Here is a 69,751-nt window from a genome sequence, read left to right as displayed (position 1 = left end):
AACCAATAATCTAATACTGGGTCATTTTAGATAAACGGCTGTTAATACAAAACTTGTTTTATTGTGTTATCTTCCAACATAATACGTTTTCCTGTCCTACTCATAGATCAGCATGAAGAATATTTGAAGAGGAAAAGTTGATGTTGACCTTATACCACAACAGAAGTCTTGATTTTAAGGTGTTCTTCATAAGACCTCATGGAACATTATTTCTCCAACACCTTATTGAATTAACACACCACTCAATGTAAGTGCAGTACAGCACCATCCACCCAACAATGAGCGCATGCTTTACAAATATCATTTGGCTCTAATGGTTTTCTGGCAGAGGTTCCATTCAGACATACCTGTGATAATTATCCCTCTAAGACAACGCTCATGTAAACACACTTCAACCAAGTTAAAAGGATCCTCGGCTTCAGAGAATGACAGCTTATTACATCAATTTGTAGTGAGGCAGAAACCCGTGTTATCACTGTTGCAGCTTTTCTACAATAAAATATGAAGTAAAACCTATTTACATCATCATGTCTTCTATATAAAACCAGGCATTTACCAAAGTTAAAGGCTCAATATGTAACAAACTGACTTGACACTTACAGTGTAGTTCACAGTTCTGATTTAAGTTATCACATGTTGGAAGCCATTTTAAGTGTTGACTCGGTCTCATCTAATACAAAACAGATGTTTTAAGATCTTGGGAGCAACTTTAATTAATGCACAGAAATCCTCTTGCTTGCATATAAAGCCACAGTAAGAGTTACACACAAAACGTTTACAGCCAATCGCGTCAGGAACTGAGGCAAGAGCCACTAAATGAGGGCTGGTGTGCTGCCAGCGAGTCAACGGCCGAGGCAAACTGAACCCAACACAAAGACAACAACAGCAGTTTTCAGGTGGCAATCTCTCACACTACACTCACAGGTGACCTCCACCAAAGCCCAGCAATGACCTCGAAGACAAAGCGATTTACAAAGGGAGACACCAAATTGCAGGCAGTGGCGTCCATGTTAGCGCTGTTGTTGTGGAGCTCTAACATTAGCTCTCTGCTGCTGAATCAGGGGTGATAATTAATAGCCTGCTCTCACACAAGGCAAACACACACAGCTCTCACTCCGTTTCCCAGATTTATAAGTGCTGTGCAAACAAACTACTCGGTCTGACCTTGGAGCTGCCCACTGCTCAGTTTGTCTACTAGTTCAGTAGTTAAGAACTGAAACTGTCCCATGAAGTGGAGCGGGTTCACTGACAGCCACTCTGATGGGAAGTGATCAGTGAGAACATCAGAATGTTATGAATTTACCATGAGCGTCCACAGTTGTGCCTTTTACATCTCACATTCACTGAGACAGAGGTTGACCTGTGTGTGAACAGCCTGTACACAAATGGGGACAATTCTACATGAATCACGTTTACATTTTGGAGGCGTGGTAATGACTGAATGAAATCTGGTAGGACAAGTCTGGGAAGGAAAAACACAATGAACTTAAAATTGATGACTTCACCAACTAATACAGACGAGCATCTCGGGCCGAATGTGAACAGAACCGAATGACGTCCATAAACAGAGCTGCAGGTTTGACACGAATAGATAAAAAAAATAAGTATGAGAGAAATTTCAATTAGGTTTAAATTAGTGGCACTCTGCTCAAACATAACTGTGTTCATCTAGAGCAGGAAGTCAAAACTAGGCTTTTGTTAAAAACTAAAATAATAAACTGAGCAAAACAAGCTTCCTGCCCATGAGAATGCGTGTATTGCACTTCCTAGTGAGTTAGACTGAATCAAACACTCACACTGACTCTGTGCTCCCCCTCACCGTCATGTGTCACCAACACCTGTGCACAGAGATGAGCTGGACGAGCGGAGGCCAGCGGCTGCCGACAGTCACACCATGAGCCGCGGCACCGGGGGCACCGGCACCGGGGGCACCGGCGGCACCGGCACCGGGGGCACCGGCACCGGGGGCACCGGGGGCACCGGCACCGGGGGGCACCGGGGGCACCGGCACCGGGGGCACCGGCACCGGGGGCACCGGGGGCACCGGCACAGACCCCCGTCCCCTCCACCCCACACAGTGAACACAATGAAGTTATTGTGCTGACTCGCAGTTAATCCTCGCTGTGGGATTTTAACAACAGACTTGTGTTTATGTGGCACCAGATTAACTTTCGCTTGGCCCGATCACAAGTTCAGACTAAACTTCAGGCTCAGGCGTCAAACTCACCGCAGCCCCAGGTGCTGTTTTAGCAGCAGCTACATCCATCCACCTGATCGCATGTCGGCAACGCGAGCGAGCGAGCGAGCGAGCGAGCGAGCGCCGGCTTCCCGCGGACGCAAAGTTGTTTCCGCGATGAAATCGGCGTCTTGGTTCGGTCGAGTCTCCGCCAGACGCTAGAAGCGGCCGCGGACACGGACAGAGTCACAACAAAAGCCGTAGAGGAAGCCGAGGTCCCGCAGCTTCGCTCCGTACACGCAAGTGTGTCGCATTCCTATGGTTTCAGCAAAACGCGGCCCAGTATCATGACGTCACAGAGAGCGAGAGAGAGTGCGAGAGAGCGCGAGAGAGAGAGAGAGCGAGAGAGAGAGAGAGCGAGAGAGAGAGAGAGCGAGAGAGAGCGAGAGAGAGAGAGAGAGCGAGAGAGAGAGAGAGAGCGAGAGAGAGAGCGAGAGAGAGAGCGACGTCAAAAGCAGATGCAGTCATTTAGTGTAAAATATGACATGAAGTCCTTGAGCCAACAGTCCAACTGGTTCACTGGCTCAGCATCTGGTTTAACACATGGGTCAGCATGGGCTTTATACACTGCTCATTATACTCATAACACTAACCTGCCAGTACAAAAAGTGGTGAAAAGCACATATTCAATGTAATACAATTTCCTCTGAGCCACATGTTTCTTAAAGATATAAAATTTGAACTTGTTATATTATTTGGAAAACAGTAATTGATAAATTAACATAATTACCATATACAACAATCCAGGAGTTATTGAAACCAATAACAACAATAAGGTTTTGCATTAACACATTGATCATTTTATGTCAAGCAGCAGGACCTGGACCCGTCCCTGCACTACGTCTGGGTGCTTTATTTTCATGGACAGGCTTCTGAATTGTTAATGAAGCAAAAGAGGAGAGATTAAACGTCTGCACATGCTCCTTAAAAGACTCTTGGCTTTTCTGTAACTCTGAGACGTGTGTCTCTGAGGGGTTTTATATAATGTTAAATCAGATGATGTGTGATGCTCACAACCAAACCTTTTAGAGTGTAAACACTCTTTAGCTTCACAGAACTGTTTATACAAATGGCATCTGTTTTAACACAGGAGCCTAAAATTCAACACAAACAACAACCAGATAAGCAAACAATCATGATATCAGCAATAATGTGAATTATTTATGGGAGTTGGAAGAAACCAATGTCTTTGTTCAGCTTAAGTCAACACGTCGATTTAGTCACAAAAGAAAGGATGCACCCGTCTCACCAGTTCGTCTACAACAGGAAGGATTAAATATTTTAAACCACTGGAAATCAAATTAAGAATAACATTTAAACACTTTTGAATTATTCTGTTGCTTCAGTGAGTCACCTCTACAATTAAAGTCAGCTTAAGGTAATAAACCCATGCTGGAAAATTTCACATTTACAGCTCATAGGTCACCCAAATTTAGCTAGTAAGAAGGACAAACTTTAGTAAGTTAATATTTTATTTATTGGTGGTTTATTTACAATATTAAGTGAAATATCACGTGAGCCAACGTGACTAAAAGATCAAATATTTTATGAGGTGATGTATTTCATATGTTAGATACACAGCAGGGCGGCACGGTGGTGCGGTGGGTAGCACTGTCGCCTCACAGCAAGAAGGTTCTGGGTTTGATTCCCGGAGGCGGCCCTGGTGCCTTTCTGTGTGGAGTTTGCACGTTCGGTTCTGGGTTTGATTCCCGGAGGCGGCCCTGGTGCCTTTCTGTGTGGAGTTTGCACGTTCACCCCGTGTTTGCGTGGGTTCTCTCCGGGTTCTCCGGCTTCCTCCCACAGTCCAAAGACGTGCATTAGGTTGATTGGCTTCTCTCCATTACCCGTAGGTGTGAGTGTGTGTGTGAATGGTTGTCTGTCTATGTGTTGCCCTGCGATGGACTGGCGACCCGTCCAGGGTGTACCCTGCCTCTCACCCGTAGCCAGCTGGGATAGGCTCCAGCACCCCCGTGACCCCGCACTAGGGAGTAAGCGGTTAAGAAAATGGATGGATGGATGGAGATACACAGCAGACATACATCTTATGTGCTCGGCCTTTGTTACGTGACACTGACTCTCTCGGGCAAAGACACTGACAGTACGTCTCAAACTGGCTATTGTGAAATACCACATCTGTCTGCAAATATAAACAGAACCAGCACCAAAGACACAAGGAGTCAAGGCTAAAGGATGAGGCGCATCATCACCAATGCGACCAAACTCTGCACTGCTTAAATCACATACTTAACTGCTGCTTGCTGGGAAGGAGGATTGATTTTTGACTCCTGCTTTATTGCTAATGGAGCATCGCCAGCACAGACAGCACAAACACACACACTAAATTAAAACAGGCAGGCAAACACCTGTTTCAGATATTCACAGCAGTGAGCGCTGTAAATTATTTACTAAATAATATGAACAAATGGTTATCACACCCAGCGTTAGTGGGTTTGGTTCTTGTTTTGTTATCTATTAAGCACCATTCACCAAACAACAATCCTTCCTTTAATAAGGAAACAGCTTGTGTACATTCCTTTGAGAGTTAAATACAGCAGAAACAAGAGCATTCAACGTATCAGAGCCAGAAACACAAACCTGCCAATCTCAAGGCTGAGTTCAAACAAAGCACGCAGTGTTGCAGCCAATGGCGGCCGACTTCCAGAGCCAGGTTGTGGAATGTGGAAAGGTCAAAGATAAAAATGAGAGCACAATGTGTATGCTACACAAAGTGGAGCGCACATACAGGAACGCCAGCTCCTAACTCTAAAGGCCTTTAATAAGTCTACATGATGTAATGTTCACCAGCTGCCTACTGCACAGGGTCAGCAATGAAGAGGACGTTATAGGTCGTCAAAAACAAAGAACTGACAAGAGACAACAATGCCCGTAATTAAGAGTGTGTTTGACTTTGCATGAACGTAGACAGAATCCAACATTTAGTCTGTACTGGTCTGAAAAGGAATAAGAAAAATGCAATAGATACAGATGCATAGTACAACCCAGCATGAAGGAGACATGTATAAAATGTGTGATGTTATTTAATTATAACAACACATGAAAAATCGTTAGCAACCAGGACAACAGACAGAATCAATTCTATCAATAAAATGTTTCTGTAAAGCTCCACATCTAAGGATCAGAAGCTGCATGTCATTATTTTATTTAAAGCTATTACTGTTCATAAAAGAACAGGAACTGAGGCGGAGAAAAGGTCCAGCTTGCTGATTGTTGATGGTGATTAGTGGGTGGGTGGTTCTGGGTGGGGAGTCAAACATGGAAGGGGTTGGGCCCAGAGCTGCAGGCAAAGCAAAACAAGAAAGGAGCAATGGAAGCCATGAGGTTTTTGTGCCCACTCAACCACATGCAGCTTCTAGGCCTCGTGTTCAGACAGATAGAAACTAATGAATGCACTCACCAGAAAGTAGCAGAATCTTAGATATGATTTCAGACGACTGTCACATCTGTTCCTACTACTTATTCTAATAACACGGAAATGTCCAAGCTACAAACGTACATTAAAACACTCCGGAGGACAGTATAAACACATTGATTGCGGTAATACATTGAAAATCAAGCACACACCGTAACACAAGCTAACAGCAGCACCATCATTACATGCTGAAAAAAACAGAGCAATGATGGGATGTTGTTGAAGAAGTCAAACATTACATCAATCTGCCTTGTCATTACACAGCCAGTCATCATTCCCTCATCAGGTCAGAGGAGTCAAGGAGCTTCTGAGCAGTCACATCAGAAGAAAGTTTCTACCGCTTCAAAAGTGACGGATAACTTCTGGATCCTCTACACGTCTATAGGCAATGCACACAGCATAAAATAACCTTTAAATAGTTCTATACAGTCTGTGAATGGGTAAACAATACAAGGCTCTGACTAGAAACCTGGATATTTATCCTACAATCAGAGCAACAAAAGTCCAGCATGTGTCATCCAGACGATTCCAGTGCTATGGGACTGTAAACAAAGGCAGCGGACGCCTGTCTCCAGCATGACAACACCACTAGTAAAGTGAAATCTAGAAGCCTCTTTGTATTGTGTGCGTGAAACCTCTATCTGATCAGGGACGTGCAGGCACAAGCTTGATTTTTGAGCTCAAATCGAAACAACTACAGGAAAACAAGGAGAAAGTCTGGGCTGTGATGCTACGCTCAAACAGGAAGGACAGCGCTGAGCAGACAGGACATCAGACAAGACTCCACAACAAGCACCAGCAACGGCCCCCGTCAAAGCTGGGGCTCATTCATTAAGCCTCTATTCTCATCAATCTATGCATCGCCAACAATGGATGGCCACAGAGGATTCAGTATTACTGTTTCTCATATCTGCATGTAGGTCTCTTATTGAAGGCAAGGATTAGTTGATCTGTCAACCGCAGACATGAAAATGGCATAAAAGCACTGGCTCAAACCAGGTTTATGATTCCTTCCTGCCTTCTTTCTGCCCGGTGCTGTACTCTCTTGTTTGTTGCTGAGCACCTCACTGGTAGCATTGCTGTTTGCCCATTTCCCTGCTACAGGTCAGGCCTCATTTACTCCATTTCTAGCCAGTAAAGCTTCATCCTCTGTGTCCAGACAGGTTGAAAGCTGCAGGCAATGTCATGCTCATTTTAATAAGTCACACAGCTGCTTTCTGTTACTCCTCTTGTCTTTTGTCTCTCTATTTCACAACCAAACATTTCCATGTGTATAACAGCATTCTCCTCGCCGTTTCCAGAATGTTTTTCTCTCTCAGTGCTCTGAAATGAGGTGGAGTCGCAGGAGTTTATTTGGAAAGTCCTGCTACTGTTTTCTCTCTACACAATGCTTGTTTTGGTCCCAGTGTTGGTTCAGCACCTTGTTTCCCACTAAACTCTATCTAGTCTCTTCAGAAAGGCCCATCTGTACCTGAGCGTATAGAACAAGCGTCTCTTTTCATATCGCTCTAACTCTCCTCCATATTACTTGACGTCCACCCTTCCTCTGTGAAACCAGATACCATCAAAAAATGAGAGAGTTTAGTTTGAGTGTCTAAATGCTTGTTCATCATTTAAAGCAGCTTGATTCCCTATAAAATCAGCTCACATCACATCCCACCCCACTTAACCAGGAACTACCTGTTTATTGCCTCATTACCGTGATTAACAAACAAACTGCTTGCAAATAATTGTTAGATTCACACAGACATAAGTACAGTACATGATGACATAGTGAGGGTGACTGGATTAACCATGCAGCACTAAGGGGAAGTTATACTTCCTAACCACAACCTCAGGAAATGCTCTAAGAAGGAACCGCAATAGTTTTTCTCTCATCAACTTTCTGAACTTTAAGAAAATACAAAAAAAAAAAAAACAACACATTTTCTTTGTGATAGCCTCTCAAAACCAAGACAACAAGACAGAAAATGTTATGCTTGCTATTACTACATTACTACTAATGTGTAGTCAGTCATCTGCTATTGTCATTCACGGCTTAGCCGCCTCATCTGTTGGTGTGAGAGCGTCTTGGAGTTCACGGAAGGCGCCTGAACGGCAGCTGTGTTTGCGTCTCTCTTGTATGAACCCTCAGGTCAGCTCACATCAAACTAATGACAACATCCCTCCTCCATCAGCTTCAGCCCCTGCTGACACGTCTATCAACAGTCATCCCGTTCCCAATTGTCTTCCCCCTCATGACTTGACTTCCCTGCTGTGAACCGCCATACAAAACATCTTCCAAAGTTTGTTTCCCAAACAAACTGACATTTATTTTAATCATAGCATCACACTTTGATAATACATGATAAACCGACTCACGAAAGCTGTTTCTGGTGAAAACAGCTCCATTCTTTAGACTTTTTGAGGCTCTCCAGCACCTAAAACTCCTTCTTTTTCTAAGCACCAGGTGTATTGGTGTGACATTTTGTAGCTTCCAGAAAGAACCCGGACTTTATTGTCATTCATTCATGGTGGTTTTCAAGACCTTGCACTCACTACTATGTAGCGCACAAACCCAGCGTGTCCTGGAATGCATCATGTGGCATAATTAATCAACCAACTGACTGAAAAAGCAAAGTAACAATGGGAATACCTATGACGAAAAACTAGGAGAACAGGTTTGTTTATTGGATAGTTCAGAGTAGTGAAGCCTTAGTTTATGTGAACAATCTGCTGCTGGTGACTTCCCACCATAACAGTCCACTGCTTTCAGATAAGAGCTATCCTTCCTGAATAACCTGCAGAGCACCTTGTAGTGCAGGGGTTGAATTTGATAAGAGCTGGGGTTTGGCTTGAGTGTGAGAGAGAAGAGGGACCCTTCCATGCAGCTCTGGCATCCCAGGAATGTCTGATGAGCCCAGAACTAATCGCACAACTTTGCTGACTAATTAACGGCATGCATTTTATCGGCCAGCTGAGAGAATCTGAAGTAAAAATATGAACAATCAAAGGAGGAGGAAAAACTGCGTGTAATAAATGTTGGGTCATGAGAACGTCTGCTTGTGTAAACAGCCTCCTCAGGAAGCCTTTCTAAGTGAAGCTGCTGTAGCTGTAGATGCTGAGGGACCTTCTTCCCGCATCTTCCCCTCTGGTTTTGAAACATTTCATCATAATCCGAATTATCAACTGACTTGGTGTAAAAAGCAAATGAAAGTAATGAAAAATCAAAGAACTGTTGAAGTGTTTATTTCCAAAGTCCCTGTTGAGTAATGAGCCCATGAGTGGACACTGGCAGCACCAACACATGCTGCTCAGCTGACCCTTGATACAGGTCCGGTATCAGAGAGGTTCTAGTGTGAACTGGGACGAGCCGAGCAGCTCTCACGCAGTCTGTTGCTGAACCACAGACCTCTTTCTTTCTGCTCCACAGGTGAAACAAGTACAAGTTCATTAGACTCATCAAGAACCGGTTGAACTTATTCGACCCGTCACAATTTGACTGCGTTATCACTAATTAAGACTGGTCCGTGTTTCAGCACAGCTCACAGACAGACTCAAAATATTGCTTCTATGCAAACATTGTCTCCTGGATTTAACATTAAGGCCGTCCACGGAGATGGTTTTGGGTTTGGAGAGGGTTTTAACTAAAGGGGGTCCGAGCATAAAACCAACCCTATGCTTTTTAATTAAATGCTTTCAATAGTTGAACAACTTTCAGAAGTTACTCATCGAATACCTCTTCTCTCTACAACACCTTCACAACTTCACAACAAAACAGAGACACACAGAGCAAACCGAAGGATGTGTCTCCGGTCTCCTCGACCCCAGTGCGCCAGACTTTAAAGCGGCTAACGTTAGCCTCAGTTAGCAAGTGATCGGGAGCAAAGACGCGCCAGTAGCGAGCGCACAGTCCGTTTTAAATGCAGTTATTGAAACCCAACGTGGCCACTCACCTGATACTTTGAAGAAATCCTTTGCTCCGCCGCGGGTGTGATGTAGAAATAAACTTTCCTCTGTCTAGAAGAGCAGAAGTGGCTAACTTTGGGCAAACTGTGTGACATTAGCCGAAGTCTCACTTTCCCGACGCCATGTTGAACGAGGGGAAATAGTACATCCGGGAAACTGCAGCCAATCACCATGGCAACCAAGTCAGCGACGGACCGCTGGGATGGAAACGGGATTGTTGTTAGCCTGTTAGCCCGTTAACATCCCATTTATAATAACCGAAGCTTGGTTCTGAGTAATACTTACAATAAAAGCGAAGACTGACACATCAAACAAGCCAATGGAATATTTAGGTTTTTAACATGAAGGTCGTAAATTAAGTAGTAAAATGTACTCAAAAGTGCTCCTCTTGTGGTGAGAGAGAACACAGAGACCCCCAGTACCGCTTTACTCGTTCTCTTATGAAATAACATCTGTACAACACTGACCTCTAGTGACGGACTTTTCATCCTGCAGTGAGAAGCTGCGTAACTTGGATGACGTATGTATCACATGTAAAGCAAAAATAACTCATTTGTTATAAAATACAAACTGTCACCACCTCTGAGTTACAGGTGAAATATCAGATAAAGGTTAATTTATTATTATTTAAACTCTTTTGGACTACTTTTAACTAAATAAATGTGTTTTCATCTATAATACCATGAGTTTAGAGTGAGTGTGGATGTCTGGTTTTCATTTAAACCTGCAGCGAAAGCAAATTAGTATCAGTGACTCTTTTTCCTGTCAGTTTTTAGATGTAAAGCGTGTGAATGTGCTGAACCTGCTGATTGTCCAGCGATATTCATCCAGGCACACGTTTTGCGGAGCAGACCTGCGTTTCTCCTCTTCACTGATGGCATTTTGTGCTTTTACGTTCCTGCTTCTTGTCGTGCTGTGTTTCTTTTGCTCCAGCGTCTTCTGTGCCTAAACATAGTTCCTTTGTTTCCTGAGCTGTTATTGGAAATGTGAATTTGTTTGGATGTGAGCTGCCCGTTTAAAGGTCAGGCTAAAGGTCAAAGGTGAGGCAGTCGCATGAGGGCGGACGCTGCATGTTGTGGAGCAACAGAACAAAAAGTAAAGGCACTGCTCCACAAATCACTCACTAAGTAAAGTCCTGGTTGGAGCTTCTTCATCGATCCTGGCTGCGATCAGTAACCGGCTAATTATCGGCTCAAGGTGTTGAGGGTTTCTTCACACAGCTCAGGTTTACTGCCTGATCTTAGTCCTGTTGTTCCAGAGAGGCTGAAAATACATGAGCTGCCAAAAGACTTTTTAGCAGCAGACGTGACTTAAGGCAAATAAGCTTTGCTTAATGAAATACATGTTTCCATATAAATCTGTTCTTGTGGCTTTGAGCCTGAAGGTGACTCTGAGCCAACCTCCCTCTAGAGAAGCATCATCTCTCATTATTCACCATAACATTCTAAATTTATTATCCAATTTAATTAAAATCGTAAATACTGTATCAACCAGTGGTGGAGGAAATCTTTTGCTTTTCCTGCCCGAAAAAAAGGTTTATAAAGACTTCAGGTTCTGATTAGAATAAACAAGGACTGAAAATCACATGCTGTGACTCCATTTTATTGCTATTCGTTCCCTCTAATGCTTCCTGCAGCGTTGGTTTTCAGGGCAGACGGAAGCGAGAGGCAGGACAGAAGCTGGAAGGACGCAGCTCCTTTACATTCATGACACATTCTACTCACTGCTTCTCAGGCAGGACATTTTATTTTCTAAAAAAAGCTGCTGTTCCCACAGAGATGAGACGGCTCCTGTGGGGTGGAACTGCAGACGGCTGTTTGTTGGCTGGTGCCGCTGTGTGGACCGGACGCTGAGCTCTGCTGAGTCATCCCGTGCTCGGCCTCTCGTCATGTCGCAGCTGCTGCAGCTGCAGCGACAGGGAGCAACTGCTGACAAATGCAGCTGCTAATTGAATTATTGATTGAAGGAGGCCCAGCGACTCTATGGCAAATAATACATAGCGTCCCTGGGGCTCAGTGCGAGTTTGTGATGGAAGGTGAGAGGCTCCAGCTCGTCCTCCATACAAGAATCTAGCTCAGGGCGCAGGTTCATCATTCTAACGTCCTGCAGATCCAAACAAAGCGACATCTGCTTCTGTGGAGTTCAAGGCTCAGTCTATTACGCTGCATCACTACTGGGAGTCTTCATCCACCACACTGTTGCTTTAGTACTGGAGGTCCTCTTCACTTGAAGTCTGTGAAAGAGGTTTGGTCCGTTTTCATCGAGAATCTGAAGCATTAAAACGATGAAGTGCATGTTAACGGAGGCCCTGTGTTGAACTGCTGAGGTACCACATGCTGGTAATGAGGTTTAAAGCCGCGCTGCTACGCGTCCAGTGGAATTCAGGGTCCACACACACTGATCTGACACCAGCGCGGCCGTTTCAGGGCAGCGGCGGCGCCAGCATGCGCTCTGTTGACAAAAAGACGCCACCCACGTGGGAATAAATGCATAGTTTATCATATCATTACAATAAATTGTCAAGGCTGAATCATAAATCAAACAGTCTAGAAGATTTAGGGACCGAAGCCTAAAAGATGAACAGGAAGAGAAGTGAACACGAGAGGAGGTGCAGTGAAGGCGTCAGAAGCTGCTCTGCTAAAAGCACTGCAGCCACAGAACCCACACGGCTACGAGCTACAGTACAGATCACGTTCCTCTAGATACCTGAATAAAAGCAGCTTCCTGCTCAGAGTCCATCACTCGTCGTAGTGCAGAGTGGGGTTCCACAGGAACGTGGAGCTTCTTTGGAGTTCAAGGGTTCATCTGGTTCTGCACGGCCACAGCTTGTGTTCAGTCACTGGGTTCAAGCACGTGGTTTCTAAGCACTTTCTAATGAGCTACAGGACGTCACAGGGGCTCTTTGGTTCCCTGTGGATGTTCCACGGGGAACCCAAAGGTGCAGGGGAGGAGCATCCACTAAAGCACGAGTGTTTTAGGTTTTCGCTGTTGTGTGGATTCTAGACAATCTGACCTCATTTAGTTCATGAAAGTGGAGGTCCTTCGAGTTAAAGCCTGAATGGATCATAGAACTGAGCAGGTGCATTTGTGTCTTATTATAAAATGGCTTTTGTATGTTCATAATTATCAACCAAATCATTATCAGATTGTGTTCCTTGCAGAAGCTTGAATAGGTTTTCATTTGTGGCGTTTGTAAAGCCACGTTTAATGTGAAGCCAGAATTAAACCCAGTGGGAGTCCGGAGTCGGACCGGTTTTCCTCTTTTAGTCTCAGTGATGACCCAATGTCCTACAATCCATCCACGGTTTAACACGTGTATGACTCACATAAACAACCATTCACCTCTAATAGAAACACAAAGTGCTAAGAACCGACGGACCCGTCCGGACCGGCTGTTTGGGTCCCCTCTGTCCTCTGTCCGGGTGCTCAACCAGCACAGCAAACTCCGGATGCAGTCACTGCTCGGCGTGCACCCCCCCCCCCCCCCCGCTGCAGCATCGTGCCAGGTGTGCGCAGTCACCTACATGCTGTGCGCAGATGCGTGCGCGCTGCGTTGTCATCCAAGCCTCTGCGCGCACGCGGTGCGGTTCGGCGCGTCGGTGCTGTTGCCGTTGAACGCAGGGTCCGGCGTCCAGAAAAACACGTAGTAAACCACCAGGATGAACGCGGCCACGGACACGCAGAGGAAATAAGCGATGGCCATGGCCACTTTGACCCAGATCTTGGTGGACATGCTGGCGTGCTTGGCCCGCAGCTCCCCGGGGTAACTCGGCCTGCGCTTCGCGTCCCCGTTCAGCTTCTCCGCGGCCGCGGTCACCTGCCTGCCGGCGGCTTTCATCTCGGTGCCGGCGCTGGAGCCTTGTCCGACGAGGTCTCTGCCGCGGAGTGTGGTGTGCTCATCGGAGTCCGGACCGCAGGGCGGTCCGACACCGCGGGGCACGCGCTCCGGTCCTGTGGTGCGTTCTGGGCCGGACGCACGAGCTCCCTGACCCCTGCGAGCGCACCGGGCAAACTGAACTCGAGCTTTTCTCTGGCATCATCTGGACGGGACCGCTGTCAAGCTGCCCGAGCTCGAAGGAGGCGTTTCTGGTGGGATTTTCAAAATAAAACAAACTGCAATCCTGGGTAACCAGTTACCAGAAACAAACCCCAGGCATTAGCTTAGTACACTGAAATAAGTTGATAAACAACAGCGGACAAATAGTTTAATTGAATGAAGAAAATACGGGCTAATGAAAACATGGTCAAACAAATCATTGTCAAACGTTCAGAGGTCGAGACAATGTCCGTTACAGACGCACGTTTTCGTCCTTCAGCTCGAAACTTAACTTCACAACCTTTAAACTGCACATGGACAAACGGGTGGAGACGGGAAAACTACGCCCTTTTAATCTGAAGGAAACGCTTCCGCTTCACCACACGAATCTTTGTCCACCTTGACTCCGCTCCGGACGAGGAGGAGCTCAAAGAACGCAACACCCATCGATTGGGCCACAGTTTGAGAAACGTCCCGCAGCAGGAGCGATGCAGGCGTCCAGCCCTCACAGGCAGCAGATGCTGGATTCAAACCAGCACCCAGCAGGTTTCAGGTCACACAGCACAGAAAAACACAAGACATCCCAAAAACAAACATTTATTTGATGAATGAAAGAAAAACTAAAACTGATACAACAATAGCGTTGTTACATTTGATGTAGGAAAAGCTGAACACACATCTGGACTCTGGGGCGTGAGCTGATGAAGATGAGCTGACTTCAGCCATGGCTTATGAACCAAACATTAAAAAGCTACAATTGTGGATTCATGCTAGTCCTGATATGGTCACGACCACAGCGCACGCCACTCCACGCTGCAGGAAGACGTCGGAGAAACGGATGAAGTACAATCGTCGGAGCTCAGAAAAGCAAACAACCATTTGCATAAAGGAACAAAACAAAATATATGGTTAACAGCTGTCAGGCTACTCGCACAAACACCCAACTGTGGAATGTTCATCTCCATTAAAAACTGTACATATTGCATTTCCTTTCGCTTGGATGTACAACTTTTATTCATCAGACACAGAACATAAAAACATTAAAGCACAGGTGAGTCGCCACCACTCACATGATTGAAAGCCTGCAGAAAACGACGCACGCTCAAACCAAACCAAAGCAAAGCCCTTAGTCTGCTGAGGTATACGAGGAGGTTTCATTCCAAAATAAAAGCTCTAAACAGCAGCAAACCACCGTTGGTGATTCCAGCCTGCATCTGCAGGGAGGACTCCTCCCAGACATGGCCAACATGGCTCTAAGTGGGTTTAAAGGCAGTGTGGAGGGCAGAGGCGGAACCATCAGACGGATGGGGCAGATCTCTGCAGAACCAGGCTCCGACCACACGACCCTTCAGAACCACAACGGCAGGAAAACGTGAAACGCTCCCATTATGACGCAATCAGCTGAAACACAGAATCCCACGACTACTCGAGCACGCGGCGTCACACGGCTGCTCTGCCGAGGTGCCTTCGGGCATGACGCCTGACAGCAGGCCTGCATAGGTGCTTCTGTGTAAAACCAAAGGTCAGTGGGGTCTCAGAGCTACTGAGCTACTGCATGAATCAGAGGACAGAAATCACATTTAAAGCAAACGTCCTGAGAACCAGTCTGGTTCAGGAGTTTTTGTCTCATGACGGAAACATCTCCAGCTTCAGTTTTCCTCTACAAACACAGACCCACTGGAGGATGGATTTAAAAACCAGTTCTGACGCAGCAGTGCGAAGTTGTACAGTTAAATTAAACGGGCTCCTCAGTGACGCAGACCCCCCACGGCCACGTGGGGGGTCTGCGTCATTAAGAGCAGATTTCTATGTTGATGACAGGTTAGTGACGCCTGCTGAAACAGGCCGCTGGGATCCTCTGGAGCAGCCAGGGTGCATTGTGGGTAACGAAGGAGGACGCAGACGCCTGTGACGGCGTCCTCACATCCCGCTTCCCTCTGAACTCACTACCGAAGCTCCAGCAAACGCCTTAAAACACGCGGAGGCCGTTTTTCTTGGTGACCCATAAAACACAGCTCTGATGAATCAGGGGTTTTCAGGTTCCAACCCGATCACTTCAGAAACGTTTAGCCTCGTAGCTGCTGATCGTTGAGGTATAAGAGAACGGGTTTTGTTCTGTCACATTTCTATCCAATTGGACAAACGACCTTCACACCCACGAGAAGCGTCTTAGTAACAGAGCCAGGCATTTGGCAGCTTAGTACGTGACAAACTGAGACAAACATGGCAACAGACCCGACGTTGATCAGACCCTCAGAGTTGAAAAACCTTAAAACACTAGGGACCAAGGTGCCAATGGGATTACGCTCCTCCTCAGGACTTTTTTTCTGTTTTTTTCTGTTTTTTTTGATGCTTGACGGCCACTCCAGTGATGAGCAGTGACGCTGTTCATCCTCCCCTGAAGTCAGTCAGTTCGCAGAAGCTTCAGCCTGTTGATACAAACACAAGGAGGAAGTGGTGGGTGGCAGTGCAGGAGAAGTGACACTGAATGTGTGTGTGTGAGTGTGAGTGTGTGTGAGTGTGTTTCCAAAGCACATCTCAGGCCATTACCATTAATCTGCTCATTCAGCTGCTGAATTGGAGAAATAAACACACACAGATGGACTATAATCATAATAATCAATACTGCAAAATAATGTTCATTTACTACAGAACTGATGTCATTAAATTAGACACAACAACCGGTGAAATCAACTCATAGGAAAACAGACATGAGGGGAATAACAGCTTTAAATATCGAGAAGCTTTAATGACTTCAAATGTAACTGTTTAATAGGGAGCAGCAGCGAGCTGGAAGCAGGGCCACCGGACACGTGGCCTCATCATCTGTCATCGTTATATTACGTCACCACGAGCGGGAGGTGACAGACAAAGCAGCAGACGGAGCCTAACGCTCGCTCAGTGAACACACATTTAAGCAGGTATCGGACGTGACTGTGGCTCCGCGAGCTCTCTGGACGCTGTTTATTGCTCTGGAACAGGGCTGCTGCACGTCATCCATCTCCATCCACAGCCACATTCTCCACTGTGGAGCCAGCAACATCACAAGCCTTAATTCAATCTGACTTCAAACGGCGTCCGTCCTATCTGGCCCATCTCCGTCCAGCAGACCACGGCTCATTTCCTCCCAAAAAGCTTTTAAAGACTTAATTGCGTCTCTAATTTCCCTGGTTTCCTCATCTCCTCCCTGACACCAACACAACGCCCCGCATGAGCTCATCCGACTTCTGCTGCTCTGTGCGAGCGTCAATGTGACCATTGAGACACGACCCTCCACCTCAAACGCTTACATTCATGATGGGATTAAACCGTGTGTTTCAGTCACCTTTGCCTCCTGACAAGGAAGAGCACCTCCATCAGCCTGAAACCTGTCCACCCAATGTTAATATAAACACGTTAATCCGTCCACTACAGTGAACCTTTACTCCCTTTTCTCAGTATCAACCAAAGCTGGCGTCCCTTCTAATACGTTTCCATTAGTGCGAGTGATAAAACCACAGGCTGAGTGGCTGAAGGAGAGCAGCTCCTCTTCCTCTGCTCTGTGGTTTATTCTCTTAGCTCACTGCCTCTTAGATGCGGCGATGAGTGGAGCAGGCACGGATTCCCACCAGGGTGAGTGATTTCTATTCCCACCGGTGGCTCTCACGCTGTTAATGTGCGCACGCCTCATTCGCAGAACCAGGAACGGCTCCGGATCCCAGTGTTCAGCAGGCGTCCATTTCATGCGATGAAGCGCTTTTTACTAATCTGAAGGCCATTTACGGCTCGGCACCGAACGGGAGACAACAACCCAAAGACGATCCATTAGCTGAAATAAGGACAAAAAGGACAAAAAACAGGAACAAGCAACACGGGCAGCGGAGCCGTGCAAATAAAGACCCGCAGGAAAACAAAGCGGAACATCTGGAGGAGAGCAGGACAAAGGCTCACGTGGCCGTTCAGACCACTATCAGAAACCAGTTTCAGCTTCAGGTCAGACGAGGTGAAATATTTGGGTTCATATTCACAGAGTGTCTCAGAACCGATGTAACAGAACGGAACTGAAACCGAATGGAGCAGAAAGATTCTCCCAAACCACATCACACCTGTACCCGATGAAGCTCCGCATTTGCACCACCTCATTCTCTTTCCGTTACGTGTCAGTGGATTTGAATTTGAGGCAGATCAAGTGAACAACAACAACAAGCTGCAGACAAACATGAACCACCGTCGCCACGAGCGTCTGCAGGCTCCTGCTCTAAACTTCCCCTCGTTACCTGAAAAATTCATGCTATGTCAAAACAGTTCGTCTCAAACATCAGCTCTGGAATCTGGCTCTGCCTGTGATTAAGCTGTGTTTTCCTTCATTATGCAGGTGACAAGCAGCCAACTGTTCGTGTTCGACTCAGGCACCATGATCAAGTATGAATCCATGAACCTTACATGATCCCACCTGGTTCTTCGTCCTGTGTCAGACATAATCCTAATTATTTTATGCCCAGACTGAGAACACGCGAACAGGTCAGTGAGAGTTTAAATAAGAGGATTTCAACACTTGAGCTCTGGACTGATTTCCTGATAAATGCGGGTTCTGGATGGAAGATGGATTTCTCAGCTCTAAGTCTGTGCCTGTTCCAGATTGGATCAGGACGTCGCTAAACCTCGCCAAGCCCTTCATTTATTTATGAGTTTTGTTTGTATGTTTGCTGGGGCAGTTTATCTGGAGACATCTGGTCTCCAAGATGCCACGAACGCAGGGACGACACGACGCAACAGGCCTTTGAGCAGCAACAAGCGCTTCAAACAGAAGCACAGAGGCAGCGCTTCCACCACAGGCACCAGAAGAGAAACAAACGGCGCACATACGAGCACAACGGAAACAGGAGAAGAACGAGGAGGTGCAGAGCATCAGGAGGAGGAGCAGGAGGCGACTGCCAGGAGGCGCCATTGGCTGGAGGAGGCAGTGACGAGTGTCTGAGCCAAAAAACAGGCAAACTGCTCTGCTGGGGTGAGTATGAATATATCTGTGGGTTCATCGTGCTTCTGCTATTAATTATTTATATGTTGTAGGGACAAAAGCAAAAAGCAAAGCTCAGAGACGCAGAGAGCCACAGAAGCAAACCCAGCACAGAGGCTCATGAAGAGGAGGGTGAGAGGGTGAGGGAGACGCACCTGAAGACGGCGGCGCCGACGGATCCGCTGCCGTGGGCCCAGCAGGCGGCGCCTCCTGCTCCTCCGCTGGGTCAGAGGAGCTCTGCTCGGCGTCGAGGTCGGAGGGAGAGGGAGGGGCGTCCAGGTTGTCTGCCGCCAGAAGAGAGAAGCTCGATGAAAACAAAACTAAATACCAGAAGACCAAATCACTAACGGAGCCAAGCCTCAGAACCGCCCAGTATTCTTACGGTACCTTGTGGTTGTGACAGAGCAGGTGCATCCTGGTCCATCGTCACAGCAGCCTCACTGACCTCAGAGGGAACTGGGGCAGAAACAGCAGACGGGTCACACACAGAGACCTCTGACTGGGAGGGGTCTGATGGGACGAGCTCCGGTTCCGACACCATCACAGTCTGCTGGGCCGGAACCTCTGAGGAGAACACGCACGCACAGACATCTAAAACAATGTCCTGCCAGAAAAACAGTTTAATCCAGGACGAACAGAGCAAAGCGAGACGACAAGAAAAAAACGGAACCCTCTTTTCTTAAAAAACTAAAACCATAGCTACAGTTTGTTTATCTGGACCAAATTAGCTTCGCGTCATCTGTTTGTTCGGTGCTGTGAGCAGATGGAGCCGTTACGTTCCCATGTCTGTGTCTAACTATTACAGTCACGTCAGCAAACGCAGGTGGGAGACGTGACGTGAGCCACTGCCGTGTTCCACATGTTACCAAGACTCATAGGAATGAATGGACTTCACGTTTCATGTAACATTGTAAAAGGCTGAAGGCTTTGGAGCCGCAGCAGCAGCAGCAGCAGCAGGTGGAGCTCAGTCCCTGCAGGGCAGCAGCAAAACAAATGGATCAGAGCAGGTTCTGCACAGAGGGAGCTTTAGATCAGGAATAAGCAGCTCTAAGAACTGGTCCAGTGAAGCCTCAGTACAACCTGATGCTTAGTATGGCCGTTATTCAGTGACGCGTTAGAGCCAAATCTAATGCATTATATACATAAACCCGTCACCAGCAGATTCCTTAATACCGAGTCATACAACGCAGTGATGACTGCAGGCGCTTCCCACCTGGACTCTCCTCTGTCTGTGGCTCAGCAGCTTCACTGCAGCACCCGCTCATCTCCTCCTTCTTCTGAGGGGGGCTGTTCTCGGTACTGGGGGGTTTCAGCGGGCTCTCGCCTCCCATGCTGCTCCGGGGCGACAGCATCTCCATCTCCTCCCCCCAGTCGGACACAGGCTGGTGGCCGTCGAGCGGGGAGAAGGGGCTGAGGGGTTTGCCCCCCTCTGGTGACTCCTGGACAGCTTCTGGCGCTGGGATGTGAACCTTGGGCCTGGGCGTCCGCTGCTCTTTAGCGCTTTCTCCAGATGTTGGTCGAGAACGAGGCGCCGGGGATGTAGGCGAGTCACCCTTCACCCTGTTCGATTTCTCTTTGCCGGTGTCTTTCTTCTCATCGCCTCTGGAGTCATGGCCAGAGTCGCTCCCATCATCATCATCTTCACCATCGCTGGCATCCTCCCATTCGTCTTCATCCTCCTCTCCACCTCCATTCTTCTCCTCCACCTGACGACAGACAGAAAGACTCTACTCTTATATCTGCCCAGAGAGGCTGCTGATGAGGGGAACCTGTCTGCAGGCAGTCAGCTGGGACAGTACTTTCTAACTGAAGCTGCTCAAACAGAAGCCCTTAATGTCCCTGTATGTCTCCATATGTGTCCTGTGTAATACCGCTGAGCTGTTGCAGCCTTTCCTACCGTCTCTGCTGCAGTCGCCGCTGCTTTGGGCTTTTCTTCCTTCTGCTTCTCCTTTGTCACCGTCTCCACATTCTTCGTCTTGTCCTCTTTCTCCTTCCCTTCTTCTTCCTTCTCTCCTTCCCAGCGGTTGTCATGCATGCTGTCGAGGTCCAGGAGCATTTATTATAAATGTTCTTAAAAAAGGAAACACCTGAATGTGGTCAAGCATCGTGGAGTGGAGTGAACTACCTGTAGCTTGGCCTCGGCCCTCGACCTTTGCCTCTGCTGCGCTCCCCTCGCCCCGGGGTCCTGCCCTGGGACAGGAAGTCGCCGAAGGTGGGAGCTTTAGGAGGCCTCTTGCCGTCGTCTATTGGAGAGACTGATGGTGAGCATTAATAAAGCTTTTTAACAATTACTTTATCTAGATGCAGGAAATCAGAGCGGAAGAACGTTTTTATTTTCTTATAGCTGCTGCAAGACACAAACACCTGTACAGCCTAACTCGACCCAACTCAATGCTCTGACATGAACCTTGACTGAAGTCATCTAACAAAGACATTTAAAGACCAGACACTAAATCAGTTACATCATCCTTGGTTCCTTCCTCTGTGTCTCATGTAATTACGAGTGGAACCGTGTCAGACAGAGTCAAAGGGCTGCAGAGACCATCTGAACTCAGGGTCAGACGCTGCTGGTGCTGTGGTGACGTGACGGAGGATCAGTGCAGCAGAGCTCATCAGCATAATTCATCACCTCCCGTAAAAAGACGTCATGAAAGAGCATTTATTGTTGGACTGTATTAGTTTGAGCTGTAATCTTTTATTAAAAATAGATCTGTGTGTAAACACCGGGTCCCCTCTGATTTCCTCAAAGGAAAAAAAATCAAAGAGGAAAAGAGTCAAAGCAGGCTGTAAGATGAGAGAGGAGAAGGTCAGACACAGGGAGGGGATGACAGCTGGGACCGAAGGGGGGGGGGGGTCAAAGACAAAAAGACTGATGTGAGGAGGACACGCCATCATTCCAGGACATAAAAAGGTTCAGGAAAGTGACAGCACAGCTTTAGACACAGCTCATTCAGGTAGAAACCGTTTTCATCACACTACATGATGAACTACACGACATCGACCTTTCCAGTGGATCTCTGGCTGCTATAAGAGCAACCGACTGCTTCTGGTGGCACTCTGTGAAGCATAAAGGCCTAGAACTAGTCTCAGACCAGTTCTATAAAGCACATACACATGCTGCATGTAGACCTGTTGATTGAAATGTGGACTGAGCTCATGGAGAGGATGGACTCAGGCTGCATGGACAGGAGGGTGAGTTCAGGATGGGATGCATGTGCTCATAAACACACAAACGTAATCACAGGCCCATGCTGTGTCTGACCTGAGGCTCTGCCCCGAGGCTCAGTACGAGGGTTACGCCCCCGGGCTGCAGAGAGGACACACAAACAGTCACAGAGCATCCATCTCCTGAGCACAAACAGCATGTCCACAGGGGTAAACATGATTAATCTCACTGTGAAAACCAAACCTTAACGCAACGGGCCCTTCACGCCACATCCTTAAATGTGAATAAAAGGGCGTCGTAATTCTGAAGATCATAATAACGCACAAGTAAAAGAATCTATAGGAGGAATTAAAACAGTTTATCCAGTTCTAGCATTGTTGCTAACATTGCTGCTGTTGTGAGGATCATTAAACAATTACATCATTCTTTGGCCAAAGTTTGGCAGATTTGACAAACTTGAGTCAACCAGAGTCATGATTTGAACCCATGAAGGCAACGTGGGTCCTTCAGAGAGCTGCCCCCAGATCAGAGGTTAATTTGGACTCCAGGGAACTACAGGCAACATTCACATAACAAGCTTAATTAACACGTTTACATAACGGCCTTAATTAGCTGAAAGAGCAGGGTGGTCGACACGGTGTGTGTGTGTGTGTGTGTGTGTGTGTGTGTGTGTGTGTGTGTGTGTGTGTGTGTGTGTGTGTGTGTGTGTGTGTGTGTGTGTGTGGACTTGCCTCTCCTGCCTCCTCCCTGCTCAGACGAGTCGCCCTCTGCAGCTGCACATGGTTCCTCCTTGAACCTGCGAACGCAGCCGCAGGTCAGACACACGCATGAACACCAGTTCCTGTCACAACTCTGAGCACCTGTCACTTCCAATAAAGGCGCCCGAAAGCTATTTCTACTGCCGTCCTCTGTCTCTGACGAGGACAGCTGTGCTTCACTTAATTCATGTCTGACAACAACCAAACACCAACAACATCCCCTCCTTCCAAACACACAGGGATGAGGGATTACAAGTACAGGCTGTAATGAACGGGCCTGTCTCAGCAGCCATCCAGGCCGATGGCGTCAGTGCCCCCTCCTCACATGCTCTCGGTCTTCTGGGCGTCCCACTCCCGTCTCCACTGGCCCGTGGCGTTGCGGTGTCGTGCCAGTCTCTCCTCGTCAATCTGCTCGCGCTCCTTCTTCCAGCGCAGGTATTCTGCTCTCTCCCGGCCCGTCATGGACATGGTCATGTCCACGGAGCCTTTTGGACCAGGTCTTCGACTCTGCAGAGACAGGACGAGGGACAAACATGTGAAATATGTAGAGAGAGAGAGAACGGAATAATTCAAAAGCAGAGGCCAGGAAGACTGAGCAGCACCTCTGAACCCGCGTCTCCAGCCTCAGCTCACTTACAGTCCACTCTTTCTCCAGCTCGGCTCGAGTCTTCACGTTGTCAAAGTCCAGCCCGCCCCAGTTTCGTACGTGTCTCCTGCTGCCCTCCTTTCGGTCTGTGTCCGGCACCGGGCCTGAACGTCTCGGGTCGTCCAGGAAGTTACGGATCGGTTTGTCTCCATCCATCTATTGTAATCGCAAAACAATCATACAGTTTACAATGAACACAAAGAAAATGGTAGGAGTTTATAAAACAAAGCCAAGTGTCTGTGGGTTTGGTCCACAGGAGGCTCTCATACCCGCTGTCCTCTCTCGTACTCTGCTATTCTCTCCATCTCTTCATTCATCTTCTCAATGTTCTGTCGCCTCTTCTCCTCCCACTCCTGTCCTCAGAACAGCATCGTTAGTTAGACAATTGAATGTTGGATAAAATCAAAATCTTGGCAACTAACATAAACTACATTTACACACGCATCAGGTCAAAACATCCAGATGAAAATCTGAAGTCAGAAGAGCCTCAGACCCCAAACAGAACAAAATCTGCAGTAGTTCTGGAAGTGGAGGCACCGCTGCAGGACATGAACAACAAATGAGCTGTCACACTGAGCAGCATCAGCATCATATAATACCAACACACACCCGATGCCATTACCCAGAGAGAACAACACGTCGCTCTGCTCTGGAGCCCAGCGGTGCAGCAGCACCTGCAGACATGACGCGTTCATGACATCGTTCATTAAGATAAGAAAGCTTCGAAAAGCAATTAGGAGAATTAATAAAAGTGTGACTTCATCATTGGTGAAATTCTAGGAGTCAAATGAAAATTTAATCTAAACTAATCACAGATCAAACTTTGCTGCTGTGTTATTTTAAATCGGCTCCAGCTCTCAAACGTCCCGTGGTTCTGTGATACAGACGTCTCCACCACTCCAGACTCGGCTGCTCCTTCAGCTGCTCATATCGAGCATCAGCCAAGGAATAAACAGTCTACTCTTCAACTGTACGTGTCCAATCACTACCACTGGATTATCACAGTGTCTCACCTTGGATTTCCTGTCCATGCCTCCTCCTGGTGTGCTGCCTCCTCCTCCTCCTCCCCCTCCTTCGCCTCCCCTTCCTCGTCTTCCTCCTCTGCGTCCTTGTCCTCCTGTCTCTCCAGGTTCTCCCTCTCGAGGTGTCCGTGGTTCCCATTCTCTCTTCTCTTGGCGGCCTCCTCCTCTCTGACCTCCTCGACCCAGTCGCCCGGAGCCCGTCCTCCTGGGGGGGCTGTGCCCGTCGCTCTGCCCCCTGGGCCCATCGCTGTCCTCAGACGTCTTTTGGCCACGAGGCGTTGCAGGTTTCCAGTCATTCACAACTCTCTTCTCCTGCAGGAGGTATGACAGCAGTGACGGGACACATCATTCCCTGAATTCAACCACTGGGTGCTTTAATTTTGTTGCCAGACATGAAAGACCAGTGAAGCATTCGAAACTCCGACTCAATGATGAACCAGAGAGGATGTAAACGTCAGACGCCTCCGGGACTTCCGTCCTCCTACAACCTGTAGCTGGGCCTTTACACCAGCAGCCCTCTCTGATTAGCACCTGGCTCAGCTCCCCTGTAGGCTGCAGGATGCCCATTACAAACACGCAAAGCATTTTGTTTTCACTACTGCCACCACTCGGCTGTGAGGTCCAGTGCTGCACATACGGAGCCTTTCTGATGACGGTGAAAACCTGGACGTGCAGTTCAGGTCTATGAAATCGCTGCTCAGCTCTGCGCAGACTCACCTCTGACCTGTTTTTTTGCTAGGCTTGATTTTCATTTTTTGTGCAAAGACGCTTCACACAATCAATCAACAAGTCATTGCAGTTGTACTGTGTTTACAAGTTCTGGGGATCGTTATGATATGACCATGAGAAGTGTATTTGATGTTAAAAAGCTTGGTTCAACTTCCCTCTACGTTATCCTGCTGAAACACAGCAGATATGTCGAAACAAAATCCTTCATCACTAAGCGGCACAGATCCCCCAAACAGTCGATTTGAGTTTGTTTAGATACTTAGGACAGATCACAGGTTCACCGTCTCCTTAGTATCACTTTAAAATTATCTTCAGACCAAGAAATAAAAGCTGATAACTACCAGATGTGTGAGCCCATCACTGACGCAGCTCAATTAGGCTGATGTCTCCTTCACACTCTTACTTCATCTTACAGCCGGTGCGTCGCTTATTATAGAGCGAGGAGGGTAAAATCCTCTCAGAGACAGAGCTGCTGGCAAAAGAGGTGGCTGATATGACGCTGATCTATGATAGATGACAGCAACACAAACGGCTCAATGTCGCCAGGGTTGAGGCAAAACGCTGTTATTTATATCAGTCCAAGTCTTTTCCTTATCCCAGGCAACAACCAGTAAGTAACATTCAAACATGAATGTTCAGTTTTAAGAAGCTACAGTCTCCACAGGCTGTGTCTGTCAGGCTTCTGTTGATGTCAGTAGGTTCCACCAAGTCATCTGCATCTTTAACTCCAGGACTATAATTTATTACTGTACATGATTTAATGTTCACTGTTAACGCTAAAGACAGATTAGAGGAAATAAAACCAGGAGCTTGCAAAGTTTAGGATCCACGGCGGTTCTCACCCCTGCTGGTTTCGAGAGGTCGACCGTGACCGTCAGATTTTCCTTCTCTGTCTTCCTTCTGTCAGCCTCCGGCTCGTGGGGACGTGGTTTTCGAGGCGTTGTTATTGCAATGCCCTCCTGTTCGGCTTTCTTCTTGTCCTCCTCGATTTCCTGTTGTCATAAAGGGATAGAACGAGAGCAATTAGACTGGAGCAATGAGAAACTGTGCAGTTGCTAAGGAACTGAACTAAAAACAAACGCGATGAACGGATCCTCAGAACCTGAGTCAACGTTTTACCATCTCCAGGTTTGCTACACCAGTGATGAAATCTGATTTAATGTCTGACCACTGTTAATAACATATTACATCTAAGTCAATGAAGCAAATACTTCTTTTACATTTTTTTTATTAAAAACACAAAACAGAACATTGAAAGAAAAAAAGGGCTCCAGATGTGGCTGAACATCAGCGTGGGTTCGATTTGATGCAACTCTGGCTTCTCTCCAGTGAATTTAGAACCGAGCAGGTCTGATCTTATGAGAAGCAGCTTCTTCCTGCACACGGTGAATTGACCAGTTGTCAAAAGTGGTTCACTTACTACATCGTCCCTTTGCGTGTGTCAACAAAGATATAAAAAATTATGACTGTGTTCAGTTCAGAAATACTGTGTTTGTGATGTGACCTTGGTGTAAAATAAATCATTTATTTCAGGATTTGTTTTCAGATCACGTCCCAGTAAGAACCAGACGGTTTCTATATCCCTACCTGATACCTCTTGACCAGGGCTTCATTCTTTTTTCTCAGCGCTTCAATTCGTTTGTCCAGCTCAGCATCCTTCTCCTCCTTGGTCTTAAGATCCACCGCCGAAGACTGGTGGAGCAGAGGGACGGTCAGTCTCCAGAATAAGTCTGGCCCGTTATTATTCCCCCATTGGTTAGTATCTCACTCACCATAGCTACCCGCAGCTCTCTTCACATACAGCTGGCCTACTGCCGGTTCCTCCTGACAGAGGGACATACAGAGAATGAAGGAGACAGAGCCTCGCTTCTTTAGTGACTTACATAAAACTAATGCACCAGAGCAGGTAGCTTCATTCCTGATGAACACATTGAGAAACTGTAGTAATTGTCCAACATCAATTTTCACCACAGGCTTTGTGTCCCAGCTCCTCTAGCCCAGTAGAAGTAAACACAATGACCTTTACGTTTAGCCCCGTGTGTGACCTCTAAAATGACTACAAGTAAATAAAGAGTCAAAGAACAATTCTATGAATGACAGATGAACAAGTAATGAAAACACCTGAACCACGGTTAAGCCCTGTTCGCATGGGCCGTTTTTACCCACTCGTTGGCCCGTCTTTACATTGACAGTGGCCCGTCTTTACCCGCTCGGTGGCCCGTCTTCACATTGACAGTGGCCCGTCTTTACCCGTCTTTACATTGATGGTGGCCCGTCTTTACCCGCTCGGTGGCCCGTCTTTACCCGTCTTTACCCACTCGGTGGCCCGTCTTTACCCACTCGGTGGCCCGTCTTCACATTGACAGTGGCCCGTCTTTACCCACTCGGTGGCCCGTCTTTACCCACTCGGTGGCCCGTCTTCACATTGACAGTGGCCCGTCTTTACCCACTCGGTGGCCCGTCTTCACATTGACAGTGGCCCGTCTTTACATTGACAGTGGCCCGTCTTTACATTGACAGTGGCCCGTCTTTACCCACTCGGTGGCCCGTCTTCACATTGACAGTGGCCCGTCTTTACCCGCTCGGTGGCCCGTCTTCACATTGACAGTGGCCCGTCTTTACATTGACAGTGGCCCGTCTTTACATTGACAGTGGCCCGTCTTCACATTGACAGTGGCCCGTCTTTACCCGCTCGGTGGCCCGTCTTTACCCGCTCGGTGGCCCGTCTTTACCCGCTCGGTGGCCCGTCTTTACCCGCTCGGTGGCCCGTCTTCACATTGACAGTGGCCCGTCTTTACCCGCTCGGTGGCCCGTCTTTACCCGCTCGGTGGCCCGTCTTTACCCGTCTTTACCCGCTCGGTGGCCCGTCTTTACCCGTCTTTACCCCCTCGGTGGCCCGTCTTTACCCGGTGACGTCGGTGCAGCTGATCACAGGTGAGGCGTTGATGACGAACAACGCGTCCCTAAAGCGTCAGTAAGCGCATTATAGCCGCACATCTAACCAGACTGAGCCACAGCAGCAACGTTAAAGCAGGATATACACCCAACTACGCTATTAAAGACGACCATTACTCCAAGTGTGAGTTTGACTCTGGTCTGTGGACAGTAACACAACCACACCGAACCATGTCTGCCCCAAAACAAAGCGCCGAACCCGCCACGAAGAAAACGCGTTACACGGAGAGACACACGAACGACACAAGCGACAAGCGGTTTATGTATTAGGTTCATGTATAATATAGTTTAAATTCCCAACTTAATTCTATTACCTTTATCGCGGGGAGGGTTCAACGAGTGGACAGTGAAACGTTTGGACTCGTTGCCAATTTGTGCGCCTCACAGTGTCCTCATTATGTGACTTCCGGTAGCCGCGGCTGACTTCCTGCCAAATAAAGGCCCTTCTCTGGGACGTTAAAGAGACAGAGTCGCTTACCGGCCAGGTCGCTCCACTTCGTTCTTGCATTAATACCGCTAACGATTCTCTCAAACTTTAAGCGCTTTAAAGATGTAACAAACAAAAGGCATAAAAAAAACAGCACAACTCAAGGATATTTAGTGTTTTCACAAGTGCAGTTTGCCAGTCGTCCACCAGAGGCCGCTGACGGAAGGCAAATGAACTTGACCTACATTAATGAGGCCTGATACACAAATACACAAATGTGAACTTCACTAACTGTAAATTGCAAATCCGTTCACAGTGAATTCGTTTACAGTAAATCCATCATTCGATATGACAGACATTGCTGAAATAATATTACATCGTGTGATTTGTGTGAATTTTTAGGGTGATTTTAGTTACGTCATTGCCCATCGTGCCCATGCACATGTCGCCTCTGACTGTCCAGTTTTATACACACATATCAATATCAACAGGATGATAATTCATTCCGTTTGATATCTGAACAGACATTAGATGATGATTTGTGTAATGATTTCATCTATTCTTGCTAATTGTGCTATCACAACACCACAACGTTACAGTGGGAAAATAGCGAAGGTAAATAATACAACTAATCAAGAATTATGACCCAAACTAGATTCATACTGGAGCCATTCTTATCTCCTATCACATTTACTAATGCTATCATTTTAAATGAAGATCCACTCTTCACTTTAGTTTTTCCTGTAATATTAACGCCTGATTTAAATAGAGAACTCTAATTGGTTAGGACAGAATAACACACAGCTGGCATGAGTCCAACTGTCCACAAGACACAACTGATACAAACTGTTATAAATAGCAGGCTGTCTTCTTCCACAGATATAAAATACTATGGCTTGAACAACCTCTGCCTCTATACACACACTGTGACACACACTTACACACAAATATTGTGACTGTGACACACACACACACACTGACAGACTATCATGTGGCCCAGTTTCAGTGGACACAGTCATAACAAACAGCGCTGTTGTTAGGCAGAGCACTGAGTAATGACCACGCAGGATTTGTTAATCACCTGAGAAGATCGTGCAACCAGAGCTGCGTATCTGTACAAGGGCATCACCAGCAGACACACAGAAAGGACCTGCTGCCAAGGTAAAGGTGGAGCCAAACAACAGGCGGCAGCATCGTTTACACTGATAAGACGGATCAAATGTCCCCCAGAGGGAACGAACTGGATGAAACCCAACAGAACCACACAAACAGAGTCCAGCATGTTTTAACATGGGACATTCATACACAAAAGAACTGCTGTAAAAAACAAACTTTACAAAAGTTTAGAAGATAATTTGCCAAACTTCTGCTTGTTTCCTCGTTGCATAAGTTACAGGCTTAATCCCTGGATGCAGCAGTGGACTGTGATAGTTTCCCTACGTGCTGCTGCATATGTGTGCTATGTGTCCCACGCCTGTGATATGGGTCCCACGCGTGTGCTATGGGTCCCACGCGTGTGCTATGGGTCCCACGCGTGTGATAGGGGTCCCACGCGTGTGCTATGGGTCCCACGCGTGTGCTATGGGTCCCACGCGTGTGATAGGGGTCCCACGCGTGTGCTATGGGTCCCACGCGTGTGCTATGGGTCCCACGCGTGTGCTATGGGTCCCACGCGTGTGCTATGGGTCCCACGCGTGTGGCGTCTGTGGTGGTTTGAAGACCTTGAAGTCTGAGGTTTCCCTCCAATTATGAACATTATCCCAACATCTCATACTGCACGTGGTCAAAAACCTACTTTGGTGCAGTCTTACATTAATATTATATTTGAAATAACTGAATGAAGAGGTAATTTCATCATAAGGTCCAAATAGCATTAATGATGTAATAAAACAATAAAACATAATCATAGTACAGGGACGATTCTTGTGAAAACCAATAATGTGACTTCACATGACAAACGTTTGACCCATCTCAGTGTGATTTAATAGAACAAACCTTTGATACAACCACTATTATGAAATGGAACCTGAAGTTGACCTAGACGATTTGACCCACATTGATGTCATTTGTTTAAAGCTGACTTCACATGATGTTTCCTGGTCGTTGGAGGTCATTTGAAAGTCATGTGCAGCCACATAACCCATATTATAGCATCCAGTAACATGAGGACATGAAGGCATTCTAGCTGTTATATAACACGTCATGTCAACTCACAGACAAAAAAAATATAATAATCCTCCTGCTTTGTCCATTGTTGTTGTTTATGTCTCCCTGTGAACCCTTGTTTAATTATGCTGCAGCTCCACGTGCTGGTTTTAAATGGCAGCCCTGAGCAGCGCTGTGGATCCCCTTACAGTCCAGCCTGGATGCTGAGGGGGACTCAGAGATGAGCTCATCGCCAGGAGAGCCAAACAACAGCCTCCCCCGGCGATAACATGAGCGCTCTGGAGGCTCTGAGCCCGAGCTTCTTCTGTTGATCCAAACGCTGGGTCGTTTTCAGCTGAATCATCCAGTCATCAGGGAAAGTCACATCTCCTCTGGGACGTTCCACCCTTCTTAAACAGCCTCATTCAGTGTCGCTGGGATTTCACCAGGTTTTTTAGGATTGGCTGGATTATCCTTGTTTACAGTTCTAAAAGGGCTTCAGACCCGATTCAGCCAATCACTGTTGAATTCTGCCCTGCTTGATGTAAAGGAGAGATTTGATTCTTTGGCCTAATTTATACAAATGCAGTAGCAAAATGAAAGTATGTCAAAGTAAGTAAAGTAAGAAAGTAATGAAAGTAATAGACCTGAACATGTTCACTAAAGCGTTAGGTGTTGTATCTCGGTGGAGGCCAAGCGTCCTCAGGGTCGTCTTGGCTTCAATGTGTCTTTATTGGAAACAGGAACCTCCACAACCAAAGAACCCGTGAGTGGAGGTGTAAAGCGCTGATGCACATTCCTCCAAATTGTGTTGACCTGTCTTGTCACAACAGGGATTAGCTGTTCACACACACACACACGCACGCACGCACGCATGCACGCACGCACGCACGCACGCACGCACCCACACACACACACACACACACACACACACACACACACACAGTCCATCTGTCCGACTCAGTTTGAGGTGACATGAATGAGGTAATGCTGACGCTCTGTAGAACCTTTCAGGAACCCTCTGTGCATCATTGTGGCGTGGGACCCATATCACACGCGTGGGACCCAAATCACACATGCATCTAGAGGTGAAGCCTGTAACTCTCTTACTTTGTGTGTGTGTGTGTGTGTGTGTGTGTGTGTGTGTGTGTGTGTGTGTGTGTGTGTGTGTGTGTGTAGAGTTTGTCCTTGCATGTTGGTGAATTTGTGGAGTTTTGATCAAGGTCTAAATAAAAGTGAAATAGATCTGTGTTTCATCTGTCGAGAGCCAGTAACCCGACAGCCGTGGCTTCTGTCGGTCCCAGAGGAAATAATAATCCATTCAAAAATGTTCCCCAAGCCTTCAGGAACTGTGTGTTGGAGGTGCTGATAGATGTCACTGAAGGGAAGCATGATCTGCAGTAAAACTAGGCTCAGCTCAGACCTGTACCCTCTATCATTGTGCTCTGATCTCAGATCACTGGGGCCTGTGGTCCTTCTACACTCATTTACAGAATCTCACGGCCTTAAGACTAATTCTACAGTTAATATTACACATGTACAGTGTGACATCCAAACGCAACGGGATGCTGCTTGTTGTAATTGCTCTGTATGACAGTTCAACCTCATAAGAAATCACACATTTACATGTTCACAACCAATGAGCCACAGTCACAGTCACAGCCAAGGAAAAAAAAATAAATGAAGTACTATATTATAATAACTGAAGCTTTGAAAACATGAACGTATTAACTAAACGTTTACTGACCTATAAAAGAAAATATATAACAGTTATGTAACAGTTTGTCCTTAAAGTTCAGTTAAGTCAGTGTCACATGAGCAGAATTTGTGTGTGACAGTGTGTGACACGGGTCAAAGGTCAGCATGACGCTGTAGTCACATATGACATGTTCACCTGGGTTTAACCTTTGCTTTGGTCCTGTAAACAGTCTGCCGTTTAGCCCACTAGACCTCTTATTTCCATCATGTGCAGGTCATGGGTCTGAGTGGGTCCACAGCTGACTCAGACGGGTCAGGGTGAGATTAGGTTCTGAGTTTGAGTGGAGCAACGAGCCCAGAGAGAGAAAGGAGTGACCTGATTTTTCTGCAGAGGTGAGACACAAGATGGCAAATTTATCACAACCACTCGGGTCCAGTTACCTGTTGGAGAGAGATGGAGCATGGGTGAGAGGGGGAGACGCAGGTGAGTGTGTGTGTGTGTGTGTGTGTGTGTGTGTGTGTGTGTGTGTGTGTGTGTGTGTGTGTGTGTGTGTGTGTGTGCATGCGTCTCTCCATTCCACGGCTGCACTCAGGTTACAAACATACACACAAAACAATGTTGATGATGCAGCTTGGAACCAAACACCTGCAGGTGACCTCATCGCCGGTGGCACCGGCCCGGTTGGCATCAGCAGGTGCACTGCTGCCGGGCCAAAGCTGCAGGAATCTGCATGAAGAAACATGAATCACAGAGTTTGGAATCATCTGTTTGAAGGTCAGTTTGACTCCTGAGGAACAGCATCTTTTGGGTCCTGGACATAAAAACACATTGAATTTCATACTGTGACTTTGGAAATAAGACAATTCAAGAATTGCTTGCAACATGACATTTTCTTGTTAAAAGACTCTGGGGCTTTGTTTTGGCTCAACTGAAGGAGCTGTTGTAGTACAAGTGTGAACACGGAGTCCAACTTCCCAAAATCAAACAGAGCCCCAGGAGGATTGCGTTAGCGTTCATGATCTAGTCTCTACAACCACCGCGACGCGAGCTGCTGTCTGTTTGGAGGCTGACACAGGAAACTCGCCCGGGCATGTACCTGATAGACTGAGCCTCCTCAGAGCAAGGGGGTGTGCACCAGTCTGCTGGGTGGGGGGGTCCTGAGCCAAGCCCACTCAACAGCTGGACCAGTCTGCTGGGGGGTCCTGAGCCAAGCCCACTCAACAGCTGGACCAGTCTGCTGGGGGGGGGTCCTGAGCCAAGCCCACTCAACAGCTGGACCTTGGGCCCTCATGCTCTGCCTCCGTGGGGCGTGTCCACAGGACAATGATGTCAGGGTCAGGGGTTGAGGTAATGGGGGCTTCAGGAGTCATTCGCGATGCTAATACGTCCTGCTTGGTCTTCAGTCTAAGGGAGGAAAAGTCCTGAACAATTAACTTTACAGCTGGTGTCTCTCATGAAAATCATTTATTAGGAAAAGGGGTTAAACAAATCTATCAAGCAAATAAAAAGGTATTTTACCAAAGCTTCAAATGCAGATGACATTAAATAACATCTAAACATAGTCTGTAAATAGTCTGTAAAGCTAATAATAAAAATGACTGGACTCCTGTATTGGCTCTTTAAAATAAGTCAGTGCAACTACCTTTTAGGCAAAATGCATAGAAACAGTGCTGCCTATGGGAACATCTTCACTTACAATCCATTATTTATTGTGTTGTGATGCTGTTGTTGCTACTGCGACCGGTGAATTATCTCATTAGCATCACCGTCAGAGATAGCGCTACACAGACACAGCAGTGGAAGTTTAAAGGCCGTGATCTACGTTAGCACTCTTCTCCAAACCTTAACCCCTTCACTAACAACACACTGAAATCTGTGCATCACAACAGGAAAGAGCTTTGTTACATGAACACCTTCAGACCCAAATAACAACTTTCTGGATGTTGAGACGGAGCTAATGGAGTCAACACACTCCTACACTCATTGTGTTGGTTCACAGCTGCTCCACATGTGTCAAACTGGGGGAAGTCAGCTGGGGGGTGTTTGTTGACTGTCACAAGGTGATGAGAGAGGAGATGAAAGATGAGATGGAAGGAAGCGCAAATACTGAGGATAATGACTGATAAAAGACTGTACCTGGTCTAAATACGGTAGAAAGGCTTTTAATGACACTAAAGCTTGCTGCATTAACTTCATAAGCATAGACAGACATGAATATAGATGTGTAAATAGAGCAGATTATGAAAATGCTGCTACACAGAGATAAAATAAAGGGGGGGGGGGGCGCAGCATCTCGGGAGGGAGCATGTCAGCACTTGTCGTGGAAGAGGCAAAGGACGGCAGTAAAGTTAACCAAACAACCCAATTGATTAAGCTTTCAAAATAAAAGCAATATTTTGTTGCGTCTTTTAAAAAAATCCTAATAATTTTGAAACGAAAATTAGCATGACTCAAGCACACAAGCTGCGACAAAGTTGTGGTAAGGTCACAAATGTGTTATATAAATGTGCTCTTATGTTTCCTAACCTCAAGAGAGTAAAATGTTTTTCAACGAGGCCGATCGCTGAACAGGAAAAGCTTTATTCTGAAAGGATTTCTGCATACAGGATCCTCCTTCGCCCTGCTATAAAAGCATAGCCGGGGAGCGCGCGGACTCAAAGTACTCCATCAATCGGTGCGTCACCTCGTTTGTTCAGCGTGGACACATATAAAGGTTTTGGTTGGTTCATTAGCGAATATGAAAACGTAAAGAGAAATCGACAAGCTAAGATGGAGGAACGCGTTCTTCCCTGAGTGGACTCCTCCGCGTCCTGATGCTTCGCCGGACGCTTCAGTTGCTTGTTTTCGTCACGTTTTATCTGCTACCGTCGCTTTTGAGTTGCTCACTGCTTCACCACGGATCGTCCGATAGACAAAGTAAGTGTTGCACATTGGTTAAACCGCTTTTTACTGCAGCAGAAGTTGGACGAGTTTGACTTCGTGAAGTTGCATCATCTGCTCAGCTGTGAGAAAACCTGTAAAGTTCGCTAGCTTACAGCTCGTTAGCAACAGATCCTTCGCTAACACATCAGCGTAATAACGCTGATGTGTTGCTTTTATTCGGATGCGTCTCGTTCATATTACACCTTTGTAACTGAACAGACCGTCAGATAACGGTACAGAAAGTAAACGTGTTAAAACATAAACTGAAGTCAACATTGAAGTGGGGTGGCACCATTTTATGGATTTAATAAGTAAAACGATTGGTTTTATTCATTTTTGTACCCGGTCAGAATAATTTGACTAAATAACCACGTGACTAAATAACCTCGATGACACCTTAACGGAGGCGTTATTCAGACCGGCTCCGTTACCGTCGTTAGAATTGCTACGCAGGTTCGTGTGTTTTTTTCTTGTGAGCAAGCGTCTCTCCTCCCCAAGTTACTGCGCGCGCGATCCGAGTCTCGTGCTTGGGCGGCGACACTGATTTGTTTACAAACACAAGTCTCATGCTCCAGAGACGGAGCTACTACTGCCCCCTGCAGGCCTGAAGGAGAATGCAGGCTAGAAACAATAGGTGCTAAAATTAGACTTGACTGTTTCTGTTTACTTTCCGTTTATGGTCTGAATACTTTCATTTGTAGTTATATAAGTCCTGGTATCCTTTGTATGGTATTATTCATAATATATATTATATATATAATTGTTATATATAATTGTTCTCTAGACAACAAATTCATTGATTCATTGAATTCATTCAAAATGCTGTTTTTCCATTTTGTGGTAAATAGTAAGTTAATAAGTTACATAGATGTTTGAAATCAGTGCCAGCTGAGTGAGTTTGGTAACATGTGGTTCTATATGCATGATTCTACCGTGTGTCCTTCTTGTGATCAGACTACTGCTGACATGGCTCGTGCAGAGACCATCCAGAGTGTTGGGCAGCCTGGACGAGGAGGTAGCAGCCTGCTGCCCCGCCACAATAGCTGCCGCTTGGAGCTGCCTTGCCTCTTTCACACCACTGGCTCTGGGACCGGTACCGCTGCCGTACACCTGTACCGTAATAACCGCCACCTGCACACTTTGCAGGGTCTCTGTGTGTTTCACTCACCCTTCCCCTGCCCAGAGGGCCAGGATGAGCTCCAGACCCACCAGCAGCCACCTGCATTCGCGCCAACACCTCCTCCTTCTCCGCTCTGCAATCAGAGGGAAGACAGGGGTGGCACTGCCGTTGCACCCAGTGCCTTGTCAGAGGACCAGTCAGGTAAGATATGCTGGGGAAACAGGGAAACCAGAGCTGCCTAAGGCCAAATTGGCTGCGTAGGGGAGAGAAACATAAGGGCTTGTACCCTGTTGTTCATGCTGAGTTCTGTATCCAAGCATTTCAGCAATTATTTAGGCTGTGGGACTAATGGGCATCTGCAGGCTCTGCATAGATCTATGCTCTTACGTTGGCTGCAGGTTCTGGACAGTTGGGGAAACAACCACAAAACTTAGTTTACCATTGAAACCTCTTCCTTTAGAAGACTTTGTTTTTGCCATCAGTTACCAGGGCAGTATAAAGTCTGTGTATGGATGAGGGTGAGTATATTACAAATACACGAGTAAGAGATGTGTTACTTTCTAAGTGGTGAAACTAAAAGGATTCACATGATTCAGACTTAAAACTTTCCAAACCGGTTTTGTGCTCCAGACCATTTGTTACTGTGTGTCTGTGTCTGTGCGTCTGTTTGTTTCTGTGCGTCTGTCTGTCTGTCTGTCTGTCTGTCTTTAATGCAGTGGGAGCAATGAGGAGGAGGAACAATGAAAATAACCAGTACTGTTCCATTATATAAAAAACTAAATCTATGTTCTTTTCCTCATAGACTTATGTACTGTATATAAATTAGCTGGGAAACAGTTAGAGAAAGTTCTGAATGTTGGGGGAATTCAGGTGGCAGAGCAGGTTACTGCTTAAACAGGTTTCTGGCACTGAACCACAGTTTTTAACAGGTTTGAAGCCATGTAAACAATGAAATTGCCCCCTCCCATCAGCTGTGGGTCAGCTGAGCGTCTCAGGCATGTTCAGACTTGTCCTCTGCACAGTGGCTGCAAGAAGAAACAGTCAGCAGCATTTCCTCCTGCTGTGAAGAGCTCAGTCAGTCAGTAGCTAAGCACTGAGCCACGGCAGCAGTCACTCCAGTCTGGTTGTTATTTTGTCAGAAAATTAGCTCAGGTGAATTGTCAGTGTTCTGTAGTAAGTTACTGATCAGTCATAGTGAAATACTTGTTAACAAATGTCATGCCAATTAACAAATAAAACCCCAAAGAAACAAGTATAACAAATGAATTATTCACTTGATGGTTGATCATTGAGGGTCTAGTCACTCAACATGTGTCACTCTGAAGTCATAAAAAGTGGAGGTAATGTGTAATCTCAGTTTTAGATTGTTGTTTGTTAAAGTATTTAGGGAGCTCCCCATCAAGACCTCTTCCTCAGCTTGTTAGTCAATGTGGGTCAGTCTGTTTTGATTTTTAATTCCACCCCCACCCACCGACCACATCACCCTGCTGTCTCCTGGCTCCCATGTTTGACTGGTCAGGGATTCTTCCTCTGTCACCTGGTCAGACTGTCAGCCTATCAAGCAGACAGGCCCGTCCCCAGCCCCACCCTCATCTTCTGGGCCAGCCAATCACAACTCAGCCCTCCATTCTGTCAGCCAATTGCGTACAGACGTCTCAAGGATTGCTGTTTTAGAGTTACCTTGGCAACAAGCCAGGATTTCCCCAATTGTTTTCTATTGCTCTCTCTCCTCTCTTTCTGTCTCTCCATCTCTCTCTGTCTAGTCACCTGCATCTTTAAGGATCAGTTGTAATCCTTCTAGCAAAGCAGATGCTGTGGTTGCCAGGGGTGCTCGTTTCTGTGGCAACTAGAGTTGTGGTTGCTTCATAGAGGAGATGTGATTGGATACATTAAAAAAAAAAATTTAAACAGAATTAGCATCTAATAAGATAAATTTTATATATATATATATATATATATATATATATATATATACACTAGGTAAATAAGAAGTAGTGATTTCCAAACAGATATAATAAGACCACTTTCTTTATTCAGTCAGTGGTAAAATTCCAATTAATTAAACTTTGTAGTCTATTTAAATTTGGGTTATTCGTTGGGCCTTTGGTTAATAATAACATATAATATAATAGATTGTTTTGAATAAAATGTTTTTGAAGCAGTCACATCAAGGTGTGTCCATTTCATAAAGTCATGTTTGAACAGACAGAACATACAAGCACCTATCTGTTTAAAAAAACAGACGCATGCTTGCACATACAGAACCTCCAGCACCTCATACCAGACTTATTAAGCAGATTAAGAGATTACTCTCCCAAGTTCCATGAAGAGGAAAATAAGTTACCGTCACCCCATCAGGCTTCTTAACGATGTGTGTGACATTCGCAGAGGGCATAATCACCTTAGTGGGAGCAGTTTGTTGGCATGTCCACAGTAAAACTAAAAGTAAAAAATATACCTACATCCTGCATAAGGCTGTAGCAGAGACAGTAAACACTGGGGTATTTGGGTGTTCCTCAGAGCTCGACATTGGGCACTTTGTTTTTCTGCTTATACAAAAGACACGTAAATGAAGCTGTGCTTCATCCAAACACATTGAGATGAAACATTTGACATGTTTTTACCTCTGCTGTTATTGCTGTTAATGTTTCTTTGGGTGTAAAAGTTTGATCAGGAGCAGGGGCTGCAAGTTAACTTCAGCAAGACAGACTATTTGCTTTGATTGGTTGCATTTAGATAAAAAACACATTTTACATGTAATACAAGTAAAAATACACTTTAAAATGTGTGCATGTCATTTGTCCTCCATTCTCCCTGTGAAATCACATTGTTGAGGAACGTACTGATCAGTAACGGGGTAAAACCAGGGCATGTATGATGTATTTGCTCAGTAAACAAGACTCTGCTTTTTGGAAGCTTGTTGCTGTGTGTACACATCCCCTGACAGGAGGTGTTGTCTTTAATGACTAAGGACACCATTAGCAGCACTGTCTGTTGACCCCTAAATAAACATTTGTCTCTTTTCATTGTAAGACACATGTGAGTCAGAGCCTGAGGTAAAACAACTGAGCGAGGAGCATAAAGGAGCGTTTTTACTTAGTTGTTTTATTAATATTCCAGGCTATGAGATAGAGGAGCACCAGGGCACCTTCAGCAGGCAGGGACCTCTGCCCGACCTGCTCCCCCGGAACGAGCATCCACCCTGGCCTTCCCCACCCCACAGAGCCCCCAGGGGAGAGGCGGTGCAGGAGATGGAGGTCAGGAGAGTGGCCAACCAGCTGAGGGCCATTGGAGACGAGTTCAATGCCACAGTCCTCCGCAGAGTGGTAAGAGGCATGACTGGGTTTGTTTCAAAGTGCATAGTCTAATACTGTCACCAGAAGAAAGACAGCAAGAAGTAAAGCTCACCTCAGTAACGTGACCTCTGCACCTCCACCTTTAAGCCTCCAGCTTGTAGTTTGATTTCACAAAAGCTTTTCCCCTTGTTATGAGACCATCATTCCGTGCATCCAACCTGATGAAGGAACCAAAGGAACTAAATATCCAGCTATTACCAGGTTTTAGGATGACCAAATTGCTTATTTACTGCAAAACTGGACAAATTGGAAATACACTACCTCTACGTTTGTTAAAGCTATTTTACCTAATGTACACAAAATGTATACCCTTCCTTTTAATGTGTGACCATTTTAAATTACAAAGGATCAACAGAACTTCTACAAGGTGTAGAGAAAACATTACAGTTAATAACAAAAGGTGTCATGACCCGCTATTCAAGATGGCAGCTCAAACTTGAGCAGACGTGGTTAAACATCAGCAGACGTGGCCAACATGGCTAAACATGGCAGGCGTGGCTAAACATGGCAGGCGTGGCTAAACATGGCAGGCGTGGCTAAACATGAGCAGGCGTGGCTAAACATGGCTAAACATGAGCAGACGTAGCTAAACATAAGCAGATGTGGCTAAACATAAGCAGAGTGTGGCTAACATGGCTAAACATGAGCAGACGTGGCTAACATGGCTAAACATGAGCCCACGTGGCTAACATGGCTAAACATAAGCAGACGTGGCTAACATGGCAGGCGTGGCTAACATGGCAGGCGTGGCTAACATGGCAGAGCGTGGCTAACATGGCAGGTGTGGCTAACCTGGCAGGTGTGGCTAACCTGGCAGGTGTGGCTAACATGGCTAAACAAGAGCAGAGTGTGGCTAACCTGGCAGGTGTGGCTAACCTGGCAAGTGTGGCTAACATGGCTAAACAAGAGCAGAGTATGGCTAACATGGCAGGCGTGGCTAACATGGTTAAACATGAGCCCACGTGGCTAACATGGCTAAACATGAGCAGACGTGGCTAACATGGCTAAACATGAGCAGACGTGGCTAACATGGCTAAACATGAGCAGACGTGGCTAACTTGGCTAAACATGAGCAGACGTGGCTAACATGGCAGGTGTGGCTAACATGGCAGGAGTGGCTAACATGGCTAAGCAAGAGCAGAGTGTGGCTAACCTGGCAGGTGTGGCTAACATGAGCAGGCGTGGCTAACATGGCTAAACATGAGCAGACGTGGCTAACATGGTTAAACATGAGCCGACGTGGCTAACATGGTTAAACATGAGCCAACGTGGCTAACATGGCTAAACATGAGCAGACGTGGCTAACATGGCAGGTGTGGCTAACATGGCAGGCGTGGCTAACATGGCTAAGCAAGAGCAGAGTGTGGCTAACCTGGCTAAACAAGAGCAGACGTGGCTAACATGGTTAAACAAAACAGACGTGGCTAACATGGCTAAACATGGCAGACATGGCTAAACATGAGCAGGCGCGGTAACATGGTTAAACATAAACAGATGTGGCTAAACATGAGCAGGCGCGGTAACATGGCCACAGTAGCAAATACACGAGGATAAAGCCCAAATAAAGACCTATCCTTACCACATGAAAGTGGATGAGGCAGCACCGACTGGGGGGCTGAGGGTATTTAAGGGGGAAACAGGGGCAGCCTTAGGTGTGTGGAAATGTCCTGATTGCACAATGAGTTCACTGAGGGAAAGAGAGGGAGCGGGTGTGGTCCAGAGCTGAGGGGATGGTGAGATCCTGACCAAAGGTTCAAACTAATGAGCTTCACATCGTCTTCTCTCCACCTGAGCTGAGGAGCTGTGTCTGAGTTTCACCAGTCCCCTCTAACACACTGAGCGTCCAGTCCACTCGCTTGCTCGTCCGTGTTTGTGTAAGTAATTTGAGTAATTAATGAGGCGGTGAAGACGATGTGTGTGCGTGCGTGCGCGCGCGCATGCGTGCGTGCGAGTTATCTCTTCTTTTACGCAGCTCTCATTTGTTTATTGCTCTTCTGTTCTTTCTTTGTTTATCTCATCAGACCTTTCACCTTTCCTACCTTCCTGCATTTGCAGTTTCCTTTGTTAAATGTTTATAATTTATTATACAGTTTCATTTATAACTATAAATGCATTGGGAAAACTCGTCACTGTTCACCTGTAGTCATGAACCCAGACACAGAAATAATTTGTTTTTAATAAATTGTTCTTCATTGTTACGTCTTCATCAGCCTCTCCCTCCCTCTGTGCCGCAGATCGTGCGAAGCGTTGGCAACAACCCCGCTCTGCTCTCTCTCCCTCCCCCTCTCCCTCTCTCTCTCTCTCTCTCTCTCTCTCTCTCTCCTCTCTCTCCCTTCTCCTCTCTCTCCCTCCACCTCTCTGCTCTCTCTCTCTCTCTCTCCCCTCCTCTCTCTCTCTCTCTCTCTCTCCCCCCCCTCTCTCTCTCTCTCTCTCTCTCTCTCTCTCTCTCTCTCTCCTCTCTCTCGTCTCCTCTCTCCCTTCTCCTCTCGCTCCCTCCACCTCTCTGCTCTCTCTCCCTCCACCTCTCTGCTCTCTCTCCTCTCTCTCTCTCCTCTCTCTCCCTCCACCTCTCTGCTCTCTCTCCTCTCTCTCTCTCCTCTCGCTCCCTCCACCTCTCTCCTCTCTCTCCCTCCACCTCTCTCCTCTCTCTCCATCCTGCTCTGCACACAAACAAAGATGACGTCAACCACTCTGGGCTCTCTCTCACTTCATGAGGGCGTAACAGGCTGAGTGCAGACGCGAGCAGCAGGTTTCTGCTCTCGCTGGACTTTCTCCTGCCTGTCTGTCTGATGCTGCTGGTGCGTGTGTGCATGACAGATACTGGAATGTGAACAGGAAGTAGTGTATGTGCTGTTTACTACCCAGCTGGCCCAAAACACTGTCACATTTGGAAACAAAGAGGGAGGGAGAGGAGGAACCACAGACGGATCACAGCAGCACCTTCACTCACAATCACACTTTCGCCTTGTTTGGGCTGCGCTGTTTATATCTCATTATTCCGGCCCGGTTTCCCCCCCCCCCTCTCTCTCTCTCCTTCTCTCTCTCTCTGCTCCATCCCTCTCCTGTCTTATTGTCTTCCCAAAAATGACGACGTCATAACTTTTTAATGTTTATTCCTTGACTTGAAGTTGCAGCTGTGTTTACACTTGTTTCGTATAAGCTTCAGCATCCTGACTTCCTTAATATGATCCAATGTTGTGTTGATCTGAGCCGACATCCCTGTTTCTGTCTCTGGCAGAATGCTGAGCCACACTGGCGGGACTGGAGAGACGTCTGCAGAGGACTCTTCAGCTTCATCACCCAGACTCTAAGCACTCTCTACCGGCTGACGTAGGTGGCAGCCTACTGGTTGCTGCACATGACTACGACGCCCTTAAATCAGACAATTTCTAGAACAAAGACTTTGGAAGATGAGCAGCTAGAGATTTTGGTGCCACCTGTCGACTGGATCAATGTGCAACCTGTGCAAATGGGTGTCTGTCTGTCTGTCTGTCTGTCTGTCTGTCTGTCTGTCTGTCTGTCTGTCTGTCAGTCTGCTGGTACAGACTGCTGCTGACGGACTGATCTCTTTTGCCTGTGTACTTTGTATGTTCATGCCTTGGGGTGGGCTCTTTATGTAGCAGCGAGTGTGTGTGTGTTTTTGTGTGTGACAGACCTGGGGTGTGGTCAGCGTATGTTCCACTTTTGGTGAATACATTTGATTCAGTCATGTCTTCTTGAATGGGGAAACTTTCTATTTGGCAGAATAGTCACATACGACTTTAATCTGTGGTCTGATGGGTGCACGTTACTGTTGTGTCTTGTTTTACATCTCATTCTTCTAAACTGTGAAACTGGACCCTGTGGATGCATCGCAAGGAAAAGTCGGGCCTTCCTCCAGTAGGGAGCAGAGCGCAGAGTGAATTGCTTGAAACTTAAAAAAAGCTTCATCTTGATATATGACGTGCCTTTGAGCCCAGCACCACGTTGAGGCCTAATCTCCAACACCCGGACAATCACACACACACATGCAGGGATTTCCCACTTTACATTCCTCCAAACGTTCGTGCTGCCAGTGTTGGGGCTGGCAGGGTCACAGTGTTTGTAGTTACTTGATCGTTTGTAGATATTCTTTTGTAAGATAAAATCTGATGGAGCCAGAGCTGACTGTGTTTGCTGAGGATCCTTATATTTCTGAGCGTGAACAGCGAAACAAGTCTGAATTTAAATCCAGTGGATTTAAGATGGTATTGAAAGAGTTAAAGTAAAATGTAGGATCTGGATCTATTGACTGTGGAAGGTATTTGATAATGTTTAATAAAATTACCCTTTGGTTGTTTGATCGTTTTCTTACAGTTCAGGAAAATGTCTGTATAATATAAACGCTCATATTTGAAGATAATTTATTTTGGGAAGTAGCCGTTTTGTAGCTCGGTTTTTGATTTCTTGAACGTTTTCATTTGTTATGTAATGTATTATTTATTTTTTTTACATTGCTGGTTGGAACTATGAATTAAGCTGTAATGAGAGGGGATGTCACCATGGAAAGCTATCGCTTTGAGAAGCAGAAAATGTTCCATCTGACAAACTGACACATTTTGTCCGGTGGTAAAAACAAATCAGTTCAGATGGTACTGTGTTGTCGAGCGCTTCATTATAACAGGATTACTGAAATGAGCTTTAAAAACAGACTTAAGTGTCCTTTACTGTAAAATCCACACCAAAACACAAAGTCAACTAAAACTGATGTATTTTCTGTGAATGTGTTTCTCTTCTAGTTTAAAGCACAAAGAAATCAGGCATTGCAGACTGTTAGTTGTCAAACAGCTTAAACTTGACTCAGCTGCAAGAAAAAAACGTCACAGAACATTCAGCTGTGATGTCGGGTTCGTACCAGAACTGGAACACGTGTGTGGCGTAGTCTGGATATGAGCTGAGGGACGGGATGACACGCTTGGCTTCACATGCCGATCAGGTTTTCTTTTGCCTTACGTTAGTGGTTGTTTTACAGTAGATGTATAAAGTCGTTACACCGCCTGCAGATGTTCAACATGTGGCTCAGCGGAGGACACGACGCACGCTCGTGTTTTTGTATCCGCTGTGAATCGCTCCGTGGTTCAGGAATCCTGAACCACCGTGCTCAGTGTCAGTCACAGTGTATCCGCTGGTTTTCAACTGTTTTCTATTGTTAACTTTCTACATGAATTTTGTACTTTTTTCTTTTTTATACAATAAAAGTGATGAACATGCTGTTGACCTGATGTGTGTGTCATTACTTGTAGTCCATGTGTGAATTCAGTTCCTGTGACACATCTAGGGCTGCTTTATCCACAATATTAGACTGCGTTCTTGTTAAAAGGCTTCAGGATCTCTGGGAGCACATCAATGAGCTGGAATCAGGTTCTGGATCCACTGATGTCGCAGTGATGATATTACTTCACATACATGAGTTTGTATTTGTTTAAAATACTTTATAGTATTTCTTTATAGTTTTGATAAATTTACAGGAGATCACTCAAGGACACACTGTGAAGTTTGAATACCTTAAGTTAACTCTGTGGTTCAGCCTACGAATGTTTTGAGTAGATGAACGTATTCTGGAGACGTGCTGTAGGCAGATGTTTGGTTTTCTGCTGTGACAGGAGGGACAGATGTTGCTGTCACATCTGGAGAGATTAGCAGCTGAGAGGAGGTGAAGACACTCTGACGAGCAGCAGGACAATCTGGTGCAGGATGTGACACAACGCTGACAACATGTTGTGACTGTCAGTGTCCAAAACAGGAGTTTAGCCACAGACCAGGAGTTTCACATTTATCTCATGTAAAGAACATGATCTGTGACCAACAGGTTCATTTGAGGTCCACAAAATGCAGGTCAGACGGAACTAACCATACTACTTTTATGAGTCAAGAGTCAAGAGAACAGATCAATATTGATTATGTGTATTAATAACAGCCCACTAATCTTTACATAATAAACTAAGGAGGATTTACTCCAGACCTCCTGCAGAGGCCACACAGCATCAGGGCTCGGAGCCTATCACACAGCGAGTGAGCAGAACCAGGAGCTGATTGGCTGCATCAACAGACTCTGAGCGTCTGCTGCTAAGGTTGAAGGAGGGAGCGAGAGAGTGACGGGCCGGGAATCCGCTGCATGTGTGTGTGTGTGTGTGTGTGTGGGGGAGAAGGACGCAGCAGAGAAGGAGGCAGAGATAAAGTTTTGGTGGAGTGAGCGTGTGTTGGCAGATAAGAGTTTAGCCTTAATTAAAGGAGCAGAATGAGCTTAAAGGGACGTTTTCTAATTAATCCCCTTCTCAAATCCCAGGAAAAGAGCAGCAGAGCACAGTGACGGCTGATCGCTGCTGGTTCCATTTCACGGCTTCGCTTGTTTTGCTATTTTGCTTCACACTGTGTTATGAGCTTTATTTTCGTCGCTGTCTGTGCTGAACTCACAATGAACCCGATGCGCCTGTGGACTTCAATTCAGAAAGATTCGTCACACATTTCTGCAGTTCCAGCACAAGTCCAGGAATTAAATAGGTCAGTTCTGGATATTTCATCAACTAAAGGATCAAATATACATGAACAAAAAACAAACCAGGGGAATATGACAGATTACACACTAGACCTTCTGTGAAGGGAGACACAGTCATTTCGTTCTTCCATCAAACCTACAATGTTAATGTTGCATCAGTTTAAAGAAAAATAGTTTATTTGTTATACTTTATTATATAAAACATTGAAATGTTTCCTGTTTTTTAGGATAATAAAGAAGCCTAAAAGTGATATGAAAAACTAGTTCGACCCAGAATCTGAATCTGTTTTTCAGAGCCTGTGCTTCTCTGTGTCTGCAGAGTCTCGTGAGCAGGCAGCTGCTGTGGGTCCACGTAGGTGTTCCTTCCTTCCCTGTGTGCAGGTCAAACAGGTTGAGCCACAGTAGCTGCTGCTACAGCCTTGTTTGGGAGGATTCGAGGAGGAAACGCTTTGCGCTGACTCTCGCTGCACACGCCCTTTCCTATTGTTCTGCTGCAGCTGCACAGTCACGGAGATGCTGCACAACCACGTCTGGTTTGATGAGTCACATGTCAGCACAGAGGTTTTTACCAAATACAGTCATGGATGCTGCTGGAAATCATATGACTGTATAACTGTGTTTCCTCTTTGATCACCCACACTGGTGCGTTGTGTAACAAACGAGACTTTTAGTCAAGTGTGATTTTATCTATAGGTTTCATGGATGTTTGAATTATCGAGATTAAACTGTAAATATTCACAATGTGAAGTGTTTAAAGACCTGTAACAGCTAATTATTATTATTAATGTATTTGATTTTAAAATAAAACTCCCTCTGAACATAGGTCCAGTGTGAATCAATGCACCACAGCAGCTCTGTCAATAGTTCCACTATTCCAAGGCTTTTATTTTGACGTTGAAGTTGTCAGAAAGGTTAGAATTCTTCTTTAGGTTTGTTATTGAGGCCACAGTGGGAGCTGCCGCTGCACAGGTGTACCTAATAAAGTGGTTTCAGGTAGCAGGTGTAAAATAACACAGTGCTGATAAAATCCAGAAATCTGAGACTGTTTTGTTCAACAACATTTATTAGCAAATGTAAAAAAGTCGTACAGTAAACATGTCGTTTGTCAAGGTCAGACAACAGACAGATGAACAACAGAACATTGGATGACTAGTGGAGCAGGTACTGGTATAAATAAACCCATGAGAAGAAGAAGTTTACTTTGGTCCAAAGAAGTCGACCACGCCGTTGCCTTTGCGACCGTCAAAGAAGAAGAAGTTGCGATGAGGAGCGTCTCTTTGGGACAGAGCCTGGGACGACAACAGGAAGAGAGTGAAGGTCACCGAGACGTCTGCGCTCAAGGAACGAACCCTAACACAGCTGGAAGTACGTTTCCAGCAGCGGGTCCATGAGGTGAGCTCCGCTTTGTGTGCAGTGAAGTCAGTCGCATTCACCGGCGAGACATCGTGGCCAGTTGCAGCGTGTTTCATCACCGTCGCCATAGAAACGGCAGGCTGGTCCGGTGCCAGCGCAGCCTCTCCTCCCTCCTCTAACCCTGACCTGAACTGTGCTTGACCTCAGCCTGGGGTCAGCGTGCACCGCACCCAGCAGGTGTCCTGCCGGCGGTGCTGCATCAGATCATGCACAATATCGGTTGGCTGCTTCGCTGTGTTGGACTGGGTGCATTCAATAATAACATGAATCTATCAGTGAGACGAATCTTAATGACTGTAACCACAACAACTGATGATCAAGAATCTAAATAGAATTTAGCTTTAACTATCGTTCAGTAGTTTGTCTTAGATTTTCGCAGCAAACGGAAGCACATAAGACCGATGAGAAGCGTCACACGTTCCGAAATACTCAAATTTAAAAATAACACAAGGTCAGGCAGAGGTCAACCAACGACGCACAGCTCACAGCATCCACACAACCAGCTCTGATGTTTCCACCCATGGACTCAACTTGACGTAACGTGTTCTGAACGTTCGGATCCACGGTCCGAGCGGTGACTCGCTCCCACATCATTTGTGTTCTGAACTGAACTGACTGCAAACCTCCACAGATCAGAGCTGCTGTATAAACCATTGGTAAAGCGTCGTCACCAGCAGCAAACGTGTTGGTCTATGTTAATGTATGAACGCTGTCCTTTCACTACAACATATCGCCAAGATCAGCTGGGCTGTAAACAATGCACTGTACATGCACAGCGTTTAGTGTTCAGTCATATGTTTTCCAACAAACGCTTCCATTGTCCTCTTATGCTGCAATATCAATGAGTTTATTATGTTGTTGAGCGGCAGGACAGTAGAAGTGACTGCTTCTATTAAGCGTCACACTGGGCTGTGCTGTGGTCACACTGAAAATCTCTTGTGAACCAAGCAGAGCTGCTGCTGGTTGTCTGTGTGTGATGCAGAAACCAGCTGAGAGGCCACCTGTCAGCTGACTGGCTCCCTCGCACACAACACTAGCGTCATTCATTCGCTGCAGCACAGTGAGATAGATGCATGGGAGAGGACACCACCATCCAAACGAGGCCGTTTGTCCCCGTATTAATGTGCAAGCTGCTCACCTTGACGACTTCCTGTCCCAGAACTCCTCCCACTACGGCGCAGACTGGAGACATCTCAGAGAAGCAGTAGCTGATAACAAGAAAACACACCAGTCACCAACAACACCACACTCATCTGGTCTCCAAACACCAGCCCATGTGATGGGATGCACAGGAAGCGGGAGCTGGTCTTCATGTTTGCAGAACACAGGTCAGGGGCCCCAGGATGAAGCTATGAACCAGGAGACGCGTGAAGACGCTCACCTGATGAAGTCGTCACTGAGGAGGTCACTGTTCACCGCCAGGGCCTCGAGGACGTCGTCACGGATCTGCCTCAGCAGCTCACTGTCCTCTGCAAAGGACTGGGGGTCGGGGTCGCGACCCTTGTCGGTACGAAATTTTAACAAAACTGGAAGACGCAGAGAAGACAGAGGAAGCCGGAAGCAAAGTGAGTAACGACAGTTACGGGCTGGAAATAAGTGTACAACTAAAGCAATTTTTTCCATATAATCTATTGTCATTTCTAATTTGAAGTGAATTATCATCTTATGGAAAGACAGCATGTCATCTTCACTGCTGTTTCCTTTTGAAACAAGATAAGATCTGTGGTTGCACCATCAACCATTTCATCCGATTAGGCCCACGCTCCCCCACATCAAATTAAGACTCACACCTGCGCGTGTGCAGCAACGAAATATTAAGGTGGAAAAATAGTCTCCTGCTTCTAAGTGTCAGATTCAGGACTGTAAAAAATTAAAAATCAGAAGCGTGCACTTGGTTTGATCGTGAGCAATATTTCAAAGAGTAACCGACTTCTCCAACTGCACCGCACTGGAGCAAACATCAACACTCCGCCCCCGTGTTTCCTGTTCGTCCATTAACTCAAACCACAAGCAGGAAGTCCTCCCACGGCCATTTCCACCAGCGCACGCGCATGTGCACGCGAGCACGCACACACACACACACACACACACACACACACACACACACACACACACACACACACACACACACACACACACACACACACACACACACACACACACACGACAGCTCTGCCCTTTGTCAGTAGAAGGTTGAGAAGTGGCATCAATGGCATCAGGCTGAAATCAAACCGAGTTTCATCACAGCACAATGATGTGAACATGGAACAGTGACAGTGACAGTATCTCTACACTGCATCACTGCTTCAGAGCTGAGAGGAAATATTCAAGGAGGCAGAACCGGAACATGAAGGTGGAAGGCAGCACATCATGTCTGGACACAACGACTAACGACGTCCAAGCAAACACTCATCTCATAGATACAGATACATCACACGCTGTTCCTAGTGAGACAGGAAGCAGTTGTAACAGAGGAAGAGCCACTTCCTCATCGGTCGGCCCAAAACAACAACCACCAGCTCCAATAATAGCAACAGCAGCATGAGCTCCAGTATCTCCTTCAGTGAGACTAGAACGAACACACCCGTTCCTGACAGGAAGCTTAAACCGAGGCTCGCGTCCAAACAGGGTCACACCACACATGCACCATGAGTTCAGTTACATCAGCGCACCTGACCAGCACCGGTCCATCAGTCCACACACTGCGTGTCACTGTGCTGCTGTTTGGAGCTGGTCGGTCCAAATCCACTGGTGGGTTTGTTGTTTCTAGAACACGTCAAGGTTTAAATATATAACGGTCCAAAGACAGTGCAGGCACGGGCTGAGCGGGTCGGGTCGGGCTGAGCCTGCTCTGCTGGATCGTAGCTTCATCCAGCTGATTGTCAGCATGACTTCAGTCACCTTTTAAGCTGCAGCTTCTTCATTTGTGGTTTAAGCATCCAGATTTATAAACGGGAACTCTGTTCAAATATGGCTGAGGCACCAGTGTAATATTTTGAGGCTTTTGTTTTATAGCTGTATTACAGCACACAATGCTCTTGAAACATTCATTTTCATTACTTCACTACTTAGTTGATGCACTTTGACAAAAACCCCAGTTTCACTTCTACTGTTTCTTTTCTTTTGCAGATTGGAAAGACTTTCTCCACTGGATCATTTTATAACTAACTTCAGAACTGCACTGTTTGGTTGCACATCTTTGAGTCTCCCACATTGGGAGGCTCACGTTTTTAAAAAGTTGCACTTCAATATTTCCAAACTGCAGCCCATAATAATTTGAGAGTCACTTCCTGTGCTTACACGCTGGCTGTCTTGCGGTGTAGGTGTCGTGCTGTTCTCTGTTCTGCGCAGTGCACATGACTGGCCATGGACAGCCTGTGATGGAAACTCGCACAACGTTGGGGACGGTGCAGGTGACAGGAGGCACCATAACAACGCTAATGAGAAGGTCGTCGCTCACCGAAAACAGGAAGCCTTTTGTTAATGGATGAGAAGGTTCCTTTGGACGGACGGCGCCCAGCGTTCCACGGCTCGTGTGATTATTCATGTGGAACAGTTGTGTAGCTCCCGACCCGGCCTTCTTTAAGACCACCGCTCGTCTTGGTGGAACCTGACATTTAACTCTTCACCGTTCGCTCTGTCATGACATTTAACAAACTTCATGGACTGACTTTCCGTGCACGTGTTCGCTGGCTAGACTGGAGTCAGTCGCTTTGCATGTTGATGGTATGTGTTTCAGTCTCGCCGATGGGCTCCTACGCGTTTCAGTTTCAAATTTCTAGACTTTTTTAGAAGTCTCAGGATTCTTTGTGACATTTCATCAATTCCCTGCAGGAAACGTCTGCTTGTGTCCCACCTCCTACACAGAAGTGTCTCAAGTCAAACACCATCATCAGCCCTCCAACAGCCACGTCTTTGCCTCATACAAACGCCCGTCTGGGATTTTTCGTCTAAATGAAATTATAACAGCAAAATAAATACTATTAAATTTAGTGAAGATGTTACCGTGAAGCAGGAAGTAATCCACAGGCGTGCGCTTCAGACTGGCTTTGGCCTGGTCACTGGTCCAGTCCACCTCCAGAGCCTCCTTCAGAGAGCAGAAAGCCACCGTCTGTTGGTTGGAGATTAAAGCAGGAGTAGATTTATTTACCTGACTACGTTTAAGACAGATGTGAAGCAAATTCAGGCAATATTTTGAGTAGATTTTGTGACCTTTGTCAATAACTTAAAGTTAAAAGAGTTAAACAAAACTGAAACGGCACTGAAGAAAGCGCATTTTCTTTGGGCTTTAAAGAAAAACAAAAAAAAACAGATTCACAAATTGTAATTTTCTCTTATCTTTTTAGTAGATTAAGTCCAGCCTCTGCTTATGGGCCAGACGGGGGACATGCATGGTGACGGCTCCTCGGGCTGTGAAGGACCTACCTTCTTCACCATGGTGGTCTCATTGGGGTCCACTTTGGCTTTCTTCACTTCTGGCCCATCGTTGGCTTCTCCACTGGGTTTCACTACTTTGGGTTTCTCCCTGAAACCAGTAAAACATCAAACGTCAACCCAAGCGTCGTCAGTGCCATTCAGTTTTGCTGCAGTTGGAAAAGCAGCAGAAACTACAGGAAGAACAGAAAGTCTAGGTTCTAGTTCATTCAATCCCTATTCTGTCTCTTTGATTGAACTTTGTTCTGTGCATTCATTATTTTTGCTTTAGGAACGTAACGCTGAGACATGCTAAAAGCACAGAACCCGTGAGGCTTCACGGCTTCCTGCCTGCGAGGCTGCAGATCTGTGTGTGTGACACTGTTTAAACCAGCACTGATGTGAGAAGCCATCTCTCCAGATAAAACTTCAACACATGAATTTGTCAGCCACACTCACTCAACGTAGTTGTGCTCCTGGCCGAGGTTGCAGAACATGTAACCATAGTAACCGTAGACATCCCCACAGAAGACCTTGATGCTGCGCTGAGAACAGAGCTGGTCGACCCGAACCATCAGATCCCGGGAGCAGCCTGTCAGACACACCTGAGGGAGGAAGAACAGTCACAGGCTTGGTTGCTTTTATGCATCCTCTTCATTTAACCTGGTAAAATCTAAATTAAAAGCAGCTTCGAAGAAAAGATCAGGCAACTATTGATGAAGCCCTAAATAAGCCAGGAATAATACTAAAATGTCCTAAGGTTTCAGACTGCAAATTCGCCCGTGAGACATCCGAAGAAGTCCAAGTCCATTCTGTAGGCTGGAAACAGACTGCAGATTTGTTCCCAAAGCATTGAAGCCATCACATAACGTATCTCACTACAGTACAATTCCAGCTCCAGCATAAACTAAACAGTTTCAGCTCAACAAAACTGAGTGAAAGCAAAATAATGGTGGACTAGACAGGTTTACGTCATAAAGTGGCTACAGAGTTAATTTACTGTGACAAGTCCATGTAATCAGGAACCAGAAGTGGAAGTGCTGCTTTAATTTAATGAAGAACCTGAAGCTCATATGACTTGTGAGACTAAAGAAAGGCTGTTGCTTCCTGTTCTGCACGTTAGCCTGGTTGTCAGTGCATGGGGACACATTCTCTTTCCATTTCTATCACCTGGGACTCGTCTAGAAACTCACATAGGTTCTGCTACATTGTATTTGCAGCTTCAGTTATTTAGTTTGTGTTTCTTCCAGTAAACTGGGCTCAGTGCAAAGATTAACTGAAGGCGTGGTGCAACGGTCCAGGCTGTTTGTGGGCCACGTGTGTGCGGCGTGTGTGAGAGTTCCACGGGCAGAATGGCTTCCACCCACCGTCCACACACCGTCCACACACCGTCCACCCACCGTCCACGCACACGCACACGCATACGCACACGCACACGCACACGCACACGCACACGACTTGCAGAAAAACAAAGTGACAGTCGCTGGTCAGCAGCCAGATGAACTGAGACACAGCGTTTCCAGCACATCAGGGTGAGCTGCTGTTTGCTGTAAACACTGGTCCAAGGGCTGGGTCCACCTTATCCTGCTGACCTAGTCCAGTACACCCAAAGCAGCCTCAGCTCCCTGATAAGGCTGATACTGCAACAGGCACCATCTTAAGAACATATGCAGACTCAGTCGCTCTCTTCAGTATTAATGTTTATTTTTCATACAAAGTGCAAAAAAGAGGAAGTACGAAACATCAGCCTTGAACTTCACCTTTTTCCTACCTAGAAATAATTTGCAAACATTTGTATCAATGTAACGTGTGATTAAACCACAAGAAAGTGGAGAGAACCAGGGAAACTGGTGTGGAAACAATTATCACTAATTCCATCATGACCCAACAGATCAATAAATCTCACAGGCTTTGATTCCTACACAAATACTGAATGAGATGTTTCCAGCTCCTTCAGATGTGTAACTTCAAATCCATCAGCTATTGACTTTACGTGCATTTTTCGGTTCCTTCCTGCAACAGAGTCAAATGAATAATTGAAACAAACATGTTTCCTCGTCAGCTGCACTCTGCAAGTACCCAGATGGACCGTGTGTGTGTTTCTACTGTATTAAAGCCATCAGTCAGTAATTAGGCCTCGTACCAACCGCTCTACTTTAATCACCCTCCATCTTCCTGCTGAGCTTCACACAGATACATCCGTGGAAGCAGATAAAAGCGAGGATCCACAGCAGAAGCAGGGGGTGGAGAGCGACGCAGAAAGCCCCACTCTGCTCTTTAATTCTTATTTTATCTCCAGCTTTTCAAATTGTGTTGCATTCTTCTCTCTGAACCCTTTTATCGTCTCCACGCTGTCCTACTAACGTTCATCTCTTTCCGTCCTTGCTTCTCTTCATCATCCCTCCCTCATCGCTCCTCCTCCTTCCTGACCCTCAGTTAGTTCCCCCAGAGGGAGGAAGACTGTCGGCAATTCAGACAACAGAAGGAAAAAGAATCTGTGTTGTTTCTCTGATGTATGTGGAAATGAGTGCTAAATGCTGAGGCAACTGTCACTGTGTTAACAAATTAAAACCAACCTTCAACTCACTACTGTTACTGTTCATTCAAAACAGGGCCAATGAAAACATGCAACTTTGTCCCAATTCTTTACAACAATATTATAATTAACCAGAATAACAAGCTTTTTGTCACATAATTCTATTAAGCTGGAACAATGTTGTTTTTCACACTGTGCATCTGAGAGGAACATTTCTTATTAATACACAAGATGTCATGGTCAGCTGTGTACCTGCATTTTAAATTCCCCTATAAACACGTACAATCACATTGGACACATTGCCAGCGGAACTACCTCCACATTGAAGCAGGGAAAACCAAGTAGCTGGTGGTAGACTTTCGCCGGCACACAGACTCTGCACTAACACCGGTGAACATCCAGGGAAGGGACATTGAGAGAGTGGACTCTTACAAGTACTTGGGTGTTCACCTCAACAATAAACTGGACTGGTCACGCAACACAGACGCACTGTATAGAAAAGGACAGAGCAGACTCTACCTGCTGAGGAGACTGAGGTCTTTTGAAGTCCAGGGACCACTCCTAAAGACCTTCTATGACTCTGTTGTGGCATCAGCCATCTTTTATTGGAGTGGTCTGCTGGTGCAGCAGCATCTCAGCAGCAGACAGGAAGCGACTGGAGAAGCTGTTCAGGAAGGCCAGCTCCGTTCTGGGGCGGCTTCTTGATTCAGTGCAGGAGGTGGGAGAAAGGAGGATGGTAGCTAAGCTATCATCCATGATGGAGAACGATGCCCACCCCCTGTATGAAACGGTGTCATCACTATGCAGCTCCAACTTTTACTTTTACCTTGTGCAATATCCGATCAATCCATGGTGGAATCACCCATCACCTCAGTGTGGATGTGTGTATATATATAGAGGATACATTTTTAATTTTACTTAAATTGTACATAATTTGACTCTGCTCTTGTTTTGTACTGCTGCTGCAACATGGAAATTTCCCCATTGTGGGACAAATAAAGGTCTATCTTATCTTTTATCTTATCTTAGAATCATTCTCCATCCACAGCACTCTTTCATACAGTATAGTATGAGCTACAGGCGACATCTACTGTTTAGACCGAGTGACACAGGCTGAACGCTAACATTATTTTGAGGTATTCCAGCACAAACTAAGCTGTAAGTGCTTACAGGCTGATCTGGACCGCAGTGATTCGAAACTTGACAGCTATTAACAAGAGATTCAAATATAAAAACAAGACATCCAATGTGTTTTAGCATCTAATGAAAGGGAAACACTATTGTCTGAGGGTTCATCTTTTCTCCAGATGTTACGAGTGTAACATCTGGAGAAAAAAAAACATTTTACTGTTCTTGGACACAGCTGTATTTCAGTTAAACAGTTCAACTTGGACTTGGTTACATTTTCATTTTACTCACTGCATCAAATTGCAAAAAGAAGTCGTCAGGTTTGTCTTCAATTTTGTCAGGGTCTGCGTGGACCTCCACCATTGGATTGAGGTTCTGTGCGCGCTCCAGAGAGGCTGCAGCACGATTCTGACCCTGGGCCGTCACAGGGACCAGAAACTGAGCTCGACATGACTCCACTGACACCTAGTGGACGCAGATGAAGGAAAGGCCATTAGGGTGAAGAGTGTACTGTGAACACCACATAATCATGAGGTTTTCTAACTTTTCATTTTTGAGCTCTGAATAAACCACCCTGGAGATCAGGTAGCAGTTCGAATCCATTTCTAAATCTTACAGTAAACCCAACGGTGGAGCATGTAGTGACAAGAGATATACACATCTGTGTGTGTAGGGTGTGAGCCTATTTACCTGTTCATGATCCAGCAAAGTGAGGCCTTTAACTCCTGCCAGGATCAAGTTCTTGGCCACTTCTGCCCCCAGACCACCTAAACCTACCAGCAGCACACGGGACCCTCGCAATCTGTAGAAAGCATTTCAGACTGACTCAATACATGAATACGTTACATTTTGATTATTGCATTCGTTACTGTGGTCATTTAAATATATTATGTTTATAACAGTCAGGAAATGGATATTATTTCTGACTGTTTAATTATTACTTACAGAGTAACACAGGGAGCTACAGTTGTAACAAAATTTAAGAAAGTATTGGTCTTTAGTAAATTTCTGGTCTACTTTCGTGGATTGGCAGAATCTCCAGCGACGTACTTTCATAGACTTTCACTTCAATATAAGGTGTCCCAATGCCATTCATTGTGTATGTTGATCTATAAACAAAATTCAAACGTCCCTGACATCAATACACTTAAAGATTATTCCTAGCAACATGTATTCAAGCAAATACTAAAATCATCCTGATTAAGCTCGCAATCGTTCCAATTTAAACACTTGAAAACCAGCGCAGCAGAAGCGCGACGGCTCAAAGCGTCCATTGCGCCGCTAGCCCTGCAGGCTAACTGAGCTAGCTAACCCACCGTTTTTGTGCATCCAACCCCCACAATCGAATCTGGCGATCGTACTGTGCCGCCTCCTCTTCGCTGATGACCGCGTCCTCCTTTTCGATCATATCGATCATTTTAGGTTACCCGTAAGATGAAGGATTTGGAGTAAAATTGCCTTTTTATGTCGCTGCAAATATAGTTGTTTCAAACGCTGAGTCGGGCTGAATGGACGCTGGATGATGACGTCACGTAAAAAACAAAAAAGAATTCCATTTTAAATATCATCGTTTTTCATTGTTCATTAATTATTTTTAAAAGTATAGTCCTTTAAAATTTGATATTTATGATCTTTTATTTATTGGCATTAATCTTGATCCTTTTAATGTATTTGATATAATTAAAATCCTAAAATCATAATTTTTCCTTTTGTTGGGTTTTCTCTCAAGGATCTCTTCATTAATCACTGCAAAATTACTTTAAAATTATATACGTTTTGCCATTACCTGTAGGTTAGAAAACAATTTGAACGTAATAATACAGTGGGTTTTGTTCCCTCGGTGTAGACTGTTACTTTTTAGAAACGTCTTAGTTAAAGTGGTTATATTTACTTAATATAGCTCTATAGCTTACACAGACGAACAAAGTGGGAGAATATATCTAAGTGCATTGTAGTACTTTCAAAATGATTGGGTGCAATTGTACATTCATCTGTACTAACAGGATCGGCTTTGAAATAAACTCTTGCACCTAATCAACAGGCATAAATAAAGCATATAAAACACTAGCAAATGAACATCACACTATTATGAACCACTAACATAATTTTGGTTGCCATATGTGATGTATTGCCAAAAAGTTATTTGTTTTTGTTTATTTTTAAGAAAAATCCAAACTGCTGCTCATTCATCTTAAATTATTTTGGCAAATTGAACTTAAATGACTATTACTATACTATTACTATATTATAAATATTATAATTAGTAACGAGCGAAATTAAACGTATTATACAAAATATTATATATAGCATTGAAAATCATTATGTAATATCAACAGTAATATATTTTATGTTGTTTGCACATTATTGACTATTAGTAATTTCTAATATAGTATATTGTCAACAATATTCAAAAATATTCAAAAATATTTAGGCTGCAACACCTGCAAGTCAAACTCGGCGGCTAACTAACACTGTGCAAATTCAATCGGTAATTTCCGTCTAGGACAGCCATTCGTCATGATGTCATCCTCGGAGAAACCCGCCCCCGATCTTTTCGGAGAAGACGGTCAGCCATTTTAGGCTTATCAGTCGTCATTTCACATCGCTACAGTAGGACGGAGAACGTCAGGACTCAATTTCATCATATTTCTCTTACAACTGTAGTGGAGAATTACCTACAATGAACTGAAACTCTTCATAAACTCAAAAACAAGTAGATCCTAGTGAAGTGACGCATAAGCCAGTTTCGACTTGTAATTTTTTTGCACCTCAATGTAGCTAGAGGAAATGGCTGTGGAAAGCATGACTGTCCATCCAAACTCCCCAACCAACCACGAACACAACAGTCTTCTGACTGACGAAAGGTCGAGTAATTCTACAATCATATTTAAATGAAATTATTTATTTGTCCTGTGCTTTTACACAAAAAGCCCGGGTTTCTTTTTTGTTTTTTCTGTCAGAGGGATTAAACTCGCCTTTTCTGGAAAACGAGTACAGAGGTAAAGAACGTCAACTGGGAGGCCACAAAGCACCTGGGAGAACGTTATTCCCTGGGTTTATTATGTTCTCACAATCAGCGATCAGTCGACTCAACTCCGCTTGTGAGGGGGAAAAAAGACGAGCTCGAGCGAGACGGCCACACTGTCAGCGCCATGTTCACTTCAACGTTTATAAAGCATCGGTTAATTAGCTACCTGTCCATTGTCTAGGGCCGCGGACTAACTAATTAAGGTTATTGTAACTAAGTGTGTGTGCTGTGATGATAATTGTACTGTCGTAGGCGAAAATATCCAAATGGTTGTTTTTGCTAGCCGTGGGCCTATTTTCCGGCTAACCTAGCTGCCTTAGCTTGATAGCTAACATTAGCAACGCCGTTGCCAACGGAAAGATAGGTTGGGCTAACGGCTAAAGTTAATGGTAACGTTTGTTTGAGATTCATTGGTGCTTCGCTTTTATGCGTCGTCCAGTAAACACGTTCCGGAGTCGTTAGACGTCGTTTATTAACCGTTCAGCTGTGGCGTTACTCGTCTAGTTAGCGTAAACCTTGGAGGCTAGGCTAACGTTAGCTCTGCGCACTTCGAAATCAAATCCCAGTCGCCGTGTTTTTGCCCAAACAGAATTTGTATGGAAACGGGTTGTGCTTGTGATCCCTTTCATTTAATGCGCCTTTCGTCCCCTCTTACACGCTGATTATGTTCCAAATCTCTATCTTAATCGACTAATACGTTTCTTCTACTTGTTGTTCTTCCATATTTGTTAACGGATCTTTTAATCACAGCCGTGTCCTCACTGACTCGTCCCAGACCCCACAAAAGTTCCCTAAAGTGTGTAAAACGTCTGCAAAGCATCCCGAAGTGTTTCAAAACATAAAGTTCCCTTTTCCCAGTTGCCCCCCCTTCAGTCCCACAAACCCCACTAGTGACCCTTAAAGCTTAGGGTGCAAGGTTGTTCATGGTTTTCAGTGCAAAATATGGAGAAAGCCTGTCACAGTAAGTACTCCCCATTTTAATCATGGCCCTTGGCTTATGGCAGTAAGTTATGGAGTCGTCCACTGAGCTAATATTGTACCAGAATGCATGGTAAACCCTCAAAGTCAATTTAGAGACATATTCTTCTTTGCTAGTAAGGTTCATTGTGTGGTTGTACCCGTTGGTAAAGTGGAAATCTGGATGGCGACGACTGCCCAGATGTGGACTTCACTGCATTTGTTGCTAGCTGCTCATATGTGTAATAATAATTTAGACAGTCATTAGGTAAATGTGCTGTTTTTCCTCCTTGCCTGACCTGCTCATAGACGTTAAGGTGGGCTTTCTGTTTAACTGGTGCTTTGGTGGCAGCAGGTGACCTGTGGTATGTAGTATCTCACCAGGCTAGAGTGGCCAGACGCTTATACCCACAGTGGATCCCAGTCACTACATATTCACAACCACCTGCCTCTATTATACAGCCAGATTCTTGTGCTACCATAAACAGACATAGTCTGTCAGGGGGTTTCTTGCCAGCTTTATTCCAGTAGCCGACAGACTGAGTAGTGGTACTTCTGCAGTAGGGTAGTGGTGATGGCAGCTACAGGGTCAAGAACCTGTGCTGGAGGTGGTAGTATCTGATGCTGTGCTGCTTTATTGCTCCACTGTCGGACAAAAACACAAGCAGAATTCCTTTCCATAGACTGGTCAAACAGACTGGTAATATTTATTGTTTTTGTTCAAAATTCCTTTGGACTAAATGTGAATATAAAGACACATTTGCAAGTGTTTTATTTCTGGGTTATGCTTTGGTTTGCTGCAAAACAAGTTTGTGTTTGTTGAGCAACCCCAGGTTTTCTACCAAAAGACACAATTGACTGCTAAAAATCTAACACTCCTCATCATTATCCTCATCCTCATTATAATAACTGGTCGAAAAAATGTTCTGACGGAAAAGTAAGACTCAGCATGTCTTTAGCATTTATGTCATCTTTATTTAAGGGCCTCTGGCACGGCATCCATACACTTATCAAATGTAGTGATTTGGCCAGTTTAGCTTATCTTCTGATAATACGCATTAGTGTACCTGGCTTTTGTTTAGGATGGAATGGGCTGATGACTTGCATTTACTTGTAGCGTTGTTTTGGAATCGATCATGAGTGACTTGCTTTGCAGACAAAGAGAGACTAAGCCCAGACTCTTATGCCTGAAGGTTGTCACGAGAGGAAGCTTGAGTGCTGAGGTTGTGGTGCAGTGCATACATACTGCAGCTGACAGTGTGGCTTAAAGCAGGTCATGTAGCTGCTCTGTCAGTTACTCCAGTCCCATCAGTGAATAAGTGGAGCTCCGTTCACATCACCTCAACCCCAGGTCTCACTCCCAGCATCCTACAGACTGTACCTGTCAGCCTACTTTGGGTGTGGACCTCTGTTGAGGCAGGAACTAATTACTTGAACAGGACAAGTTAGATGCAACTGTACTGGCAGCTGTTTTAGCCTATGCCACAAGTGAAACCATGTCCCTGCCAGTTCGAATGGAAAACACTGGATGGTGATGGAACACCATGCTATGCTCTGTAGGTGGTTGTGGTCTAGTTCTTGGCTAATGTAAAGAATCCAGTAGAGGCTTTCTGATTACAGTTACCTCTTGATCTCACAAACACAGATGCAATTAAAATTAGACTGATGTCACCATTTTATAATTTAAACAAAATACATGTATCAAATCTTGTTTCCTTTCACTGTGCCGCCCTTCCTTCATAAACTCTTCACAAATTAGTCGACCCCTCCCCAAGCCACCACCCCCACAAAAGAGACCTGCATGTGATCCATGTCAATTAGCTTTGCGTGGTTTTGCTCACATTGCCTCATGTGAGGGTCCGGCCCTTGTAGCTAACCACATGCTGGCATCAGTAATGTGCTGTCTCACAACTTTGCTTTTTGTTTTTTTTTTGTTTTTTTATAAACTTGAACCTTACTAAAGTTTTCCATGTTGAATGTGAGGTCTGGCGTTGTGAAAATGGGGAACTGAAGTGGTCCTTGCCAAGATTTTCAATACAGTCACAGATCTGTAACTTCCATTTATGTGAACTGTTTCTATATACAGGCCAGAGGATGGAGAACTGGAAGAGGGCGAGTTGGAAGATGATGGGGGAGAAATGGAGCAGATGGGTGGAGGTGTGTCTGCAGCAGGAGGTGGAGAAAATGGCGGCGAGGAGGCAGGCGGAGGAGGTGAAGCTGCAGGAGATGGGGCTGGAGAGAGGCCTCCTCGGAGCCGGGACCGCCATGTGAGCAGTGACTCTGATGGTGAAAGAGCCCATCGTCGCAAAAGGAAGAGGAAGAAAGAGAGGGAACGAGAAAGGGAGAAACGGAGAGCCAAGAAGAAACGCAAATCCAAACACAAAGTAATGACTTTGACATTTTCATTCCGATATCTGCACCTAACAGTCTTTATCTGAAAATAGTCTTCTCACTGTATGCCCGTCCGTTTGGCGCAGACGATAGCGCGGTGCACTTGCGGTTTGAATCTAGCTGCAGTAGTTGCACACCAGTGACCTCTGTGCGGGTCCTGAGCCCAACTAAATAGAGGGGTTGCATCAGGAGGGGCATCCATGTGAATCATTCATGTGGCGGTCCCTGACGGGATAAAGATGATAGGAATTAACTTTTTCAGTCTTCTCACTGTATGTTTTTGTTGTTTAATATCTCTAGCGTCACCCATCCTCTGATGATGACCACTCTGACTACAGCGATGACTCTGACTACAGTCCCAATGAGAAGAGGAAGTATAGAGAGTACAGTCCTCAGTACCCTCCAGCTGTAAGTGTAAAAACAACGCATTCCCACGTGTTGCATCTTATCTGTTTCCATTCACTGATTATTTTATGCTCTCTAATCTGTACTGTTGTGAGAAGTAATTTCCCCAGGGACTATTAAATGTTTTCTTGTCTTTTCTTATAGTCTCATGGAGGCTACGGTGGCTCCAAAAAGGGCTACATGAAGATGGAAAAGCAGAGCTACGGCGGCTACGATGAGTATGATGAGGACAACTATGAGGGAGAGGAGGATGAGGATGTGGGAGATGAAGATTATGATGACTTTACCAAGGAGCTCAACCAGTACCGCAAAGCCAAAGAGGGTGGAGGTGGCCGTGGTGGTCGAGGTGGGTTTATATAAGTTTGGTTAGGTCCGGGAACAAAAAAAAACACACACTATTGAAACTGTGTAATAACAACATTCTCTAAAAGTTGACCTTGAGGAAAGCTGTTAATGTGTGGTAAATTCATTAGCAGTCTTGCAGTGTTACTTGCGTCAGCATTTAATTTGCACAGTTGAATTTAAACAATGGAACTTATTTACCAAAGTCTCTCAATTCAGCGTCTGCAGTTACGGCAACTCACACACTTCATTTCTCTGTGTCCCTCCAGGGGGCAAAGGGCGTATGAAGGGCATGAGAGGCCGAGGAGGAATGAGGGGGGGGAGAAGAGGAAGGGGAGGAGGCAGAGGGAGAGGGGGGAGAGGTGGAGGAGGAAAGATGGGCGGAGACAACGATGATGGAGATGGCTACGGAGACGATATGGAGGTGAGGTTTAAAACTGAAACCCCCCCCCAGTGTTCAGTCAATCATGTAGGTGGTCTTCAGAAAAGAAGTAATCATTTTCTTAATATTGAAATAATACACATCATCTATTAGTAAATGCATTAAATCATCATCAGTGCTGTAGCGTTACTTTTACCAAGTTCTTACACCACATCATGACATTTTTAAGCTTATTTAGTCTAAATAATTGTTTAAGTTAAGTTTGTTTAAAGTTGATGCTTCTATTAACTTTGAAAAATATGTCGACATCTGTCCTTACAGTATGGGGAGGATGACTATGACAACATGGGAGATGATGATTATGATGACTACTCAAAAGAACTGAATCAGTACAAAAAGTCTAAGGGCAGAGGTGAGTGGGTGTCAGTTGTTAAGAGTTGTGTGTTTTCGCATTGATGACTGATTTGTCGTCACAGTAGTGTCTGCAGTAGCCAAGTATCCACTAACCTTACGCGTTTAATTTGTGTTTAAGGAGGTAAAGGACTCAGAGGACGAGGTCGAGGCAAAGGACCGCGGGGTATGATCAGAGGAGGAAAGGGTCGAAACCGGGGTAGAGGAAGAGGTGACATGGGAAATGATGATGACCACGGAGACATGGACAATGGGGTGAGACCTTTGTAATTGTTAAACATAAATGTCAGTGTCCACATTATGAAGGAGAGGCTGGGATCAGAATATGAAGATAAACAAATGTGCTGGTTTGTGTGTTTGTCTAGGACGGAGGTGATGGACCAGGAAGGAGGAATCACAACGATAAACACCAAGATAAGAAAGGAAAAGCCATTTGCAAGTACTACATCGAGGGTAGATGCACCTGGGTAAGATGGCACAAATGATCAAAGTTAACCCCAAGGCAAATCTCTCACCATCTGATTGATTGTGGTCTGTTTTATCTCCAGGGGGACCACTGCAACTTTAGCCATGACATTGAACTGCCCAAGAAGAAGGAGCTGTGCAAGTTCTACATAACTGGATTTTGTGCTCGTGCCAATCACTGCCCTTACATGCATGATATCCTTTACTGTTAACCACACATCAGCCTTGTGAAGTCAGGTTCTAGCATTCTATTCAAATCTCATTTTATTAAAAATGTCATCGTTATCTCTTTGCAAGTGTTTCTCCTTGACTCTGATGCCACGTGAATTCCCCTGTAAGCTGTTCCACACCACAGGTAGCTGTGTCAATGGTGACGAATGTATGTTCTCTCATGAAACTCTCAACGAAGACACTCAGGAGCTGCTCAACAAGGTAGGAACCTTTAATCATGTCAGCGATTCTTTCAACCATTTCTGTTTAGGCTTGATATTTACAGTATTTCAATGTTTATATTTAATTGGATCCAGCTTCGATAGCTGTATTGAGGTTCTGTTCTTGGGTAAGATGTAAATGGGTTTTTTAGATTCATAGTTTGTTGTTTGGTTTTCCAGATGCTGGCAGAGGATGCAGAGGCTGGAGCTGAGGATGAGAAAGAGGTGGAGGAGCTGAAGAAACAGGGAATAAACCCTCTTCCCAAACCTCCTCCTGGAGTTGGGCTCCTGCCCACACCACCTCGGCCTGTTTCTATGGACACCAATTCAGGGCCAGCAGATTTTGGCGGGCCTTTAGTGGGGGACTTTGGTGGTCTACCAGGACCTAACCAGGGGCCAGTTTCAATGAAAGGTCCTCCAGGACCAGCACCAGGGCCTGTTTCTGGCCCTGACCCATGTCCTGGTCCCCCTATCCATGGACCTGATGGAAGTATCTTTCAAGGTGGTCCTCCAATTTCAAGTGGTCCACCTCCCCATATGGGTCCCCCACCCCCTGGTGCTGTTGGTGGTGGTGCATGTGGTGCAGGGAAGAAGATCCCCTCACTGTTTGAGATTAAAGTTCAGCCGACAGGACAGCTGGCTCAAAAACTTGCTGTCAGGTAAGAAAACGGAACACAGTGAATCTTCAAAAGATGAAAAACTGTTACGTTCTTTTGCAGAAGATAATTTAAAAGAAAAATAATGCATTTATTAGTAGTATCAAAAGAAGCTGACTGGTTGGCAAGCCAGGTGTTTGCTTTGCTTAATTGTAGGCAACCATAGCACTATTTGGTTAGTTTAATTGTTTTATAAGCCAGAAACACATTATACTGGGGGAAAAAAGTACTTTTAGGAACATTTTTGTTGTGGTCTGGTTAATTAGCTACATGTGACAAATGTTATCCTTTGTTTAATTAATAATCAGCAAAACTGTTGTTTTTAGGATCAGTTGTATATTTCCTAACTCCAGCTCCACTCTTCCAACAGGAGCCAAACACCCAGCACCAATCCGGGTCAGACTACTGCACCTGGACCCCAGGGAGCCCCTGGTGCACCCCCTCCCCGCTTTCCTGCCCCTCCAGGCATGTTGTCCCCTGAAATGCAGAACATGGGGATGAACCAGGCCCCTCCAAACATGGGCCCTCCTATGTTGGGAGGATTTGCAGCTGGTGACGGCCCTCCACACGGGGGTACCATGCCTCAAGGTCCTCCTCAGGGAGGAGGAAACTTTTTTAATAACTTCTTCAATCAGCAGGAGGGTATGAAGATGGAGGGGGTGGTAGAAGAAGGTGAGAGTGAAGTTTAGGAACTAATTTTTGATTTAAAACTAACATCAGGTTATATTGGTGTCTTGTCAGAGATGATAGTTTCAGACAAATGACCACATTTGCCTTTCTCTAACTCAGGTGACAACTATCAGGGCTTTTCTGGCGTAGATGAGCGAGGAGGAACAGGGAAATTTGGAAATCAGTCAAGTGGTCAAGAAGGTTCTGGTAATGGTGCTTCAAGCAATCAAGGAGGGATTTCTGTGCCAGACTTCCTTCCTCCAACTCAGCGTGTCCTGTTCATGAGAATCCAACAAAAGCAACAAGAGGAAGAGGAAAGGGCTCGCAGAATGGCTGAAGGAGGAGCAGAGAAGAGTAGAGATGCTGAAGGTAGACAGATACGGGTATTTGTTTGAGTCCTTGTTGAGTGTATTTTATATTTAAATGCTATGAATTCCAACATCTATCTTTTCTAGGTGACTCAGGGAACTGGTACTCCAGTGAGGATGAGGATGGTGGTGGCAGTGTGACGTCCATCTTGAAAACTCTCCGTCAGCAGACTCAGGCTTCTCAAAAATCTGAAGGGCCCCCAAGTGACCCTCGTCTCCAAAAGGTCCCGGCTACCAGCCCATTGACTCGGCCAGCAGATCCTCGTTTGGCTCGGGACCCACGCCTGGCACGAGCTGCAGAGTCAGGCCAGGTCCCCGACTCCCACTCCATGCCCCCTGTATCCTCGTCTGGACCACCTGCAGACCCCAGGTTAGCCCGAATGGCTGTGGCTGCCTCAGCAGGAGCCGGCTCCCACTTACCTCCTGCCTCTAAACCAGAACCACCTCTGGTCTACAAGCCCCCTCCTCTTACGGCCCCCGCAGCAGATGAAGAGGAGACAGAACGTGTTCTACGGGACAAACCGGTGCCGATTCCTTTAGACCCTCTGATGGGGATGGCTCTAAGAGACCCACGCTCCCAGCTACAGCAGTTCAGTCACATCAAGAAGGATATTGTTCTGTACATGCCTGCATTTTCTAAAACCATCACCTGGTCTCCTGAAGATCTGCTTCCACTGCCTATCCCTAAACAGGATCTGCTCCCGCTCCCACCAGGCATCCCTCCTGTGTCCTCCCTCGACTCGCGCATCTCTCGCACTCAACAGCAGCATCACACATCGCTCCCTCACTCGCAGCCTCCTCCTGTACAGCCTCCTTCCTCCTTGGACCCCCCTGCCCCATCCTCCTCCTCCATCCCAGACTTTGAGCTGCTCTCACGCATTTTAAAGACTGTCAACTCCAGTCCGTCCCAGTCACACTCGCCTCCTCTTATTCCCCCTCCCGCCGCCTCTTTGGTGGGTTCACCTCCCCCCATGCCCCCTGCACCTGCAGAAAAGCCTGTCGACCCCCGTATGGCCCGGAAAGCCCCCACAGACCCCCGTCTCCAGCCACAGAAGTCAGCACTGAAACAACCGTCAGATCCAGCCCCTTCGTCTGTTCCTCCTACATCTCCAGGAGCATCCTCCAGCCCTCCGCCGCCTGCTATTGCCCCTTATGATCCCAGGCTGCTTTCCTCAGGGGTGGCAGGGCGCGGTGTGGGTACAGGAACACCAGGGGGAGCTAGTGTGCTGAGCAACATCAGCCTTTATGATCCTCGGACTAACAAGCCAGGCAGCCCTGGTTCTGGCAGTGGCTCTAACAATTCCCCCAATTCAGCCAGCACAGATTCCAAACTCAGTGACCCTGTTGCAGGTAAACCCAAGTCCAAGGAGCCCCTGTTCGTTCGTAAGTCTGCACTGGACCAACCAGAGCCAGAAAAAAGTGGAGAGCAAGGAACTGATCGATACAACAGCTATAACAGGCCTCGCCCCAAGCCTGCACCGTCGCCTAACTCCACAGCCCAGGGAGGGCCTGGGGCAGGCGGGGCAGCCACAGCTGCGGGGCAGGGTGCTGCTGCTGACCAGGGCCCTGCAGGCATCCACAACCTTCCTGTTTCATCCCTGTTCGGGGTGGTGAAGCAGGCGGCAAAGCCTGGTGGGACAAGCAGCCCATTTGGTGGAAACAGCCCTGCGCAGCCGGACCAGGCAGCGACGGAGCAGGACAACGCCTCGCTGAAGGACGTTTTCAAAGGCTTTGACCCCACTGCCTCACCCTTCTGCCAGTGAACCCACTCCCACACAAAAAACACACTGGAACCCTTACATGTTCAGTTATTGGCTTGTTTTAACATTTTTGGACACTGAGGAGATCAGTGATAAGGAAAGAGAAGCGCACTGAGGCAGCTGCCTGTAAAACTGGCTCAAACAAGCCTTTATGAACAGACTGATAGACAAGCACACACTCAGTGTTGTAGATTCAGATTCTATAAAAGACTCCCGGCTTTGCAGGAAGGGTTTAAAATTAAATCTATATTTTAAACAGCCGTATCGATGTATAAATAAATGTATCCTCAGTATCTCAATGCCTAATAAAACAGTTATTCTCACCACAGCATAAACACATTATTTGTTAATTTTAGTTTCACATCTTGTTTTATCATCTTTCACTTTAGTTCTAAGCTTATATTTTGTGTTAAACTGATGTGTTCTGTATCTTGGGCAGGTCAGATCAGGCAGAGTTTGGCACCAGATGGGAGTAAATGTCATTCAAAAGAGATCCAAACGAACAACAGACCTGCCTTAGCCTTAACTGACCTCGCTACACAGCATCCATCTTGTCACTAAGACTCACGTTTCCTGTAGAGATAAACTTTAATATATCTTCAGCTTAAATTGTTGAGTATTTATTTTTCTAATTTGCACAGTTAGTTTGTCAGTTTGTGTCCTAAAGGTGGTAATGGATGGTTTCTCGTCCAAGGCTCCTACAGCAGTTCATGTACTGTTTCAGGTGTAAAGCTGCTGCTCAGCTGTGAGAGGAGGTGACCTCTGACCTTTGAGTGCTGCCTCCCTAACCACTTTTACCTGTTCCTAAAAGAATAAAAGACTGTAAATGTTGAACAAGCAAACCATGAATAACGTTTCAGGACAGGTCTGATAATTAGGAATAGCATCAGTGAGACTGATGTTGAAACCACACTTCCTTTGATCAGCTTTGAGTCACTGACCCGACACATTTTAGCCTCTCGTGACATTTTAATAAAACAGTGGAAGACAAGTTTATTTTGAACTTGTATGGTGACAGAGTGACAATCAGAAACTAGATTTGGACCTTAAGTGAATGAACCCACTTCATTCAGTGCATTAAACGGTGGAAGTCACACATGAGTTGTGGCATTTGTTCCCACTCTGCCTGATAAACCCATGATGTTATTGGCACGTGTTTAAAATGCTTTTAAATGTGGTCCTTTACTTTCTCCAGCAGGTGTATCAGCTCTCAGCGTCCTCGCCGACTGTCCTGTGTATAAATGTTGATCGTTCTAATTTATTTTTTATACTGGAGTAATTATACTGTCTCCGCTGTCACTTCTGAACCCAATCATTTTACATGTGGAGTATGTGATTACCTCTAACCTCAGTGTGAAGAGGAGACAGGCTTATTTTTTTATTAGTTCTAATGACAGATTCCCTATTCGCCAGCGGAGGCTGTCGGCTGCGACGACTGTGACAGTGATTCATTTGTCTTTTCCTTTTTCCTTGGGTTTAACTGTACGTTTGTTTCTGTCCTCGCTCTGTAAATTTGACCAGAGTTTTCTAACTGTACACTGTAGGTGAGATTATCAAATTATTTAAATAAAGTTGGTACATGATCGACCAATGAGCCTGTTTGTTTGGTGTTTGTGATTTGTCAGATTGTGTTTGTGAAGCAGCTTTTCCAGCCTCGTGTTGCAGCGTGTCTTGTTTTTTATTAGGGTTAAAGTTAAAGTAGAAGCTGTGATGCTCTCGTTGACTCGGGTCATTTTTACTGTTATGGTGTAAATATGCAGCTCTAATGGGATCCGTCTGAACACAGCTCTTGGAGCCTGTTTTAAGTTGCTGACGTGTGAGGATCAGTGATTCGTCTTTCCTGTGAATTGTCTGACGTGAAGCTGCTCATGGAGCCTCGTTGCTGTCTGCT

The 69,751-nt window shown here is 45.8% G+C and overlaps 4 protein-coding genes and 2 long non-coding RNA genes across 12 annotated transcripts; 3 read left to right on the top strand and 3 right to left on the bottom strand.

Annotated features, from left to right (window-relative positions):
• Nucleotides 1-14,231: 14,231 nt before the first annotated feature.
• On the bottom strand, nt 14,232-28,360 carry ccdc9 (coiled-coil domain containing 9). Of its 3 annotated transcripts, XM_029170928.3 has the most exons (16): nt 28,237-28,360; nt 26,740-26,791; nt 26,555-26,659; nt 25,810-25,959; nt 24,230-24,550; nt 23,486-23,569; nt 23,208-23,372; nt 22,896-23,077; nt 22,544-22,608; nt 21,909-21,953; nt 20,772-20,889; nt 20,544-20,682; nt 19,860-20,352; nt 19,034-19,210; nt 18,802-18,930; nt 14,232-16,079 (listed from the first exon to the last, which is right to left on the bottom strand). In XM_029170928.3, exons 2-16 carry the CDS (start codon nt 26,740-26,742, stop codon nt 16,075-16,077), a joined length of 2,181 nt encoding a protein of 726 aa, XP_029026761.1. In that variant the 5' UTR covers nt 26,743-26,791; nt 28,237-28,360; the 3' UTR covers nt 14,232-16,074. The 3 variants fall into 3 exon arrangements, with proteins under 3 accessions (XP_029026761.1, XP_055369966.1, XP_029026762.1); XM_055513991.1 differs by lacking the exon at nt 21,909-21,953 and having other exon boundaries at nt 20,772-20,901; XM_029170929.3 differs by lacking the exon at nt 21,909-21,953 and having other exon boundaries at nt 28,237-28,359.
• Nucleotides 28,361-34,771: 6,411 nt separating this feature from the next.
• Nucleotides 34,772-44,820, top strand: bbc3 (BCL2 binding component 3). Of its 3 annotated transcripts, XM_041073331.2 has the most exons (5): nt 34,801-35,109; nt 36,070-36,208; nt 36,299-36,436; nt 39,356-39,561; nt 42,830-44,820. In XM_041073331.2, exons 2-5 carry the CDS (start codon nt 36,082-36,084, stop codon nt 42,923-42,925), a joined length of 567 nt encoding a protein of 188 aa, XP_040929265.1. In that variant the 5' UTR covers nt 34,801-35,109; nt 36,070-36,081; the 3' UTR covers nt 42,926-44,820. The 3 variants fall into 3 exon arrangements, with proteins under 3 accessions (XP_055370049.1, XP_040929265.1, XP_029027837.1); XM_055514074.1 differs by having other exon boundaries at nt 34,772-34,867; nt 36,070-36,436; XM_029172004.3 differs by having other exon boundaries at nt 34,806-35,109; nt 36,070-36,436.
• On the bottom strand, nt 41,869-42,294 carry LOC129605023 (uncharacterized). The gene is made up of 3 exons (XR_008696485.1): nt 42,227-42,294; nt 42,114-42,158; nt 41,869-41,945 (listed from the first exon to the last, which is right to left on the bottom strand). It is a non-coding gene; the product is annotated as an uncharacterized LOC129605023 (long non-coding RNA).
• A 2,328-nt stretch (nt 44,821-47,148) lies between the features above and the next one.
• Nucleotides 47,149-57,126, bottom strand: sae1 (SUMO1 activating enzyme subunit 1). Its single transcript, XM_029172105.3, has 9 exons — nt 56,912-57,126; nt 56,286-56,397; nt 55,887-56,060; nt 52,391-52,536; nt 51,944-52,043; nt 51,524-51,629; nt 48,900-49,044; nt 48,657-48,726; nt 47,149-47,394 (listed from the first exon to the last, which is right to left on the bottom strand). Exons 1-9 carry the CDS (start codon nt 57,010-57,012, stop codon nt 47,302-47,304), a joined length of 1,047 nt encoding a protein of 348 aa, XP_029027938.1. The 5' UTR covers nt 57,013-57,126; the 3' UTR covers nt 47,149-47,301.
• Nucleotides 48,952-54,517, top strand: LOC121202661 (uncharacterized). Its single transcript, XR_005898467.1, has 2 exons — nt 48,952-49,083; nt 50,648-54,517. It is a non-coding gene; the product is annotated as an uncharacterized LOC121202661 (long non-coding RNA).
• A 1,034-nt stretch (nt 57,127-58,160) lies between the features above and the next one.
• zc3h4 (zinc finger CCCH-type containing 4) lies at nt 58,161-69,454 on the top strand. Of its 3 annotated transcripts, XM_055514031.1 has the most exons (15): nt 58,161-58,459; nt 58,556-58,594; nt 61,667-61,964; nt 62,272-62,379; nt 62,521-62,722; nt 62,988-63,142; nt 63,422-63,512; nt 63,633-63,766; nt 63,877-63,978; nt 64,060-64,171; nt 64,299-64,408; nt 64,588-65,066; nt 65,434-65,735; nt 65,853-66,101; nt 66,188-69,454. In XM_055514031.1, exons 1-15 carry the CDS (start codon nt 58,383-58,385, stop codon nt 67,861-67,863), a joined length of 4,134 nt encoding a protein of 1,377 aa, XP_055370006.1. In that variant the 5' UTR covers nt 58,161-58,382; the 3' UTR covers nt 67,864-69,454. The 3 variants fall into 3 exon arrangements, with proteins under 3 accessions (XP_055370006.1, XP_029027214.1, XP_029027215.1); XM_029171381.3 differs by lacking the exon at nt 58,556-58,594 and having other exon boundaries at nt 58,162-58,459; XM_029171382.3 differs by lacking the exons at nt 58,161-58,459; nt 58,556-58,594 and adding an exon at nt 58,621-59,584.
• The last annotated feature ends 297 nt before the right edge of the window (nt 69,455-69,751 follow it).

The sequence above is a fragment of the Betta splendens genome, chromosome 13 (genome assembly GCF_900634795.4).
Source record: "Betta splendens chromosome 13, fBetSpl5.4, whole genome shotgun sequence".
Lineage (NCBI taxonomy): Eukaryota > Metazoa > Chordata > Actinopteri > Anabantiformes > Osphronemidae > Betta > Betta splendens.
The sequence above is the reverse complement of the archived record's forward strand: the minus strand, read 5'-3'. Positions and strand labels throughout refer to the sequence as shown.

Coding starts and splice junctions, on each gene's coding strand:
- ccdc9 (XM_029170928.3), bottom strand. Junction 23,570..24,229: donor GCATGGACAGGAAATCCAAG/GTGAGACACTGT, acceptor TTCTGAGGACAG/GAGTGGGAGGAGAAGAGGCG. Junction 20,890..21,908: donor GCCTCGGGGCAGAGCCTCAG/GTCAGACACAGC, acceptor TCTCTCCAATAG/ACGACGGCAAGAGGCCTCCT.
- bbc3 (XM_055514074.1), top strand. CDS start 36,082: ATGGCTCGTGCAGAGACCATCCAGAGTGTTGGGCAGCCTGGACGAGGA. Junction 36,437..39,355: donor CTTGTCAGAGGACCAGTCAG/GTAAGATATGCT, acceptor TTAATATTCCAG/GCTATGAGATAGAGGAGCAC. Junction 39,562..42,829: donor CCACAGTCCTCCGCAGAGTG/GTAAGAGGCATG, acceptor TGTCTCTGGCAG/AATGCTGAGCCACACTGGCG.
- sae1 (XM_029172105.3), bottom strand. CDS start 57,012: ATGATCGATATGATCGAAAAGGAGGACGCGGTCATCAGCGAAGAGGAG. Junction 48,727..48,899: donor CTCAGTGACGACTTCATCAG/GTGAGCGTCTTC, acceptor TCTTGTTATCAG/CTACTGCTTCTCTGAGATGT. Junction 47,395..48,656: donor TGGGACAGGAAGTCGTCAAG/GTGAGCAGCTTG, acceptor TTGTCGTCCCAG/GCTCTGTCCCAAAGAGACGC.
- zc3h4 (XM_055514031.1), top strand. CDS start 58,383: ATGGCTGTGGAAAGCATGACTGTCCATCCAAACTCCCCAACCAACCAC. Junction 61,965..62,271: donor AACGCAAATCCAAACACAAA/GTAATGACTTTG, acceptor TAATATCTCTAG/CGTCACCCATCCTCTGATGA. Junction 62,723..62,987: donor AGGTGGCCGTGGTGGTCGAG/GTGGGTTTATAT, acceptor GTGTCCCTCCAG/GGGGCAAAGGGCGTATGAAG.